The sequence below is a fragment of the Aythya fuligula genome, chromosome 2, assembly GCF_009819795.1.
Source record: "Aythya fuligula isolate bAytFul2 chromosome 2, bAytFul2.pri, whole genome shotgun sequence".
NCBI classification, from domain to species: Eukaryota; Metazoa; Chordata; class Aves; order Anseriformes; family Anatidae; genus Aythya; species Aythya fuligula.
Genome location: NC_045560.1, coordinates 26,958,441 through 27,023,311, shown reverse-complemented (window position 1 = coordinate 27,023,311; position 64,871 = coordinate 26,958,441). Strand labels below are relative to the sequence as shown.

Genomic DNA, 64,871 nt, shown 5'->3' with positions numbered 1-64,871 from the left:
AATAGGTCGATAAGGTTTTTAAAAGCTGTAAACTCAAAGCTCTCTGACATGCGGTGCAATCCCCCTGGGTAAAAGGTAGACTAAGGCTCATACAAATGTGAGCCTATCTTGCTTTGAGCTACAGACCTGCAAACAGTTTTGAATTTGATAGTTTCTGTTTTCAGTTTTTTTCCCCACTCAAATATGGGTATGAAAGCATGGTGCTGCCTGAGATCTTGAGTGCAATCGCTCAAACTTTCACCTAGTTAGCTCATCGTGTAACTATTCCCCTGGGGAAGAAAAACCAAGATAGGAAAAGGGCTTTGCTCTCTGCATATGCATATCTCTGACACATAGCTGTATGTCATATTACCAGAACACCTAGCGTTGCAAATATTTCCTGGTAAGTGTACATATATCCAACTGCATGTCTTCATATTTGTAAAGATAGCCAGAGTATACATTATCTTTGTCAATCCATGCAGCTGGGGAGGAGAAACTGATCTCCAGCTTCCACTGGGTCCTGCCCGCCACTAATATCTCCCAGTGTATAATGGGCTGCCAAAGCTATCATATTCCCGTGGGGCTCCAGGAGAAGCAGCCTTCTGTCTTCAAGTACAGTTCCTACCCTAGAAAATATTCCAGGCTGCTGCCAGAACAAGTGTTTGCTGTTTGCCACTTGATTCTCCCTGCCCCAAGAATGCCATTATATTCTTGTTACAGTGTGCATTCAGGAAGAGAAGATGGAAGCACATAAAGTGTAGTACACAGTCTTCAACACCAAAGTAATTTGTGGATGCTGGCAACCACAAATCCTAGTAGCATATCCTGTTCAGTTGGGCCTATGACGATATGTGGCAAAGTGCTGTGTAGTGAATACAACAAGGAAAAACTTCAAGCTGGCAAATGCAGGATTCTTGGTGATCAGTGACGAGTTTACATCATGAGCATCCAGTCACTAAGAGTTGAAAAAAGGATAGCTTGAGGCATCTGGAATCCAGAAACCGCCTATTCCCGTGACTGTATTACTACACCAGTTGGGACTGGAGACAGAAAAAAAAATTGCTGTTGTAATTCAGGATGTGTTCAAGGCTAAATGGAGAGTAGTTGGCTCAAGCTAGAAATGGATACATGATGCAAAGGAAGTCATAAGGGCGTGGACAAGACATATATCACTCTCCTCGCCCCTCCCCAAATCTCCCATTTTTTAAAAACTGAAAATGTTTCAGAATTATCCTTATCAACCTTCACATTTTTGGTGACAAAGCGTCTTTAACAATCCCTTATGCAGATGTTCAGACGGGGTGCAGAATGCCTGTGTTCCCCAGCTATTCACTACTAGTTGCCATGCAGAGGGGTGGTACAAAGGCTGAGCCGAGGCAGATTACTAGATGTTTTGCAGTCTTACCCTACCTAATGACCTGGCCTGTAAATCCACTCATTGTGATCTTCGTTGTCAACATAGGGCCTTCAATTCCTGTTGGAGAAACTTTGGAGTATGTGCATTTGATGCTGACATAAAAGGGAAAGGATTTCTGTAGCATTCTGTCGGTTGTCTTCTACTTAAGATCTTGTTTTCTTGAACAAAAACTCTTATTTCTCCTGGTGAGAGCACGGAATGGAAACAGAGAGGTTGGAGAGCTATGGTCACAAAAACAGCTGAAACTTGTTCTCATGCAAAAAGCCAGAAAGTCATGAGGGACACTTCAGAATGCTACTTTCTGTAAAACCTCCAGGTACTGCAGTGATCGCTTTGAAACCAAAAGACTTTCACTGCATGTCTCTTTATATCACAACCTCTGACTTCTCCGCTGTCCCCTTGGTTCTACCTGCCCTACAAGCAGATTTCATGGATCTCACAGAACTCATACATTTCCAGTCTTCCAGGCATGCTGGTGGCACCACATCTGATGGATGAAGAAAAAGTATTAATCTTTAGGGAAAAAACTGAGGAGCACGGACTTCAATGACGAGCAGTGCTCAACTTCTGACCACCTCAGTGCAATAGCTAACATAGCTGCAACAGTTCAATGACATACAGCCTTCCAAAAACTGAGTGTGAAAGCAAGCCAGCTGACCAAGAGGAAACAGTGGACTTGAGTGTTATTCGTAAGTCAGTGCTCATTAATTATTGCTTGCAAATTGTCAAAGGGGCAGCATCTTCAAAGGGAGCAGATGCAAATTCTCTAATGGTAGTAGTATGTTAGCCAAGCAGAAAAAGTGTGAGTTTGTTGAAGGGCAGGGTCAGAAAGGAAGGCAGATGACATTTACTCATACTTGTCCATTCCAAAGGATATCTTTCCCCCCCCCTTAGTTTCTCTACAAATTGTCTACAAATATCCAGTAACTCCCACTAATGCCTTTCTGGGGCCTGCTCCTCTGCTGCTACATTATACTTACTTACCTGGTCTCTTCCACTCAATTAATTAAATACTCAATTACCTGTTGCCTCCAGTGAAAGCTCTCTGCCCTTCATTTCAGGTGTCCCATACCTCCAACAAAGCCATTTTGTCAGCTACAATACAGCTGTGCCCTTCATTGCCTGGTATCACCCATGAGCACCAGAATTCTTAAGACTAAAAAAAGAAAATAAAGAACAGAAGCACTTCTGGTCCCTTCGTGAACAAGTAAGACAGAAGCTACCATTTTAACGTTAATGACTGCATTACTCACCCCTCTTCATCATTATTTGTGAGTCATCACCCATGGTGCAACACTCTGAAAAGTTCTTTCTAGGCTTATGACTAGGGAGATGACTCATTTCTGAGGGACTGGAACTCAGCCACTGCTCTAGTACAGAGTCACATTAAGGCTAAGAAGAGCAGGGGACACGGGAGGAAAAAAATGACCTGGCTCTTCCCTAACTATATATTCCTGCATGCTCTAGCTGGTGGTCCTGGAATGCCACACTGGGAGGGTGCCAAAAGGTCAACAAAACCTTCCTCTTCTACTAGTGACAGCCAGACTTTTCTCTAGCTTTTCTCTGAGTAGCCAGAGGAGAGACTCTGGACATTGGGATATGTAGAACCTTGACCAAAAGTCAATCTGAGCCTGGAAATTATCAAAATAAGAAGGAATACAGATCTGAGTCTTCTTGCAAAGAGTCTGATTTACAAAGATGGCTGTGATCCTGGCATACAGAAATGGGAAAGCTGGAATGCTTCCACAAGTTGCTCTAAGGAAATAGTGGAGAAGACAATGCTATGGAGAAACTAACTACGCGTGACAATGTCTGCAGAAGGGGGAAAACTGAGAGGAAAAATGACTGAGGAATGGAGCTGGGAGACTCTGGGGCATAATTACATGCGGTGCTGTATAGAGACATGATAAAAGCAAAGGCTGGACATGGAAATACAACACTTAATGTAAAGGGCTACTCAGCAATAGTAAAGAAAAGGCTAGAAAAGAACGAAGACATATCAGTTATGACCTGTGCTATTGTAGCTAGAGAATAGTAAAACTGCCAATGTCTGAAAATAGACTTTGTCTGGTATTTCTCCCATTTGTCCTATATTTAACACCATAAACTTTGTTAAAACGGAAGATAAACCATGCAAGACATACTAAAATGTAGCAGTTATTTCCAGTTTTTACAAGAGGGTAGTAAAAGGGAGGGAAATATGTGGCTGTTATCCAGTGTGCCCCAGGGATGCAGACATTAGTGATGACTTCAGCAGTTTTTTAGGCTGTGCTTGCCCGGCCTTTCTGGGTGACTTCCTGCAATTTGCTTCTCACCGCTCTCCTTCACTTTCTCCATGAAAGGACCTTCATTTTCCCAAATGCTTTTGCATTTGCTATTGTAAAGTACTGCATGAGATTCAGTTATGAACCAGGAGCTGCCCATAAAATAAAAACACCAAGACAGCAACCTAAGCCTGAGCAGACCCTTCCAAAAATCTTTTCTGTGTGTCTTTGCGGGTAGGAAAGAAGCAAAAGAAAAAAAAAAAAAAACACCATTCTGTGAGCTGTGTCTTGATGTGCCACTGCTCTCGCTCTCACTCTACTCGTCCAGGTTGTGTAAAGCCTCTGCGAACTCCACACCTGGCACCGCAGCTGCTCGAAGTCTCAGCGCTGTTTGGTTTAGGTGTAGGTGAAGCAGTGCTGAGAGGAAGCTTCCATATGTTCACGGCCAGCTCAGGAGCCTGCTTCTTATGCATGCAATACCTTAACACGCTTTTCTTTCTCAAATATTTCATTTTAAAGGGTTCTTAAAGATCCTTTTAAAATTCCACACGCAGATCCCCTGCCTGCTGAGTCTCCGTAACCTGAGGAATTTTATGCACTGCAGCTTTAAACCACGTGCACTAAAGCAAGCCATGAAACCGCAGAGCATGTAAATGACTTCTAATGGCACTCCTGAAGCTGTGTGGAGGATAAAGCCCCTTAATGAAGCTCAGGTCCTGTGAGATCAGGACCAAAACGCCTTTACCCATAGCACCTTTTATTCAAGACCGAGTTCCCCCCTCAGCGAACGCTTCTGACGGGATCAGCTTTGTAAGCGCTCCCTCTTCCGAGCGAAATAAAGCGGCTTTCGGGCAACCACGCGGCGATCTCCGATGGCTGCACACCGCCAGTATCAACCTAAGGGCCCCGGCACCGCCCGCAGGGCCGTGTTTTAACACAGGAGAAAGCAAAACGCCGCACGACCAGGCCGGAGGCTCAGCTCCGGGCAGCGGGTGCCTGAGGGAAGCCTCGCCCCGTGCCGGCCGGCTCCGGGGCGCATGAGGACCGCCGGGCTGGAGGCAGGGAGCCGCATGATGAAACCCGGCGGCGGATTTCAGCAGCAGGCGGCGGGGGAGGAGCCCGGCAGCCGGCTCTGGCTGCCTGGCACGGCGCGGAGCCGCCTCTTCCTCCCCACGCCGCAGCGAGGACGGGCGGCTCTCCCCGGCACACCGTAAGCGCCCCGGGGGCGGCGGCGGCTGCTGGTGGGCGGACGGGCACCGGCGGCGCCGCTGCTGCCCCGCATCGCGGCTCGGGAGCGAGGGGAGCCGGGCTGTGCCCGCGGCGGCTGCAGCCGGCCGGGGAAGGAGGGAGGGGGCGGCCGCGGCCCGGGCCCGCTGCCGCGTGGTGCCCGGGGAGCCGGGCGTGCTCGGCGGGGGCCGCGGGGTGGCACGGGCACGGCCGCGGGGGCCGCGCTGCCGGGGTTCAGGGGGGAGCCGGGGGGAATGGGCTCCCCTCAGCCAGCCGAGCGGGGCAGGAGCGGTTTGTTTCCCTCGTGGTGGCTGCTCTTAGCTGCCCCGAGGCACCCGGCAGGGCCGGAGGCACTCCCTGATGGCGCAAATTTTCCCCTCTCCCCGGTTATTAAAGCTGCCTCTCGCAGGCTGAGGGCATCCCGTCCCGCGGCTGGCTCTGCGGGGCATCTCCCCCAGCCTGGCATCGTGCCCTGACATCTCCCCGGGCTGAGAGCCCGGCGTGCCCAGGTGGGACCCGGTGTGTTGTATGGCCAAATGTCAGCCCCTGCCCAGCTAAAGGGGAGAAGGGGCTGGACAGGGGGTCCCAAGCCCGCGGGGGGGAGTGCCCGGTGGGTCCCAGCCCCGGGGGAAGCACTTGGGGCATCCCGAGGCCCAGGGAAGCACTTGGGACATCCCAACCCCCTGAGGAGCACCTGGGGCCTTCAGCTGCGGTTTGGCTTCTGCAGCTGGTGTAAATGCTGGGTCTGTGCCTGTTCTGTTGGCTGAGAGCATGGAAAGAGTTGTTGCCCAGGTAGCGTAACTGGGTGAACAGCTTTTTACCTCAGTACCTAAATGCAAGGGGAAGTGCTTGGACTTGTTTGATTTCTGACCACGGGGTTACTTACTTCATGCCTTGGTAAGCTGCAGGATGGGAGGGCATTTCTCTTCTGAAAGAGTTGAAGGGATCTGCTGCTGTGATGTTACTTCAGCGGGTCATACCCAATGCCCAGAAATACGTTGTTCTGTTTGTGCTCCATGAAGAAAAACAAAAAAAACAAAACAAAACAAAACAAGCAAACAAACAAAAAAAAACTAAAAGTAGGTTTAAACTGAATTTCTTGAGTTGGACGAAGATTGCTTATCATATTGTGAGAAACTATTTTACCTTATGTTAATAAAGTCTGCTACCTTTTTCATCAGTTCTCTTTATAGTCCAACATCCGATAGTCTACGTTTGGTATCTGGGTTCTGTATCTCTGCTTTCTAGGTGTCATCTATTGCATATAGATCAGGTTGATGGTTAGACTTGATCTTGGAGGTCTTTTCTAACCTAAATAACACTGTGATGCTGTTTTCTTTAATTGAACACATTCTTCATTTTTAGGTAACTCAACAGCTTCACAATGTGTGGTATCTGGGCCCTGTTTGGAAGCGATGAGTGCCTTTCTGTCCAGTGTCTAAGTGCCATGAAGATCGCACACAGAGGTCCTGATGCATTTCGTTTCGAGAACGTCAATGGATTCACCAACTGTTGTTTTGGTTTCCATCGCCTCGCGGTTGTTGATCAGCTGTATGGCATGCAGCCTATCCGGGTGAAGAAGTTCCCCTATCTGTGGCTGTGTTACAATGGAGAAATCTACAATTTCAAACAGGTAAGTGTTGTAGGGATCATACGTTTCTTTCTTTTTTTATTTCAAAACTGGTAGGTATTCAGAGATTGTTTAAAATGTGGTGGACTAAAATATCAGAAAAAAAAAAAAGCTATCAGATGAAGGAAGAAAAAAGGAAGAAAAATTTCTGGATAAGCTGTCAATCTTTGGTGGTTTAGATTGTGACAAACAGTCTTCAATATTGAAAAATCCTTTTTAATTGACAAAAAAGGAAATAGTATTTGTATCTATAGGTTTGGACATAAAACAAAGGTTCATTCTTAGTTAATCCTTCAGGAGGGAAATTCCAAGCCCCCTTTCTCACCCACATTCCTCTTCGTAGTGCAAATGATTTTAGAGTGTCTTGCACATCGGTTATTTTGGATCTTTCTCCAGTCTGTCAGGTATTTAGTTTTTACTTCTGAATGTCAACCTAGACGTGACTTGTCAGTTATTAACTTAAAACAGGAATGCATATGTGTTTCTGTAACAACAACAAACGCTAGGGAGAAGTTTCCAGTAGGCCACCAAAGTCCTTAGGTGTCTGCAGCTTAAGGCAGAAGCTTTGTGGAGTTTTTGAGAGTCACCTAAACAAGTCTCTAAGGCACAAAACAAGCTACAACTCTGTCCTGTGTCAGAATATCCCTGATAGGTGTGATATTGCTGCTGAGCATTGTCTATGTGCCTCTCTCCCAGTGCTGAGATGTCCACACTGCCTGTGTTGCTCATAAAGGGAAGTGATTTAATTCATCTCAATATAGCATATAGTGTGGCTTGCGGTTTTTGACTGATCCTGAATCATGCTGAAACTAAATGCCTAAAATGGATCATAAATTGAGCATGGTAGTATCAGAAATCTACAAATACTTTGAGGTGTCAGTACTTCTAATACGATGTGTTTTTGCAGTCAGGTTACTGTCAATGGTGTCATTGGGAATTTGACTGAAAAGAAAGGAGATTATTATTATTATTTAATCTTGTAAGTATCTGTCTCTACAATGGTCTCAAAGGAAGTTGTAGCGGAGTGGGGGCTGGTCTCTTCTCCTAAGCGATAGGACAAGAGAAAATGGCCTCAAGTTGTACCAGGGGAGGTTTAGCTTGGGTATTAGGAAAAAAATTCTTCACTGAAAGGGTTGTGAGGCGTTGGAACAGGATGCCCAGGGAAGTGGTTGAGTCACCATCCCTGGAGGTACTCAAAAGATAGATGTAGATGTGGTGCTTAGGGACATGGCTTAGTGGTAGACTTGGCAGTACTAGGTTAACGGTTGGACTTGATGATCTTGGAGGTTTTTTCCAACCTAAGTGTTTCTATGATTTTGTGTATGGCAGGGCAAAACGTATGTGAAATGTGTTGTGTCAGCAGGCTATGGTATTTACTGTGTTTTGTGTTGTGTTTTTGTCTTGTTTGTTTTTTGTTTTTTTCTGCTGCTGAAAGGAGTAAGAATCACTCCCAGTTGTGTCACACACAGAAACCTAGGGGGAATTTAATTGTATAAAACTTGCATTACCATCAGCAGGAATTTGTTCAGTTGTTTTCGCTACCTTGGTTAGGTGCCTTCTTTCTTTATAAATAAATTTTTGTTTCAGGCTTTCAGCTGCAAATATATATATCCGAAACCTACCTAGGAAAACATCATTGAAGAAACAACCATCTTCTTTAGGGCAATGGCTTAGTGATTTTAATATTGAGTCAGTCTGAGCCATCTCTATGTTCCATGAATAGCAAGTGAAACCAAAGAACATAAGTTAAAGTGCAAAATCATTGGTTATGTGGGGTTTCTTCAGTATTTATTTATTTTTTTTAGTGTTTTATTGAACCTGTCATCCCTATCTTCACCCCAGGTGCCTGGAAGATGTTGAAGGGCCTTTAAAAGTAGCACCACAAGAACACAAAATACATAGTTGGTCTGACTTAGTCTGACAACTCATTTCTTCCTCCCCTACTTCACCTGCACAGGCAAAGTGAAAAGGTTAGATTGAAGAATGGAGGAAGATTATGCAGAAGGAAATACTCTGTGCGTAAAACACACTGAAGAATTGCAGTAACTGCACAAATAAAACATAGTTTGTTTCTGAAGTACTTTACTCTGCAAAGATGTTAACTGTGTCAGTGTGTTGGAGGGCAGAGAGTCTTAAGTAAATGTTGCTATCTCTATCTCTATTATCTGACAAGAAAGTGGTATCTTGAGAGATCTGAGACTACATGAAATGCTGTTGTCTTTTGTTCCTGGTCCTATTTTGAGTTGGATTTTTAGAACCAGTGCTTGCCTCCTCCTGCCATTTGTCTGTGGAGATGGGGAGGCTAAACTAGTGTTGTGTTTTTGCACTTTGACATCCCCAAATATGCTTCTCTGAAAACCTGCTATAATGAACATTGCTTAAGACTACAGAGTCAATCGATGTTGGGTGAGAGATGATCTTGGATGGTAATTTGAACACAAAAGTCTAATTTCCTTCACTGGCAGAAATGTTTGTATAACTTTGAACTGTATTTTAAACAACTTTGTTGTCATCTTAAACAATTACATCGGTGGTTTTTTGTTTGTTTGTTTTGTTTTTTTTTCCCAGTTAATAAGAAATGTTTGCAAATACTTATTTGCATTTTTCTTTTCACTTTTTCTTAGTTGCAGAAGCAGTTCGGATTTGAATATCAAACACTGGTGGATGGTGAGGTTATCCTTCATCTTTACAACAAAGGAGGAATAGAACAAACGGCATCCATGCTGGATGGTGTATTTGCTTTCATCCTTCTGGACACAGCAAACAGAAAAGTGTTTCTGGCGAGAGATACCTATGGAGTCAGACCACTGTTTAAGGTGCTGACTGATGATGGATTTTTGGGTGTCTGTTCTGAGGCAAAAGGTAAAAACAGTTGTGTTTAGTGCCTAAATAAACTTAGGTGTTGTTATTGGAGACAACTTCTTTGTCAGGCTCTCCTAAGTGTGAAGAGAAAGTGAACTGTAAGTTCAGTGATAAATGAATTATATTTAGTAGTATAAAATCTATGCATTGGTAAAACAAAAAGCTACAGAGAATAATATTTGAAGACATTTAATTATCCTTAATATCCACAAAATAACTTGCAGATTGGGTTAACTTAAGACCCCTTAGGCTCAAAGTTGAATATAGTCTATAGAGTTGGGCTAGATTTATGCCACAGTAAATGATACTAGTATTTGTTCCTGGTATTCTGTAGTGAACTGGGAAATAATGCCATAAGAACCGCTAATCTGTAAAAGCCACGAATTTTAAAACCCTACTAAAATTTCCTGCATCCTTGGATATTTTTTTTACTGATGCTAATGTTATTTGATGAACTCCTTTAAAGTTTGAGATGACACCTTTACTGTTCCTTTTTTTTTTTTTTTTTTTAACCTAATTCTCTCCAGTCTACATAAATAATGCCAAAAGTGAATTTCTTGCCTAAAATGACCTCTGACTAAAATGGACTTTCATGGTTGTTGTATATCACTTTTATTATCAGACTCTGAAGTAAGTTGACTCCTCTACTAGTAATGCTCAGTGGTACCACAGCTGTACCATCTCTGGTTCTTGGAGAGGAAGAAAGGAAGTGAATATTTTAGGAACTGTATCCTGTAACACTCACTGTGGATTGGCAGTCTGTCTATAACAGTAACTTAGGAACATTTTGTAGAATTCTTCAAGTAGCATCTGGGTGACGAACAGGTGCAAAACATCCTCTTTCATAAGAGGAGTGGACATAAGTTTTGGCCACAAGTCTGATTCTTGGCTTCTGTTAAGCAACATTGTAGAAGAGCCTGAAACTGATGAATTATGAAATCAGTAAATCAGTGTTAATTAAGCAATCACTTCAGTGATATAGCTTTATTACAACCCCATTATTAGCTTGACTACACTTAATTTTTAACATAAAATCAGTTATTAACTCTTTTGAATTGTCATAAGCATCTTAGATCTTGACCTGGACATCATGTATTCAGTCAGAGAAATGCTCACAGGAGTCAAGTGCTTCTTATCAATTAGTAGAATCACACTTCCTTCGTATGCTGTCAGCCTCAGCTTGAAATGGCTCAGATCTGGGCGTGTAACCTGCCAGAAGCAGAATCGTACTCCGTAGTGGCAAGCTGGGCATACCACTTCCTGGATGAGAGGTCTCTAATCTCTAGGTATTTTACAAATAGGAGAGGTGGTGTTTTCTCACCATGCTCTCTAAAGGAGAGGTTATACCTGCCTCTCTTCAAAAGGCTAACTGTTTAGAGACTCAAGGTGTTCTTGTCTCTAAATGCTACAGGAGATGAAATTTCAGGCCTCTACGTGTCGTAACTGTTTTATTCCACTGATTGCAATGGAATACAATTCTGGATTGTATACATCTAACTGTCCCACATGTAGGGGCCTAACAATTTTTTCTAATCTCTAAGTACCTGAAAGTGAAGTGTTGTGTTTACTGTCACGCCAACATTGCTTTCTCCAGCCATGCTGCAGCTGAGGAACCTAAGGACACTGCATTTTTCCCTCTACCTTTCCATAAACCAGGGCAGACTCGACTCAGAAGTATATTTTTATACCAAATTTAAGATCTGGAGAAAATGGTTTTATATAGTTTTAGTAGTGGGGTTGTTGAGTGAGATGTGCCTTAGCCAATCTAGGTTAAAAACTCTGTAACACTTTTTGTAACTTTCTTTTGTTGTTGTTCCCGTTTTATCTATAGGACTTATCAACTTAAAGCATTCAGAATCCTTATTTCCTAAAGTGGAACCATTTCTTCCGGGACATTATGAAGTGCTGGATTTGAAGCCTTCTGGCAAGGTTGCATCAGTAGAATTAGTAAAGTTTCATAGTTATAAAGATGAACCACTCCATGCTGCTTGTGATACAGTGGAAAATCTGCCTTCAGGTAGTACAATAAAACACTTGCCTGTTAATTTTGATTAAAATTTTGATTAAAAAGTGGAGGAAAATCATAATCTTTCAATATGAAACTTGAACCAATTGTTTTTTAAAATGTTCTATTTGAAAGAACTGAAACAGTGTTTATGATGTAGGAAGTTGAGAATCATTTTTGAAGATATTTATATACAAAGATGTATGAACTTGCATGCCCTTATTATCAAAGGAGATTCAGACAAATTATATTTTTTCCTAATCACATAATGCAGCTAATTTTAAGCAGAACTGTTAATGTTTCTTTTGTTTGTTTTTGTTCTTTCCTGGACAGGCTTTGATCTTGAAACAGTGAAAAGTAACATCCGTATTCTGTTTGAAAATGCTGTTAGAAAGCGTTTGATGGCTCACAGAAGGATTGGTTGTCTTTTGTCAGGTAAGTAGCAAGAATTCCAGTGATTCCGTCTTTTCTCTCTTCCACACATCATCTACCAGTTAGAAGAAAGTAAACTGACTGTTCTGCTGTGAGGTATCTGAAGTGATCTGAATCTTCATTTGCTTTCTTGGTTACAGAGAACTTGGTGGTTTGTGACAAAAAAAAAAAAAAAAAAAAAAAATCCAGTTTACAGATATCTTGAAAGTCTTATGCTTTTAAGGTTTAGAGCTGGGATGTTGTCATGTTGAAACACTGACCATTTTTGACGAAGAAAAACCAAAGATAAAAGAAAAAAGAAAAAGTAGTCTTGTTACCGCCTACTTTGCTTTAGCTTCCATCCCAGACTGCCTTTGATTTACCAAATGGCAGTGGAGCATCTGGACCATAATTATTTAGTACACTCTTTTTCAGGTGAGGTAATAGCTTGTGGTTCAAGAACTTGTTCTCTGACTTAGCTGACCAATGTTGTGATTTGGTGGCTCAGTCTTGCAGAGGTAAGGCTTGGTAGCCATGGGACTGACACCTTATTCACTGTGTTTTTGTAGCACTTTGTACTTGTGGCTAGAGTTCTAGTATGCTATTCATTCACGCACTGAGCATCAATAATTACATTCATTTATCACATACTCTATTAAGTGTGCATCTGAATGAGAGAGAACTGAACAGGAAATACTGTTGGAGTATTTCATCACCATTATAAAAAGTAGGAGGGAAATAAACGAAACAGAGACACGCAGAGCTGGAACTTCCCAGCCTCAGTCAAAAAGCCCGTTTGAAAACCAAATTTCAGATATTAAATCAGAGGACGGTCAGCTCCTCAAATCCACATGCACACTGTGTATCTGCGGTATATCTAATGTCCTGGGCTGATATAATAACAGAGTATCTCCATGCTTCACAATTTTGAGTATGCTTGGAGCATCACAGTTAGAGAAATGCTTGCACTTCAATCACAAAGGGAGTTCCTCAAGTTCACAGTGGAAACTCAGGTGTTCATTTCCCTGATTTTCACATCCCAAGCACTTGGTTTGATTTCTACACTCATTATTTCTTCAGACTTTGCATGTCTTTTTCTAGAGAAGACATTTTTTGTCAGGGAAGCGTTCCTACAAATGGAATCAGGGTGGGAACAGATGCAGATGCACTCAGCTGAAAAAACACGTGCAGAGTGTAGGAAGCAGAGAAGAGGATTTTGCCTTCTGCTTGTTAGAACTGCAGGCAGGTGTGGGAGAAGAGGTACTGTGCTTTGATCAGTACTTCAGAGAGTGGAGCAACAAGTAGAAGTGGTCAAGAAGTAATAGAACTAGCTAGTGAACCTTTTAATTTTGATGTTACAAAGGTTAATTTCACTAAAAAAAGTTAGAGGTGCTTTTGAAAAATGATTGGGGAAGAGTGGAATCCTTTGACTGAATGTTCTGTTGTAGGTCAGACAAAATATTTTGCTTGACTTTTACTTAATTCTGTTTGATTCAAGCAACAAAACAAAAAATGTAAATAGTTTTATTATTTCAGTATCAAATGTGTAGGTAAGAACTGGATGGAGAGCAGTTTTGGAATGAAGAGTAAAGCCAATTGTAGCAGAGTTGAGAAGGGACATCTCTAGTGATACAGTGACTTTAGAATACTTTTTGTCTTAATGCAGAATTTCCATTGATGCTTTTGATATCAAAAGTACTAGTAACTTACTGAAGATGTTCCAATAAAGTCACGTGATTATCTTGTTAAGCAGAGGTAAAGTTTTAGAAGAACTACCTTAGATTCATGTTGCTTAAAAATGAAACCTGTTCATAAGATTCAACTTTCTAGAGTTGGTTCCCTTAGAGGGAAACAAAACACAGTCAAACACCTAACCAGAAATGTGGTTTATCAAGGTGGCTTTTTGTGTGCTTTTTTTTAAAGGGGGCTTAGATTCCAGTTTGGTTGCAGCCATTCTTCTGAAACTGATGAAAGAAATGAACATCAATTATCCATTACAAACCTTCGCAATTGGAATGGAAAACAGCCCTGATTTACTGGCTGCCAGAAAGGTACAGTAAATGTGGCTTCCACTTTGCAGCTGCTGAATGTTAAACCATGTAAATTAATGGTGGTAACTTCACGATATGGTATTGATTATAATGCCGATTAGTATTCATTTATTGCTATGATGCAAATCAGTTTGCAGTAAATCATTTAGTACGACATCTGCTGCTTAGTTAAATCTTAAGAAAGAGATATCTTGAGTCTTAGCTGTTTTTTCTTCTTTTTGGAAGACTTTTTTGTGATTATTACTGTGTTGTTACCAACAGGACAATCCTTCAGAGTTGTCCCAATTCTGCCTCTAGGTTTTACAGTCTATCACCATGCTATTGCTCCTATGCTATGACATTTGTATGTATATTAAATATTGCAATTTAATTGTTATTTTATTTAATTTAGAGCCGTGTACAAACTGTACACTGGAAAGGATAACTGGATATACTTTGGGTATCCAGCCTGTTAAGGCTTTTGAGCTGCTTTTTCTCTTCAGAGCAAATTTCAAAGTACTTAGATTCTCTGCAGATTTTGTTAGGCCTTGGACAAGCAGCTGGATGTTCTGTTGCAGTCACGATTGAACACTGTGTAATTAGGGAGACTGTGTTCTCTTTGGCAAACATACCACTGCAAGTCAGAGTGGTTGCTCCAGTGTCACCTTTTCTTGGCCTTATAATATCTCATCCTTACTATGGCAGAAGGAAGTTAGCTGATGCTTCCAGTTTGTGTGTAAAATGGGTGTGTAAAACACAAGGTGTGTTTAAAACAATGTTTTAACTGAAATGCAATACATTATTATAACCTTTTACAAACAGGTGGCAGCACATATAGGCAGCGAACATCATGAAGTAATATTTAATTCTGAAGAGGGAATTCAGGCAATTGAGGAGGTTATCTTCTCCTTGGAAACCTACGACATAACAACAGTAAGAGCTTCAATCGGTAAGATTTTTAGTAACAATTTTTGCTTTATGTTGCTTGAATAAATTTTATGCAAAACCTTGTAGTCATCTACTAGATCCTTCCTTCAGCTGTTGTAGAACTTGGGAAATGAGACTCCCTAGTCTTGTCTGTGACCTCACAATGAGGCAAAATGAGTTATTAGTTTCAAAGTCACAGACTATATAAATGTTGTCCAGAGCTGTTCCTGAAGTTTTGGGATTAAAAAGAAACATGATTTAAAAAAAAATAGTTCTATAGGTCGTAGTTTTCTATTGTGATAAATATGAACCTTTGAGGAAAGGAGAAAATTTGCAGGCTGTCTGAGGCATAACCTGTATTTGAGGCTCAGTATCTGGGTCACTGAATGTTATGATAGCCAAACAGTTATGGTTACCCCATTTCTTGAATAATACTAAAGTGAAGTATTTCTTGTGACCCTCTAGTAGTAATACGTATACACTGAAGTCAGGTAGACTTCTAATGTACATTTGATTCTGAGAAATTACAAGCCATCAGCAGGTCCTTAAAAAGGGTTGCCAACATGATAAGAATGAAAAACCCTTATCTAATGAGGCCTTCTGTGTAATGCCCTTACAGCATTTTACTCAGTTACTCTTGTGTCAGTGCAAAGCATTGTAAACAAGCTAATATACCAAACAGGCAAGACAGTTTTGAAAACTGTATGGGATAAGAAGCTAGAATTTTGCTAAGTGAAATACTGAAAATGTTAGTTTAAGAATGAAAGCAACTTTTCATTTGCCATCCTTCTTTCTTTGCAATTCTTGCTTAATATGAAATACAGCAAAATAAGTCCTTTTCAACAGATCTCTAATACTTATGTTATAAAAGTTTATTGTTTAGTAAGATGCAATGAGGGTAAGACATACTTCTGGTTAATAAACGTTTTTTTAAAAAAAGGGAAAAAAAAATGCCCTCGTCTAGTTCAATCCATAGTGGTAGAGAGCTAAGCAGCAGCCTTTGCTGGTATTTTTGTTCTCCAAAACTAAAAAGTTTGTTCAGGACTGTGCTGGAATTAATGTTATGCTTAATTTCTAATTGAGACAGAACAACTCCGGTATGTGTTCCTACGGGAATCCTCCAGCATTCCCAGGATCATGAACACACACAAACACACGTCTCAAGTGATATTTTGAGGGCCAAGTATAAGTACACAGTTTAGATCTATTTGCAGCACTTGGTTTGTGTGGCTAGTGGTGGCTTTGAGTATCAACGACATGTTATGTTAGTGTATTGAATCTGTTTGCTACAGAAGAACATATTGTTGGAGAGAAACTTCCAAAATGCTAAATTAAATCTGTACTGTATATAATGTATCTATAGCTCTATTTTAATAACTCTCTCCTTCTTTTAAGGTATGTATCTTGTCTCCAAGTACATACGCAAGAAAACAGACAGTGTGGTCATCTTTTCAGGAGAAGGCTCAGATGAGCTGACACAAGGATATATATATTTCCATAAGGTAAATACATTTACTGTTCAACAGGCCCTTGCACTTGTTTTTCTCCCCTGCAACAGAAAACTTCTACTGAGATTTAAAGGTGCGAAGTTTGAGAGTTGGTACAGCTGTATGTTTATTGAGACTTTCTCCTGAAGTGGCATAAAATCCAAGGGATTTGATTTAATCACTTCAAAAATAACTTTTAAACTTCAAACTTGCTGAGACTATTTCTTGTGCATATTCTTTGCTAGTTCTGAGATCCTAAATAATCTCCTGAAAGCCCGAAAATGAAGATAATCAAAACTATAGCTTCTATGTAGACAACGATGTATTTGCAAAGGCATGTATTATACCTTGTAACGTGCTTAAAGAGAGATTATTTTTATAAGTAAGTAGAAGGGAATCACAGTGTGTAAGTTGCATACATTTTTGCTTGCTGTCAAGGATTAGCTTGGCATGTTTAAATTCTCACTCAGGTATGTCACAGGTCTGTGTGTGGTGATCACTGCAGTGCAAATGCAGGACAGCAAGTAATGGTTCCCTTGCTGCAGCTGTATTAGATCTGCGTGCTACATACATGTGTCTGGTTACAGGCGCCATCTCCTGAAGAAGCTGCAGAAGAGAGTGAGAGGCTTCTGAAGGAGCTCTACATGTTTGATGTACTTCGTGCAGACAGAACTACTGCAGCACATGGGTAAAGTACAGTCTCTTGCATGATGACTAAACATGATTTAAGAGCCTAAGTGGATCATAGAATCACAGAATGCTTTGGGTTGGAAGGGGCCTTGAATGTCATCCAGTTCCAACCCCCTGTCATGGGCAGGAACACCTTCTACCAGACCACGTTGCCCAGGGCCTCATTCAGCCTAGCATTGAACACTTTCAGGGATCGGGCATCCGCAGCTTCTCTGGGCAGCCCGTGCCAGTGCCTTACCACCCTCAGAGTCAAGAATTTCTTCCGAATATCTAATCTAAAACCTACCCTCTCTTAGTTTAAAACCATTACTCCTTGCCCTATCACTCCACTCCCTGACAAAGAGTCCCTCCCCACCTTTTCTGTAGGCTCCCTTCAGGTACTGGAAGGCTGCTACAAAGTCTCCCTGGAACCTTCTCCAGGCTGAACAACCCCAGCTCCCTCAGCCTGTCTTCACAGGAGATGTGCTTGAGCCTCTGAGCATCCTTGCGGCCTTCCTCTGGACTTGTTCTAACAGGTCCATGCCCTTCCTGTGCTGGTGCTGCAGAGCTGAATGCAGCACTCCAGCTGGGGTCTTAGGAGAACAGAGCAGAGGGGGAGAATCCCCTCCCTTGCCCTGCTGGCCATGCTGCTTTTGATGTAGCTCAGGATACAGTTGACTTTCTGGGCTGCAAGTGCATGTCGCCAGATCATATTTAATTTTTTTTTGTCCACCCGTACCCCCAGGTCCTTCTCCTCAGGGCTGCTCTCTATCCAGTCATCACCCACATATTCATGCTTGGGATTGCCCCAACCTAGGTGCAGGATTTTGAGCTTGGGCCTGTTGAACTTCATGAAGTTTGCACAGGCCTACCTCTCAAGCTTGTCAAAAAAGTTCCAAAAAATGAAGTTCATAAAGCATCATAAAAGTTCTTCCACCATTGAGGAAATTGTATAATTTAACTGTTCCTGTTTGAATTACTAAATGATGCAGAATATTGTGATGCAGGATGACATTATTCTTAGTGTCTAGGTCTAAACTACTCTCGGAAGAACATCAGTCTTCAGAGCCATAGGAGCAAATTGCTTGCAGCCTGTACACTGCTTCAGCTCTGCGTCTAGTATAAAATCTCCATGTGACTTTGAGGCTAGGTAGCTTAATGTCTCTTAAGGGAAAATACTGAGAAGGGTTCTTTCTACCAAATACTTTTATTTGTAATTTTATTTGTTGCCTCCATTACTCTAATTTCAGTGTCTTTAAAAGCCATGTTATATATAAGAGAATATAAGTACGAAGGCTTTGTACTCTTATAGTTGCTACTGACATAGGAGAGAACTTAGTGTGCAAATGCTGCAGGATCAGTAGGCAGTAGCTTAATGACCATACAGGCTCCTTTTAATTGTCTTTTGAAAATACAAACAAATGCAGATTGTAGAAATGACTGTGGGAATCTTTGCTTGGTTCTGTGACATCTTTACAAATGCTGATGCAAATCCCACTCAGCAACTTGAAGGTTCTTGGTAGTTCTCTGGGAACAACAGCATTGTTCAGTGTGGGTTTTGTATTTATTTTTTACATGAAACCACAGATGTTGCAAATCCTGTAAGACTGTAGTCTGGAAATCATTGTACTAGAAGCCGTCCAGCAGATGGCATCATAAATCGTTTGAGATCTGTAGTTAATCCATTCAGACAATAAATTTAACTTTCTAGATCGATTAATTAAATTAGATAGTCATGAATATGCAAGTGAAATGTCTTTCATGTGAAAGCAGGTAACCTTGTATTTATGTGAGAGACAAAGAAAGCTTATGTGGTAGGGAATTTATAAGAGGATGATGTGTTGGGATAACTCTGTCGTTTCTGTTTTTTTTTCCACTGTTTAGTCTTGAACTGAGAGTCCCATTTTTGGATCATCGTTTTACTTCTTATTATTTATCTCTACCAGCAGAAATGCGAACCCCAAAGGTATGTAAAACTAGGGTTGGATCCAAATGTAAGCTTAGAACACATATCCACTAATTTGTAAGCATGACTGAATAGCTGAATTCAGTCTTTGAGACCAAAGCCAAGTATGCTCTTAAATGTTTTTTGCTGGATTGTTGGACTCTTGGGAACCCTTTTCTGAGCAGACGTTCTGAAAGGAACCCATTTCTTAGTCAAGTATTTAAATCATTGTACTGCAGTTCTGCATTGTACTGATGCTCATGGCATTGTTTGTTGTTCTGAAAACAGAATGGAATCGAAAAATACCTTTTAAGACAGTCCTTTGAAGACTCCAACTTACTTCCCAAAGAAATACTCTGGAGACCCAAAGAAGCTTTCAGTGATGGTATAACATCAGTAAAGAAATCGTGGTTTTCTATTCTTCAGGACTATATTGATCAACAGGTATAGTACCACTTGTTTGTTTGTTTGTTTTTCACATTTAAGTCTGTTGAGATATTGCTGCCAAGGAGAGGCAGGACACAGGCTTAGTTGGGAGAATAAATCTGGGTATGATAGTAACTTGAGTTTCACAGTGGAGGAGCAAGATAAATTTTAATCAACAGTCTTCCAGCTACCTGTGTTGCATAAAGGCATTTGAAACTGTAGATTCAAAGTAATGCTAGAGCCTGACAGAAATGACTATGTAAGGAAATGAGCGTCATGTAAGTATCTGGATTGCAAATTAGATTATGTGTTGGCAAACACAATTTCTGGGCTAAATTTCTGAAGCAGCTGCTTCAGCTGAAGACACTTGCATGAACTTATTCTGAGGCTGAATAGTATAATGACTTCATAATGCCCTTTCTTCTTTATTTCATTTGCTTTTTCCAAGATAATGCCCAGCTAAGTCCTTTTGCTTTTTAATGCATCTCCTTGAGTTGCTATCCACTGAATATTTACAGCATTTTTGCATTGGACAAAGCATAATCTCTAGTGTATGAAGGCAGTTTGATCACTGAGAGTGATCAAGATCACTAAGAATTCATTTTACACTGCAGCTCTGTTACCCATCCATAGGCCCAACTACACATATTTCTGTGTATTTGTCTGTCCTACCATCAACTGCTTGTATCCCACTTTCCTTCTCTACTGTATCTGCAGACAAGAAAGTCGTTGGGTAACGCAGCAGTGTTGTGCTGCCCCTACTGAGCCTGTACAATTGTGATAGGGACAAATTTCATTCAAGGCTGTGGGGAGTTAGATAGCATGTTGGCAGGGAAAGCTGCTGTAGAAATTACTTAAACTGGTGCAACTTTTCATCCTTCCTTTCTTAGCCAGCTTACAGCTGCAGGTGTCTTTTGGCTCTGCATCCCAGGTCTTTTGTTGCTGAGAGCCTGGTTATACAAGCAGAGTCAACAGCTCTGTCCGAGCTAAAAAAAAAAAAAAACAAAAAAACAGGAAACCACTTATATGGCAAAAGACTGCTTTAAGTTGTGCCAGTTGATTGACAAGAGAAGGATAGAAAAGAAGGTTATTGGTGATTTTTTTGAGCTAACAAAGGTGATTCTAACCCAAAGGAAATTACATGTAATCACATGTAATACACAGAGAAACATTAACAGCACTGGAAATATATAGTCTATATATAGTCCATAAAGATCAAAGGAGTCTATGGCAAAAATGCACCTGTGAGAAACCTATGCCTCTAAAATAAATTTATTTGTATATATATATATTAAAGTTTATAGGCATTCAGTGCTGAATCCTTGCATGACTGATTTGCAGCAAACTGGCTTGTATAAATTAGAAATGTATTTGCATTTTAATTTGAATTTTGCTGTTTTTGTAGGTTGATGACCTTCTGCTTGAAAAGGCAGCGGAGAAATACCCTTTTAATCCTCCTAAAACAAAAGAAAGTTATTATTACCGCCAGATCTTTGAGAAGCACTACCCAGGACGAAGCAGCTGGCTGCCCCACTACTGGATGCCAAGATGGGTTAAAACTGCTGATCCTTCTGCTCGCACATTGAAACATTACAAGTCAGCTGCCCAAGAATAGGCTGTTGAAATAATCCCCCAAATAGAAGTACTGCAAGCAATTTGCATATACTCCGCTTTAAAAATAAAATAAAAATAATAAAAAAAAAGGAATATGCAAACCTAAATCTTAAATGGTCTTTAAGATGTGTTTTGACAATGCTACTGGAAATGAGAGCTTTCTGTGGTTAGTATACTATGAAATATACTATAAAATTCACCCTGCTTTACCCAAATTTGGGGATTTATGGGAAAATACTTCATGGACAAGGAGCTACTTTATTCAGCAGCACTGTTTCTTATGTGGTGGCCTCAATTGTATTAATTTGCCTTGCAGTCATTTAATATATTTTAACGTGAACTCTGATTTTAGGACTTGAATAAGGCAAAGTGATGCGAACTGGTGAAGGTCCTTTGAGCATATGGCAACTTCACTGTAGCTGTTTAGTGATTTGTATATCTGGCTGTGGGATTTGGATAGGCTGTGTCTATATTGTTCTGTTCTGAGTGTCTTTGTAATAATTCCCAAGAACCTTGGCCTAGTGTTCAAAAGATACACATAGCTATGGAGAGGTGCTAACTATAGTTTATAATCATGGTGGTGCTGGTACTTAATGAAATTAAAGGAAATCTTACTCCTTACTGTAAAGCCACCAGTTGGCCATTTTGAATCGTTTAAATGTACCACAAGTTTAAAGGTACTGTGACTGTTATCAAAGAGCAGAACAGACAAGAAGCTGAGTTATGTCTTTTGTTTCTAACTCAAAGGCTTCAGTTTTTAAATGTATTTGTTATTCTTGAAAACAGAGTGTTAACCGGGTGATTTGTATCTGTCTGATGGAAGTTGCCTAACATAATATTTCAAGAAGTTTTTCACTTATTGTGATAATGTTTCCACCTGTATGTTGGAGAGGTGGACTGTGTTGCTGTTCAATTGCATGTGATGGACTGTGTGGTGAACCAGCCCTGTTAACCATAGATTTTAGTCAGACAAAGCACCTACAAAGACAATGGGATTGGATTCCTTGCTTGGAAAAAAGAAAGGGAGAAAAAACAAAACAAAACAAAAAATACACCTTGTTCAGTAAGCATAAAACTTTTCATTCAAACAACTTACTTTTTATTGGGGACAACTTTTTATTAATTAGTTTGGTATAGGGGCCTGCTTTTTTAAAGGTAACATAAATATGAAGTTGGTCAAAAATATACACAAGTGCTACAGATCGCCTTGATTAACATCGCCTTGATTAACATCATGCTTTTGATGAAGTAGTCTGGTTCAATGCCCCTCTCAACAAGGAAACCAAAGCAGCTGTTATTTAAAAGATAAAATATAAGCAATTCTTTTTTAAAGATCTTTGTAAAATGATTGTCTATTACTTTTTTTCCTCCCCCTTCCTAATTCTGGAATTTGAGTCTGTTCTGGAAGCTTTACTGAAACGTCTCAGTGGTGCCATGGAGCCCATGAGCTGTCCAGCTTTACTAGTAGTGGCCGTATTTTGATTTGCATGTACTTGTTTTATGAACATGGCATGAGTAAGATAGTAAGTTCCTGCAGACTTCTTTACTTAAGGGCCACATGCTTTGCCTTCTTGGGTTTTCGTTAAAACAGTAAAGTATATTTTGACTTGGCTACTGATGTGTAAAGGTTTAATACTTACTGTAAACTTCCCAAGGCGCAGATGATAGGAAAAATGATAGTAAAAAAAAATATGCACAACTCTGTATGTAATGTACTTTCTGCTGCAACACTGTTCAAATGTTGCTCTTTATTTCGGATGTAGTGCTAGGCTCTAGCAGGGATAAGTAATATTGTGGAGCAGCCAGGTATTCAAGGAAATCCACCGTAATAATATATACATATATATATATATTATTATTATTTTTTAAATTTCTAATGAATTGGGCATTTACACAGCAAGGCAAGACTGCAGACCGGTGATCCTAATTATTTTTAGCTTTTCACTGAAGTGCAGAGGATAAATACTGCTTGCTGTTTTATTCTTGTTAGAGGTATATATATGAGGGGTCTTAGGAGTAAAAAGTTCATTCCCCATGTACGGGCTTGACTTTTACAGACTTTCTGACTTCTGTGAAGCTCTGTAGTTTCTTCTTGCTCTGTTTTAAGACCACAGCTACTTGGGATCATCTGATAGGAAGGAATGAGGAATGGGATGCAGGTCCAGAATGCCATGCTCTCCTGTCTTGTTTTACTTTTTTTTTTTTTTTTTTTTTTTTTTTTGTTGTTGCCTCCTTTTCTCACTACATTTCATTTGTAGAAAATTAAGCTGGACTGTTTTGACAGCTTGAGGCAGCTAGTTAGACTAGCGAGTCTGAGGCGGAGTGGAGAAGTCAAGTCAGTGGTCCACCTGGGAGGAAGGAGAAGGAGACAGATAACTCCCTGGCTTACAGGACTGCTGGGGGAGAACCTGTAAGGTTCTTGCAAAGTGAATAAAAGTGGGACTCTTTATTTTTGTTGTTGTTTGTGCTTTTTTTTTTTTTTTTTTTTTTTTTTTGCTTTGGATGTTTGCACTGCAGTCACTCCCTGTTTTGATAAAGGAGAAGTAAACAATGTATGTGTTAGAAGCATGTGGGCCATACTAATTGCTTAAGGCTGCTCTGTGATGCCCATGCCTCGCTTTAATAAAAAATCTGCCTGCTATTTAAACCCCCAGTTGATTGGCTTCTGTGGGGCTTCCCTGACTGTCTCCACATCCAAGTATCCCTAAAAGAGTCTGTATAGAGAAGCTTTCCTATACAAACAAATACATAAGAAATGAGGAACAGCTGATGGGACTCTGGGAACCCTTAATCCATCAGGCAGGGATTTCTAGGTGGGATGGTTTGAAATTATACCACAATGTTTGAAGCAGTCTCTTTTTTAAATCACAATAATGTGTAAAAGCAGCCTATCTGAGCTTAAGAGAATATGGAGAGCCCTTTAGTGTGGGAAATGTCTTCTGATGGACCTCTATAAAGTGATGCTTATTTAACTGATTTCATCAAGATAAAAAAAAAAATGCTTTTGGAAAGTTAGGTTGCAGGAACCAGTGTTTATGTCTACTCTGGAGTCTAATTACTTAGAGAATTTTATTCAAAGTTAGTGTCAATCAAAGCTGTCAGGTTTCTGTACTCAGAACTGAGAAAATGCCGTAAATTGGAGTTAAAAATAAAATACTGAAAAATTATTCTGAGACTCTGGAGGGCTGGACTTAGTCTTTTATTCTGACACAGACCTAATACATGACAAGTAAATAAAAAAAATTAGTAATGTAAGGGGGATTAATACAAGGTAAACCTGTGTTTGAACTGGCTGTTGAGCAGTGAACCCCAAAGACTGGAGCTGAGGTACAGGAGAGCCCGTGTGCTATTCTAGTTAGGTAAATCTCATATTCCTCAGGTGTTTCCTAAGGGCAGCAGGCATGCACATGAAGCACCTGGATGATGCTGGTGAGGTGTGGAAGGTTGGGGGTTCCCATTTTGTTGGAATTCTTTATTTACATATGAACTGATACATTATAGTTGGCATAGGGGCTGCAGTTAGGAAGCTTTCAAAAGGGTATGAATGAACCTGACTGCGGTAGAAGTAATGGCTCATATTTTTACAAAGCTCGAAGAAGGAGAGAAGGAACTGAAGAAGAAGCAAAGGTGGTTTGTGCTGCTCTGGTATTTTGTAGGTTGGTAGGGTAATGTATGCTTGTGTTTGGATCTTTCGAAATGCCCAAGGAGCTACAACAGAAGATGCCAATGGTACCCTAAGATCCACTCAATGCTACTGTTCCACCTGTACTTGGGGGTCATAAGAAGAGTTTGCCACTGCAGAGCATCAGACTTTTGCCCCTTGCTCTGCATGCATGCTGTGGGGCATGAGCCTCTGTCTGAGGAGGGCAAGATATAACTCCAGCAGGCCAAAAACAGTCTGTCAAAGTCTGAATTTGGATTGAAAGTTATTTTTTCTAGTGGCTTTCTATCCAGCAGATGGCAGCCGTTGTTAACGTGTCAGGGCAAACAGACTCCGTGCATGGTGAAAACTGCTTTCCATTCTGTTTCAGTTGTGCTTGTAGCCTGTTTTTTTCACACGTGCTTGTTGCTGACTTTTTTTTTTTTTTTTATAAGCTTCATGGAAGTGAATTTAATAAACAGTAAATTAGAATAGGAGCGAAGATGATGAGGGGAAAAGTAGGTTTAATTAATCTTGCTCACAAGATACTGTGCAGAGCTTCTTATTCTGGTGCTGCAGGTGAGAAGGCAGCAAAGAGTTGAATACATTAATATTGAGTGCATTCAATATTAAATTTTAAAATAATTTAAAACTGCTTACAATATTATAAATTGTAAATGTGAGTTAGAACAGGTATAGAATGCCAATTCTAAGAAATATGGTAGGTAATGCAGCTGGGGAACGGGAGATGTTGATTTTACCTCTGAAGTCTGCCCTTCCACCCCATTTTTTGTCACAGTTAACATATGGATCATAGGATTTCAGATTGTGTATGACTCTGTATGCCTATGAATCCTCTTAGGAAGTTTTACAGATGTGCATAGGGGCCATACCTCTGCTTTTTTTTTTTTTTTTTTTTCTTCCCTCAAAATAATTAGTTTGGCTTTTGAATAAACATTGTAAAATGCAGCACATCATATGCATTTAGATTTCCTATTTCTATACATGGAGCAATCCATGTGTTCTGTGAGCTTTATGTGATGACATAATGGTGCAGAGACTGTACCTCAGAAAGCAGAATAAAATCCTGTCAGGAAACAACATCTCCCAGCAACTCTGGTGATACAAAGGCAGCACGCAGCTGGTTGTCCAGTTTGACCAGCACAGCCTTTCACCTGCTCTGGGAGGACCCTGGGAAGAAGCATCATGCACTACTGGGTGCTTAGTTGTGGAATTTGCATTGAGAGGATGGAATAATGGATCCAAATTAGTCCTTTAGGGAATTGTAATCCTGGGTAAAGAAAATTGAAACTGACCTCAATTTCTACATTATAATCATCTTACAGAAGCCAAAGAGAGAGGCAGAACGATCTGGTTGCAAAAGCAGCCTCCATTTCTGCTACTGTCGTGGCTATAAAGAGTTGTCTATATTAATAAACTGTATTATTTAACATCTCTCACCACTGCTCTTGAAGATTGCTCTTAACACCTGGGGCAAAATGTATATTAATACAAATTACTTTTGATTAAAACCATTATTATTTTAGCACAAAAAGGAAGGGGGTGGTAGAAAGGAATGTTCTCTTTTTAAATATTTAAATACTCATTATACCAAAGTGATACAAATTACTGGCTGACTGACAACTTGCTAATAATAGCTTAAAAATGCAAATAGAGCTATTATCCCAATTGACACTAATTGGAACTCTTTTGGCAGCCTCTGAGGGCAGGGCAGGAAGATTTGATTGTTTCCTCCAGCTTAAATCATGGTGGTGAGGAAGTGTAGGGAAGCTCCGCTGTGGATGCACAGGTTGCCATTGCCTGGCCTGATAATTGGCTACCATCTGCGGACGTTGCAGTTCATTATGGTGTATTTCATATTTCCATATTTCAGGAATATGCTGAAGTTGGGATTTCTGTGCACAATTTCGGTGAATTTCATGCTATGGACTGGCCCCATGTGGCTCAGGCTCTACTGGAGCCAAGTTGGTGCCATCTGTGGGAATCCAAGCTTCAAACGCCCATTTCCTGTGAAAGCCCTTTGTTATATTTTCTATATTATAAGGAGGATTTTTTTTTCACTGCCTGTAACTGAAAAGTCTGCTGACATAGAGGCATTCAATACTGTTTTCCCACAGCCTTTTCCTGCAGAAACTGGCTGCTCATGGCTTGGAAGGATGAACTCTTTGCTGGGTAAAAATGTGGCTGGATGGCTAGGCCCAAGGGGTCATTGTGAAAGGAGTTAAATACAGTTACTGGACGGTCACAAATGGTGTTCCCCAAATGGGCCCAGTATTGGGACCAGCTTTGTTTCATATTTTTATTAATGACATTGATGAGGGGATTGAGTGCACTGAGTTTGAAGATGACACCAAGTTGGATACGAGTGTTGATCTGCCTGAGGGTAGGAGGGCTCTACAGAAGGATTTGGATAGGCAGGACCAATGGGCCAAGGCCAGCCTCATGGCATTCAACAAGCCGAAACATGGGGTGCTGCACTTGGGGTACAACAACCCCGTGCAGTGGTACAGGCCTGGGGAGGAGTGACTGGAAGGGTGCCCAGCAGACAAGGACCTAGGGGTGCTGGCTGACAGACAGCTGAATGTGAACCAGCAGCATGCCAGGTGGCCAAGAAGGCCAGCAGCATCCTGGCCTGCATCAGAAATGGTGTGGTCAGGAGGACCAGGGAGACGATCGTCCCCCTGTACTTGGCTCTGGTGAGGCCGCACCTCGAGTATGGTGTTCAGTTTTGGGCCTCTCACTACAAGAAGGACATGGAGGTGCTTGAGCATGTGTGGTAAAGTGCAACAAAGCTGGTGAAGGGACTGGAAAACCAGACATATGAGGAGCAGCTGAAGGAGCCGGGGCCGTTTAGTCTGGGGAAAAGGAGGCTGAGGGGAGACCTCATTGCTCTCTGAAACTGACAGAAATGAGGTTGCAGCAATGAGGGTGTTGGTCTCTTTACTCAGGCGACAGGTGCTAGGATGCAAGGAAAAGGCCTTGCATTGTGCCAAGATTGGATATCAGGAAGAATTTCTTCACAGAAAGGGCAGTTAGACATTGGAACAGGCTGCCCAGGGAAGTGGTGGGGTTGCCATCCCTGGTGGTATTTTAAGAGATGTGTGGATGTGGTGCTTAGGAACATGATTTAGTGGTGGACTTAAGTATTAGGGGATGTTTGGACTTAATCTTGAAGGTCTTTTCCAACCTAAATTATCCTATGATTCTAAATCAGTATGATTTGAGTGTATGCAGAATCTGGCATAGAAGATGACAGAGGTGCCTGCTGGAAGAAAGAACTAAGTCCTTCCTATGCATTGCATAGCAAAGAGGTCAGTATGTCAGGTGTTATTGGTGACATTCAAAATATGAGACAGCCTCCTGGATTAAGGCGAGACATCTGTAGTGACACCCCTGTGATGCTCTGCTGGATGACAAGCTGATATGTCTCTATTAGTTACTCTCACTGTACTTTCTATTTTCTAGCGACCGTTGTCTTGCTGTCTGTGGTTCTCCACCCTGGACAATTCTGCCTGCCTCCTCTCCCCTTACACTGAAATCCATAGATTAAGTTGCAATAGCACCAGTGTTAGGAATTGTATTGAGGTCAGGGATATGGTGTGGGGCACCCCTGTGCTTCCCTGTGAGCACCCTCAGACTCTGTATCTAGAGTCACATATTTTCCAGCTGTGTTTGTCATCATTTCATACAGACTCTTCCCTGTTGCTGTCACTGCACTTGAGTGTATTGTACAATGAAACGTAGTGTGACAGCCTGCTCTTTGCAGTAGATGAGTTACTTACAGAAAAGATGTGTTAACAAATCGACGGTCACTGGGAAAAGGGATATGTGCATATGAGGGTACTGTGACACCCAGCTCTGTTTTCTGAAATAATGCATTTTATGTCATGTTTTGAGGCACAGTGAAATGCCACTCTCAGCACAGTTCTTGAACCATCTGGTTTCCTAGGAGGATAGGAAACTTGGACTTGATTTTTCACTCCAACATAGACTTGCCTCATGAACTGGAGAAAACCTCACTGCCCTCTTCTGTGGAGCTATTTCCTGCTCTCAAAAGAATGCTGTGAAAGTAAATTCGGGAATAACCAGCTGAGATTCATGGTTTTTTCACTTCTGTCTGCATATGCTTTCCTTGATACAATAATCTTGATTTGAAGTTTTCATCAGGAAGGTGTTATTTATTTATTTATGTATCTTTCCTCTCCTACAGGGGAAAAAAAAAAAAAGGATGGGGACCTTGGACTTAAACATGGTGTTTGGAGACAGTGAGACGGGCTTCCCTCTCTTTGTACTGTAACTCTGAGTTGACCACATAGGTTGAGTGAGTCCATGCTTTGATACTAAATGTGAGATGGTGATGTTTGATAGCTTCTTTCTTACTGAATGATGTGTTCTGCCCAGTCATGTCTGGGCATCACCAAAGATATATGGCTGAGAGCAATATGTCATAGTGTCAGTGAGCCCAGCCAGAGCTTTGAGCTCAGGATCTGGCCAGACCAGAGAAGTCAAGGAAAGAAATGCTACTACGGTGTTACTCAGGTGAATGAGAGCTTGTGGGTGCTGGCTTGAGAGAAAGAGGAATGCTGGTTTGAGTGCACATTGGCAGGGTGTGGTTGTAAAGTGGATATCATAAAAGCAAAAGTCTGGACCCCATCTGTGTAGGTGTCAGGTGAGAAAGGGGATGGAGCCATAGCTGTTCTCCCAGAAACCTGCAGCCTTGCATAGAGACACCACCAATGGTGGTGGTATCTGAGCAAATTAATATGGGATCCCCTGTGGTAGGATAAGCTGACATCAAATGAGTTGGGCCTTTCCAATGCTTGGGCTCAAAGACAACTTGTTAGTCTTCTTCCCTGCGTGTGCCCCCTGCCCTCATTTTTTTATTTAAATCGACATCCTTTATCTCAATGGCGACTTGGAGATGAGTTTTCCTGTTTGAGCTATAAAAATGCAAACCAAAATCAGCTGCACTACATGCTGGGTGAATAATAGAAATGTTTTGCAAAATCCATCTGGTTTAGGTCATCTCTGCTTAAGCGAGACGCCTGTTAAATAGTGAAGCGGAGGACTGCGAAACACTGTGACATTCTTTGGGGGATTGAAATCCTCAGCTCTGCTGAGCGGGCGATGCGTCTGAGAGAAAAACAACACCTTGGAGGGCTCTGGATGTAAACAAATTTTGCTTGGGGAATTGGGCAGAGCCACAACCCAGATACGTAAGTTAGCTGAGTGACGGCACCACTTGTCTCCATCACCACCTATCCTGAGGGATGTGGCAGAGTGGGATGTGAAGACCTGCAAGCCCAAGGTGCCCTAGAAGTAGAACAGAGAAGACAAATCTTCTCACTCTTAAAGTGATGGCACCTGAACTACCTGTCTTGCCTTCTGGTCTGTAGAAACATCCCAAAGCAGACATGCTGCTGTATCCTGAGCTTGCAGTTCCTATTTCTGAGAAGGATTTTTCATAGATTCATAGAATCACAGAACATTTCAGGTTGTAAGGGACCTTTAAGCACCACCTAGTTCCAACCCCCTGCCCAAAGTCCCATCCAGCCTGGCTTTGAACACGTCCAGGGATGGGGCATCCACAGCTTCTCTGGGCAACCTGTTCCCGTGCCTCACCACCCTCAGAGTTAACTTGTTCCTTGTAGCTAACCTAAATCTTCTCTCTTTTAGTTTAAAGCCATTATGCCTTGTCCTGTTACTCCCTGACAATGAGTCCTTCCTCATCTTTCCTGTACGCCCCTTTTAAGTACTAGAAGGACACTACAAGGTCTCCCTGGAGCCTTCTCTTCTCCAGGCTAAATAACACCAACTTTCTCAGCCTGTCTTCACAGGAGAGGTGCTCCAGCCCTCTGATCATCCTTGTGGCCCTCCTCTGGACTTATTCTAACAGGCCCATGCCTTTCCTGTGCTGGTGCCCTAGAGCTGAATCAGCATTCCAGGTGGGGTGTCACGAGAGCAGAGCAGAGGGGGAGAATCCCCTCCCTTGACCTGCTGGCCACGCCACTTTTGATGCAGCCCAGGATACAACTGGCTTTCTGGGCTTCAAGTGCATGTTGCCAGCTCATATTTATTTTTTTATCCACCCATACTTGCAAGTCCATCTCTAAAGGACTGCTCTCTATCCAGTCATCTCCCACCCTATATTCATGCTTGGGATTGTCCCAAAGCAGGTGCAGGATCTTGAGCTTGGGCTTGTTGAACTTCATGAAGTTTACACAGGCCTACCTCTTGAGCCTGTCAAGGTTCCTCTGGATGGCATCCCTTCCCTTCAGCATGTCATCCTTACCACACATCTTGGTGTCATCCACAGAATCCCTCTCCTTATCCTGCAGCCTCAGGAAAATAAGAACAGTACCTAAACTGGAGTAGCAGAACTTCCCTGTCCTGAACGGACACTGGGACACTCCTTTCCTGGGCTTGATCACCAAGCTGGGGGCAGCAAGGTAGTTCTGAGCCTTTCCAGACTTGAGTCTTTGTAAATGCCAGGCTTGACTACAGATGCCAGCTGATTTTTTAATTATTATTTAAATTTAGGTTTTCTTGAAACCAGTCTAGCATTGTTTCAACAATGTGTTGTATCTTTTGGTAAATCCAGATAGAAGTTCCCAGAAAGCAATGGCTGGTTGGGTAGTGTTTGCTTGGTGTTTTTGTGTTTGTTTCAGAAGCACATTGGATTAATTTAGAGTGATTGTAACTATTTTAATACCTTCCTGAGTTCAGTGTGCTTAGTCTGGTGGAAAAATTCACTTTTTCTCCTGATTTGTGCTCAGGGCCTGGTGGCTCACACTCGCCACATGCTGACCGCGTCCAGGCAAATGTGTTTCTCTTGGTTAAGCTGTCCATCCTAGTGCAGGACTGCCAGGCCTGATCTGTGCCATGAAATTGTTTTCAAGAAAAAAAAACAAACACAAACATACACAAACATGAAATACAAAACACTTAATTCAAAGGAAAACTTATTTTCTCTTTTTTGTTGGTTTTGCCATGGTCTAATATAAAAACATTTATATTTTATTTTCAGAAAGGTATTTACCCTAAAACTATACGTAGGTCTAATGAAACAAAACATGATCTAGTGAAAGATATCCCTACCCACAACAGGAGGGTTGGACTAGATGATCTTTAAAGGTCCTTTCCAACCCAACCCAACATGTGGTTCTATAAAAATGGAATTAAGTAGCCCCTTGAAAGCTTCATTGACACGGCTAAAAATCCTGTTTAGTCCAGCCTGAGAACCACTAGTTTCTACTGATTCCTTCCCTCTGGGAAGTAAGGTTTCTCCATGTCAGATGATCTCAGCAGCTTCTAGTGATGCTCAGGACCTTGAAGAAGGGACTCAGCAACATCCAAAGAGCAGGACACCAAAGAGGCCAGTCACCTACTAGACAGGGTCTATATTGGGAAACAGGACCTGAAGTAAAGGTGAAATGATTAAATGGTTTATATTGATGCATATGTTATCAGTAAGACAATTAGCTGCCCCAAGTAAGTTAAAATGCATCTGACTTTGGTTCACATAGATAAATATAAATAAATAAATATTTATATTATATAATATGTATTATATATTTATGTTATATATATATATAAATGATCTAGAGATCTCTTTTCCCCCCACCCCTTGTCTCACTTTATCTTTCAACCAGTACTTGTGGTGGATGCCAGGCTACAGGAATTTCGTTCAGACATCTCAGCATGATTTATTTATTTTTAAATCACACCTCCTTCACTGTTAAAGAATTAAATGATTTCAAAATAGCTCAGGGTGATTAATGTAGGGGTTTGTGCAGATATTTCTGCTCTGGTGCAGAAGAACACAAGCCGAAACAGCTGGAGCTGTCAGACGGCTCTCCTGTCAAGTTTAAAATTAAGCATGGCTTACTGCCCCAGCTTGAAATAGAAAAGAAGATAAATGTAATGACTAAAGCTCTGTAGAAATGTGCCCTCTATGCAAATGTCTTATTGAAGTAGTCTATTAAAGAAATAATTACTGTGATGTAATATTTTTTCATCGTGGACATTTTTTTTTTTTTTTTTTCATTTCTTTCCTTCCCAAATACACTTTTTCCCCCCCCCCTTTTTTTTTTAAATCTTTTGCTCTGTAAGATTGTGAAGAGGTATTTGCGTTGATTTCCTCTGTCTCTTCCTTTTTGTTAACATTCTTCTTCTTTTAGCATGCAAATGACCAATTAGAGACTTTTATGAGATAATGAAACAGTTTAAATATGCAAATACTTTCCAGAGATGACCTGGCTCCATCAAAGTTTCTAGGAGGGAATGAGAGATTCCTACATTATTCCTGTGGATAAAAATTGCCCTTGTTTCATAGAAAATTGATATTACAGGGAGATCAGAAGTTTTTAACTACTGGGTAAGAAATGTGATGTGCACTCAGCACAGGTTTAGGATAAATATTGTTATCATCAGAGTGCTGATGAAAGGACAGTATTTACATTCTGTGCTCTAATTACCAGCTGATCCCAGGAGTCACAAAGCCACTTCCGAGGTGACACCTGTCTCAAGGCTGGAAGTGGAGTGATTTTGTCCCTGGGGACTCCCCGAGAGGAGGAGAAGCTCAGCTCCATGTAACACTGCATTTTAGCAGGTGGAGAAGTGCCTTTGTGTGAGAGATGAAACAAAAAGTGGAACAAGCTAAATTGTTTTTGCTTCAAACACAAGGAAAGGGATAAGTATATTAGCAAATTTAATGTTCTCTGAAGTGATAGCATTACTTGTCAAACAGATCAGATGGCTCCATCCAGGGTACTCTGTGAAATATTCCCTTTTACTTAAGGATTATCTTTACTTTAAATCTCTGGATGTTTATTTGCTTCTTTAATTGTTTCTGTTTTAGATGTCTCTGAAGGAATCGATATCAAAAAACAAGGTATAGGAGACATCACTCATGCTTTTCAATTAAGTTACCTGAAAAAGTGTTGCAGCCACTCAGGAGCCATTTGTGTTTCTATTACAACTTTTGATCTCCTTTGCTCTGAGTAGACAAAACCAGAAAGATACATGAGCACTTCAGTAGATCAGGTCTTTGAAGAAATATTGAGCTCTAGCAATTTGACATAATCACCCTTAAATGCTGCAATAGCTGCCTCAGCTGGATCGAATGCTTGAAGTGTGCGTTTGGGGTGCTGTGATTGTTGTATCTTTCGAGATGTATTTAAAAGTGAAGCGAGTGAAGCAAAGGGCTATGGTCATACTGCTGCTCTGAACTCCTGAGCACCCTTGTCTGTCTACAGTACCCTGGGTTTTGAATTGTGGTTTTCTCTGTCAGTGAAGCTGGTTGAAAGAGAGGATTCTGGCTGCTGGACAGCGTTGCTGGTCCCTGCGTGGTTCGTGGTTTTCTTTCAAAAGGAGCTTGTATAGATCTTTTCAAGAAAATATTTCATGATATGATGTTACACCCTGGTTTTAACTTTGGTCTTTTTTTTTTTTTTTTCTTTTTCTTTTTCTCTTTTATTTATTTCCTTATTTCCTTATTTATTTATTTATTTTATTTTTTTTATTTTTTTGGATAACCAAAGAACATCTGACTTGCTTGCTCTGAATCTCAGATCACTGAAATATGCTATTCAGATAAGGTTGCTAACCTCTTGTATAAATAGAAATACTTTTTTTTTCCCTATAGTGTCTATTCCTGAACATCACAATGTGAATTAAAAGCCAAATATTAATAAAGAAATGACATTCCATGGCAGTTCCTGCATACACTTGCTGTGTCAGGAAGTTGAAAGCTCTCTTTACAATTCTAATGGTTGGCCAAACAGTGAAAGTTCAAAGCAAAAGTTCTGCTGAGGAGCATGGAGAAAATCTTTAGAAATACCTTTTGCAACAAAGCTCTCTCTATATATAAGTTTTAAAAATTGCCATGTGAAATGTATTTGTCCTGCAGCTAGGACTTCTCTCTGCACGCTCAGATGGTATGGCTGTGACCAACAGGGAGTTCCTAGATGTCTTCTGCCCTTCTGCCCTACTCATGGGCTTGTTGGACTCCTCTAAACCAAGGTGATGTGCAGCCCTTCTGGGCTTTTATGTGTGTATATATATATATATATATATATATATATATATATATATATATATATATATATATAAAATATTCTGCTTTCTGAATCATTTTAAAAATTTCTGCTTAACATGGTGCCTAGAAACTTTATTTCTCTTTCAGCATGAAGTTTGAGAATCTCATATAACTCGTGACTCCAGTGCATGGTTTCTGTTGAAAACATCAGAGGAAATGAGACGTAACAGCACTTCATTGGCATGGGTCATCTTTCTCAAGGGGCATCTTGAACAAGTTTTTGTAAGAACTAGCATTAAAAACTATGAAACACCAGTTCTGTTTGCCAAAGGAAAAAGTAAAAATTCTCTCTTAGCTCCATAGTTCACCTATAAAATCTAATACCATCAAATAAAGGTCTTTGAAATATGCAAATAATGTATTCATGTTATGGTTCAAGCTGACTTCCTTTAACATTTCCCCTGTTTTATAATATGTAGCAGGCTCATTGGTTTCTATTCAACACAAACACTTCCTAATGGGAGACAAAGTAAATTCATTGCTTTGAGGGAGACTTAAAAATCTGGTATTTTTTGGTTTGTAAGTTTTATATTTGTGCTCTGCAGTAAAGCTTTTTTGTTTTGTTTTGTTTTGTTTTGTTTGCAAATAGTTGTAAGTTGTCTGAGCTGGAAAGTGCTCCAGCCCATATTCTTTTAGCCATTGTAATGGTAAATGCTGGTTGAGATTCACTTTTTATATTCAGTACAATAAATCATCTCCTCTTCAACGCACGTAGCTGTGTTCTTTAAATGCATCAATACCAGCAGCGATGGTAAAACAAATGTTTCCCTGGAAAACAATTGAAAAAAATAAGCAAATAAACTCTTCTCAGACTCTCAGCTCTGAATAGAGGTAGGCAATTTACAAAAGTAGAGGGGGGAATATTTTGTACCATTCTATCTTCTTTTCCAGGTGATTTCCATAATCCTTAGAGGGGATATCTGTAAAACAAGCTCACCCCATCCAGGCTCCAGTGTGGCATCAGGACGTGCATGAGGTCTCGTGGCCCTGGGCTGCTTGGGCTGCAGGTAGCACCATGGCACAGGGGTGAGCTGAGCACGGGGCTGCTTATGCCAGGCTGCCCCGCAGGGTTTCATGGTAATGAATGCAGCAGCTCCATTTCTAAGCAGAGTCCCAGTGCCCCGTAATGCACCACATGGTGCATCTCAAATACAAAAGCTGTGAAAGAAATGAAACAGTGAGCAGAATTATTTCTTCAGCTGTGTGGTGTACTGTTGTTAAAATAAACTCAAGCACATGGGTACGTCCTGTGAGCAATAAAAAAGAAACAAATAAGTGTGTATGCAACATTTTTCATCTGCAAACAAATAACTATAGGTACATGCAAAATGTCTCTTAAAATCTCTTTTCTATCACCTTGAAAAGTTCATTTCTGAGTTGTGCTCATCATATAATTTAACAGACATAACCATAGCCTATTTTTCACTCAGAAGACCTGTCACCATTGCTTGATTACCTGTCCAGCAGGATTTAATGTTTAACTTCTGCTTTTAAAAGCAGTCTTAATGTAGACATATATTCCTGTACACATATATTTTTTCAGTAACTAACGAATATCTTCTCCAAGCAAGTTTTGCTTTCAAAGGAAATTGCTTGAATTTTAGTGCTTTGATACACTGTGCTTATTGTTTTCTGAGAATAACAACAACGAAACTAAAAAGCATTTCTGTGCCAAAATTGGTTGTTTTTGATTAAAAGTGTTCATCTCTTGTTCAGTTAGATGTTTTCAATTCCAACTACTTCCTGTATAAAGAAATGACAGAAGTATAATGACTTGTTGGTACAGGTATATCTTTTAACTCTTTTGTAGCTGTGGTTCTTAAATAGCAGTATAAGAAATGGTTTAATTGATTTTGTTTTCTTGTTTGTATTTTATTTTATTTTATTTTATTTTATTTTATTTTATTTTATTTTATTTTATTTTATTTTATTTTATTTTATTTTATTATTTTATTTTATTTATTTTTTCCAAGTAAAACTGTTAATTTGCTAGAACTTTTTCTTAACATTCTGCCTTGTCTTTTATCATTCTTCATAAGTTTCTTTGCACTTAGGCAGCTGTAGTGCTCTCTGTTTACTTCTCTTTCTTTCTGAGCCCTGAGCTGCGGAGTTGCTGTTATATTCTGACAGAAACCAGATATCTATCAGGGATGGAGCAGTGGTCATTTTTAATGAATAACATAATGAATTTCATAGAGCCTAGACATCCTTCCTGTTGACAAATGTCTCAGTCTATGGTATTCCAAAAATATTGAGAGAATAATGTGAAGAGAATCTGCTTGTCATCTCTGAAGGATGTAGATAAGGCTGTAGACTGGTAGCATGGATTTGTATGCTTGCTCCCAGCAAAAACAAAGCAAAATAAAACCTACAGTTCCAGTAACAACTCTTTTCTGTACATGGAAGCAAGCTGTTTTGGAGGTAGCATGAGGACACGGAGCTGTACGTGAACTCGCAGGCGGCTGCATGGCAGAGCAGCACAGCATCACCTCAGGGAAGGAGCCACCGCGTGCTCCTGTCCCGGAGCTCTGGGAGAAGTTCATTAACAAAGTCTGCAATATTATGGCTGAGGGAACTGTTCAGGCTCGTTGCGGAAAAATTTGATCATTAGCAAGGTTTGCACTGGGACTTGTGCAATATCTATTTGTGCTAAAGCACTTATCTGAGCTAGAGTTTAAGAAAGTACAGGGACAAAGTCTGCATATAAATAATGGCTCTTGGTAGCTCTGAAGGAGCTGTTACTGGCTTACAGTGAAAAAAAAAAATGGAATAACTTCAATAATTTGAAAAATGAAAATAAATAATGAAAATTAAAACTCTTGGTGTCATTCTGCTCCAGCTAACAATGGCTGGGGGCTGGGCTCCTTCACAGAGTTTTCCCCACTCAGACATTTTCAGAGTCTTCCTTTCCTTTTGCTTAGGATCACACTGAAAAGAAGGGCCCGGCATGGCCACAGCAAAGGACTTGTTCATGGCAGCTGGGTGGGCAAGCGCTGCAGAGCCCAGGCTCCCCTGGCAAAGTGTGCAGAGAAGCCAGACCCTTCCCAGTTCCCAGGGGTAAATTTTGTTGCATCTTCACATTGGGGACTTGTCTCCATGCCATGGCAAAGAGATGAGTGGGATGGACTGAACTGATGTTCCTCTGGGTCACGCTTGGCTGAGACAGGTTGCTGTCAGCCTGACTTCAGCATCTCCTGGGATTTGGGACCTAAGCCTGAGCTGGTGGGCAGCAGGTGAGTGGCCACCAGCCATGAGGCACATAAATGACCTATTTTTGGGGAAGAAAGAAGCAAAAAAGGGGGCAGAGCATGTAGTGAGCTGTGCTATTGAACCGCCTGCATCACCTCCCCAGTGGGACAATTACCCTGAGCATCACCCTGGGCTTGCTTTCTGTGCTGACTTCCTAGAAAGATTTTTAATATTTAGTTTTTAAAGCTCACTCACATTTCACTGATTGATGCCCTTGCTGCAGCTTTATCGATCGGATGATGCAGCTCAAGGGATGTCAGGCTGTTACATCAAACACGACTCAGTCTGTTTCATGGATGTGGCTGGCTGTGGCTGAGGCAGCAGGGGACTCACTGACAGCCTCCTGAAACCTTGCAATGGAGCTGCAGAGCTGAAGACGCACATGGCCTGGGGCTGCAATCAATGTCTTCCATCACACACACACGCGCGCGCGCGCACACAAACAAAGCATTTAAATGCTAAAGGAGACAACCATCTCAAACGGGAGGGTAAAGACAACAGAAATTATTAAAAAGTCCCTCTGATGTTTAAGCACTCAATAATGTATGAACTATATTGCTTTCTAATAAAGGCAAAAAAAGGGTGTGAGAATAAGGCTGTGAATTCCCACCTGAGCCTTGAGACATCAGGAGGAGCCTGATGAGAGCAAGACAGACTTGGGCAGAATACCAAAAAAAAAAAAAAACATAACTCTCCTTCTCCTTCTCCTTCTCCTTCTCCTTCTCCTTCTCCTTCTCCTTCTCCTTCTCCTTCTCCTTCTCCTTCTCCTTCTCCTTCTCCTTCTCCTCCTCCTCCTCCTCCTCCTCCTCCTCCTCCTCCTCCTCCTCCTCCTCCTCCTCCTCCTCCTCCTCCTCCTCCTCCTCCTCCTCCTCCTCTTCTCCTTCTCCTTCTCCTTCTCCTTCTCCTTCTCCTTCTCCTTCTCCTTCTCCTCCTTCTCCTTCTCCTTCTCCTTCTCCTTCTCCTTCTCCTTCTCCTCCTTCCTCTTTCTCCTCTGGAGCATTGTTGATCTAAAGCATGTTCTCCCTTCACACTGAAGGGACAAGCTGCTGCTCCAAATGTCATCCTAAATATAGCTTTTGGAAAACTGCCCTGATACATACTGCCCTGATTATATACTTTTTGTGTGTGTGCTGTAGGTGGAGATAGTTGGAGTTAGTTAATCCGTACCTCTTGGTGTGTTTTATTTGTATCTGGGAATGTGTGACTGTGCAAGCATATCCTCAATGCCAATTGTAATCTTATTGTTGAAAACATGGACTAGCACATGTACCATCAGATGTGGAGATGAATCTTTTCAAAGGTCAAATTAAAGACATTGTTCAGAAAGCCACGTAACAGGAGAGTATTTGAAGCTGGAGGGTTATCTTCTATTCTAGGGAAAATCATTTTAATGGAAGTTTCAGGGCCCAGTCCTTTGCTGGATGCTGTTAATGAATGCCTGGGCTGTCCTCTGAACATGTGAGACCCGCTCTGGGGTTGTTATTTTTCCACCCCTCGCTGAGCATCACCCAGTGCACATCTGCACATTTCTGCACTCCCTTTGTCATGCCGCAGCCCAGCAGTCAGCTTCCTCCTCACCGAGCTCAGTGGGAGCTGACAGTGGGGTTCATTGCTCTGAAAACAAGCCCTGGCAGAGCACTAGTACCTCCATGTCTCACACTTGTGAGGTGCCTGTCACAGATCTGCCTCATGTTTTGTGCTGTGCAGCCCCTGCCTCCTCCCTGCAGGCACTAAAATAATGGGGGTGAGGATGCAGTGTCCAGCCTGAAGCTGCTGCCACTGGCCTGTGCTCCCCATCTCAGCTGATTGTCCCTGGTTTCTGAAGCCACACCTGCAAGGGCTGAGCTCTGGTGTTACAGGTGTTCCTCAGTGATCTGGAAGATGAGGCAGCAGATACCCTCGGCAAGTTTGCAGATGGCATGAAACTGGACAGAGTGGCTGATGCACTAGAGGGTCCTGCTGCCATCCAGAGAGGCCTGGACAGGCTGAAGGAACATTGTGCAGTTCAACCAGGAGAAGTGCAGAGTCCTGCACCTGGGGAGGAACAACCCCAGGCATCAGGACGTGCTGGGGGCTGCCTGGCTGGAAAGCAGCTTTGCAAGAAAGGACCGAAGGGTCCTGGTGGACACTGAGTTGAATATCAGCCAGCAGCATGTCCTTGCTGCATAGAAGATTAATTGCATCCTGGGCTTAATTAGGCAAAGCACTGCCAGCAGATCAAGGGAGGTGATTCTGCCCCTCAGCTGAGCATTGGTGAGGCCACACCTGGAGGGCTCTGTCCAGTTCGGGGCTCCTTGGTATGAGACATGGAGCTGCTGGTATGAGGAGGGCCATAAAGATGATGAAGGGACTGGAGCTCCCCTTCGATGAGGAGAGCTCCATCGAAGCTCTCAGCCTGGAGAACAAAGGGGACAGAGCTAGGCTCTGTTCAGTGGTGCTCAGTGCCAGGACAAGAGGCAATGGGCAAAATCACAAGCACAGGAGGTTCCCCTAAGCATCAGGAAGCATGTCTTCACTGTTCAGGTGACCACACACTGGCACAGGCTGCCCAGAGAGGCTGCGGGGTCTCCTCCTTGGAGACCTTCAGAAGCTGCCTGGACATGGGCCTGGGCACCCTGCTCTGGGTGGCCCTGCTGGAGAAGGGGTGGGACCAGGTGGCCTCCAGAGGTCCCTGCCAACCTCAGCCATTCTGTGATGCTGTGGAGAGGGATCTGTTTTAAGCATGGGCAGGCCTAAATGATGCCCATAACTGAGCAGGGGAAGGTCCTATGTCCACCAGCACTTGTAATGGGTGCAATTGTGGGGAGGCCTCAGTTAAACTTGAAAATGGAGTTTGCCAAGTTCACTTCAAAAATGCAAACCAACAACCCGTTAATTGTATTGCTTATTTTGAAATTTGGCTTGTGTATTCTGGCTGTTTTTACTGCTGATTAATCTGTGATGAAAGGTTGTACAAAAGCATCAGAGAACTCTAGATTTTAGCAGGTGGAGAGCAAATAGACAGATGCTTTGGCATCTGGTGAGATGTATGTAGCATTTTGGGACTGTCCTGGAAATATAGTAAGCAGACATTTTAATTAAAAAGGTGATTACATTCTTTTTTTTTTTTTTTTTTTTTTTCTCACATTCAATTGGTTTGAGTCAACAGGTGTTTTTATTGTGAATCTGAGGGCAAGAATTTATTAAAAGCTTGGCTTTCAAATAACAAACCTACAATATTGGATGAAATCCCTAGAAAATTGTTCCACTTGGAGCCGGGGGATAGAGCAAGCCCTTCTCATTCAGTCAGTGCATGTCTTGGATCCCATAGTGGCGAGAACAAATGGCACCTCGTGTGACCCCGATCAGCCCTGGGAACTCCTGTCTCCAGCAGCAGCTCTCCCAGAGCTTCCCCCAAACCCACAGGAGGAGGATCATAGCAAAAGGAAGCCATTACACTGATATGTCCTTCTAGTCTGAGATCCCTGCTACTTGGATCCGTATCTCACACTGGAAATAATGCCATCACTATCACCAGATGAAGTATGTTGCAAAATCCCCAGAGTGGTTTTTATTTAAAATGTTACTATCATAAAATTCCAGACTATGAAATGAAGACCTCAGATTCACATTCAAGCCTTACCCCCCTCCCTCCCCTTTTTAAAATATATAGATACGTAGTCACAAAACATAAAACATGCTGCAATGATACAAATATATTTTTTGATACGGAAATTACAGTACATTATAAACCATGAAAACAAATTGAGGCACTAGACTGTACATCAGCTCTGTTCTGCACTGGTTGTCAAGCTGATATAGACTCACTTTTGATGAACAAAAGAATCTTTTCTCTGTTTAGTGAACGTAACTTTACAGGTCATATCAAACGATGTGCTTTGTTGTGAGACATCACCAGGGTTGCTGGTCTTGAAGGAGCTGTCCTTCCAGAACCGCAATGTACCTACACAACGTGTATCGCTGCCACAATATGAAAAATAATCATTTTATTGAATGTCTAACTCAAAACAACAACAACAAAAAATCCCATCGATTATTGTTAAATAAATAATTATTCCATACAATGGTTAGTTTATATTACACTGCATTGGCCATTGGAACAAATGAAGTTTAATAAATAATGCACGGGAATGTCTCATTTACGCCTCCGCTCGTAATTCTGTGCTATGCTCCTTTCAGAGGATCCTGCAAAAAAGAAAAAAAAAGCACAAAATGGCATGAAGCACATCATGCAGCCCTGCATAGACCCCAGCAGGTACAAGGAAGCCTCTGTGACCTCAGCATCCGGAGCATGGGGTGGCTGCAGCTCCCATGGGGATGCATCCTACCCTGTCCCCAACAGCCCATGGGTGGGTGCATGGGGAAAGCACCATTTGGAGGCTGCTGCCCCTGCTCACCTTCCAGGCAGTGATGTGGGGTCCTGGCACAGCCCTGAGCTCCTTGGGCTGCTCTTGCCCCTTAGACTGTGGGATTCTTTGTGTTGCCCAAGGTCTGAGCAGTGCTTTCTGCCTGTGGAGCTGCCCGCAGTAGCGTTAGCTCAGAGCCCCTTCACCTCCCAGTACTGCATTGAACAGGCGGGACCTGAACGCTTGGTCAATCTGTGAGCAGAGGCTTTCAACACTGCCATTCCCACCTTCTGTCCTGCGCTGGCAGCTCTCTGCTGGGTTTAAAGCTTCCCTGTCTCCAGCCCATACACACAGTGATACCTTTTATTAAAGTCTGAAGCAGGAGCTAGGCAAAAACCCAGACTACCCTGTGGGCCAACTGCCACTTAAATAGTCTTCAGGAACAAATTTGGTGCTTAGCAGCTTTCCTTCTTGCTCTTTTAACACGAGAGGGGACACCAGAGCCTGACCTCTGTGGGACGTGGCTGGTCACCAGAGTCACCTTTGCTTCAAACCCGAGGGATCCTGGCTTTGGCAGAGTGTGTGCATGCAAGCAAATGCACGTCTCTCCAGGGGCATTCTGCACTGTGTTGGATCAGATGTGACAGATTTACATTCAGAAGGCTTCAATTTTCATCAGGCTAATGAAAAAAAATGAATTGAGCTTCCTTTCTCAATACAGATTATTACGGCATCTTTACTGTACTCGGCACTTTCCACCTGGGGTGGCATCCTGGCATCACCAGAACAGGGACAAGGATGCTGGCATTATGGAGTCCTGTTGTCACACCAGCCTTTGCCAGGGTAGTACAAACACCTGCACACTGCCAGGAGGCACAGCGCTTCTGCACAAGAAGAAAACCACGGCATGGTGCCACAGAAAGGTCTAAATCCTGCCCAGTTAAACATCACTCAGTGGGGAGGGTTAGCTAGAAGTGACAGCTACCCTTGCACCTATTCCTGATCAGCCCTTGGCACCTTTCTTCTCAAGAGGATGAGAAGAAATTTCGTACCATTTCCCTCTCGGGGAATCAGGCAGGAAAGCAGTGAATTGTATTTTTACCTGTCAGGCAGTATTACATAGTCCAATGGGGTAAAACTTCATTATTCCCCTTTGTTACTGATAAATACTTAAATACCACACAACAGTATCCTAACTATACCAGCAATTTTGAAATTAGAGCAGTCAAATCTTTGCCTTTTAAAAATATTTGCTGTATATTATATCCTCATATTCATGTAAATGTAATCCCCATGGAAAGCAAACCTGGTCTGTTACTTCCAGGCTATTTACTTTTATGATAGCAGATATATTTACAGGTATTATGCATTTAATAGCTATTGCCACCACAGATAAAATTGTACGAAATTATTCATGATACATAGCAATTTGCAGAATGATGCAGAGAGCAATATTACTAGTCTGAACAGGGTTTAATTGAAAATAAAAGTTACTGACAACCATAATTGCAGAATATAGATCACAGCATGTATCCAAGTAATATAAAGGTGTCAGCTAGTAATTTAACTTTTATCATCCATTTAACAAAAACAGCGAGAACTATTTCAGAGACATGAAATAGGCATTAGTTTTTTTTTTTTCTTTTCTTTTTTCCTTTTTTTTTTTTTTTTTAATTCCTGTTCTAGGGAATTAACTGACACTTTATGGTTCACAGCGAGGGATTTCCTCACTGCAACCCTGTAGCAGAGGGAAGCTGGAGCTCCTGGCAGCCTTCAACTACCCTCAGGGATCGTGCAAGGGAGAGGAGAATTCTGCCCCACATGGATGCCATGGGAAAACAATAGAAATTCATTGTATCTATTCAAAGCTTAAAATGCTTTTTGCTATTTTTAGGTAAAGCTGGAAGAGGCTGGGAATGTTTAGCAGCTTGACCTGCAAACTGAGGTGGTGTTAATGGCTGGTCTCTGCTCTTTCACCTCCTGCTCCAAGTTTATGAGGAATAATGATCTGCAGAGATGATGAGAGTATCCCTTCATCTGAGGAGATCAGTATTTCAATTACAAGTTTAAATGAGGTTTATGTTTTCAGTATCTGGATTTTTTCCAGATACTGAAAAAGGTACAGGTGCATCCATAACATTTCTTGTTTTCTGCCTTAGCACCTTGGGGACCAGAAGCACATGCTGCCAGCCAGGACAGGGGGAGCGAGGCAAGTACCCTCGGGACCTTCACCTGACCTCATGTGCACCATGACAGTGCTTGGCCACCCCAAGTGTTGGAGTGAAGAGCACTCTGACATATTTTGGTTCAGAAAGAAAAACCAGGTCCCTTCTCAGAGAACTCTGTGTCTCCACTAAAGACTGCTTCTGCCATCCAGTGGGGGGGAACAAAGAGGCAACAGAGTTAAGCAGCTGTATAGCAGAGTACCAGACTTAGTCATATACATACCAGAATTTAAAGATCTTTTGCCCATGAGTCCAACAAAGGAGTCTGTTTTATGCCCTGAAAAATATATATTTGGGGCTGTTTTAATACATTTTAAATAAGCAGGATTTTAAGAAAATGTGCTCTCCCATGGAAGACACTGGCTCCCAAACTGTTCATCTCACACACTAGTTTTTCATGCCACTCTCAGAACATGTAGAATGAATATCAATCATTGACTTGGATGGACTTTATTATTATTATTTTTAAATACAGCAGAAAAACAATGGCCAATAACTGATTCTTATTCCTCCCCTAGTACAATTCTGATTAATTTGGACAGACACATGAGAAAGCAGTATCTCGGCATAGCTTGCATCTCTGTGATGCATCTATTTTACCTACTGGTGCTTTTTTTTCCTGTAATGTGGAAGAAAATCTTCCCCACAGACAAGGCAGTGCCCTCACACTGGAGATGAAGCCAATGGGGCTCAATGTCTGTGCATGTCTGAGCTAGACAGTCTGGCTCTATTTCTGGAATATTTATGAGTTCTGATATTGTCTCCCTGTCCCATTAGTACTCCTCGAGGCACTGGATGTGTAGAGGATAAATTAGTCCAACTTCTGACCTACAGCAAATATTGGATATAGTGATAGCTGAAGTTTCAGGTAAGGACTGAGAAGGAGCCATTCTTCTTTCTCTAAGCTGACTTTGAGGCAAACTTAGAAATTTCTCTTTGGAAATAATTTTGCTTGTCTAATTTATGTACAAGCCAAGACAAATGATCTTCAGACATCACAGGTATTAATTTTAGCCAAAGCAGTTTCAGAAGGCTGTAATTTTTTTACTTTAGTCAGCAGGCTGTTTGGCATGAGCTTTGTATCAGACTCTTTAATTTGTCTTCCAATAAATAATCCCAGTTATAAAACCTAACTAACAGAGCGCTGGGGCAGTTATTGACCTCTGTGGACAGAGGAGGTCTTCCAAAGTAAAAAAAAAAAAAAAAAAAAAGATATTTTTCACTTGTTAAGTCTTCCAGAGCTTGCCTAAGCATCTTCACATATATATTTAGAGAGTAAACTGTCACCATGCACAACTGGGTAGCACTGCACTACTGACACCGTCTCCCATGCGGTGTTGCACAGAAACAAAGCAAGGCACGCTTATTAACAGTGCAAGATGTGTTTGTAGGGCAGAACATGGCCAGCCAGGCTGTGCGGTGAGCGGGGGCTGATTCATGCCCGGACAGCATGGGCAGCACCCACCCGGCATCTCACATCCCATCCTTTGGGCTCGCCCCTGGAATCATTCGCAGGGACTCGGGAGCTTGCTATTGTAATCTTCCAGATTTTGCTGTCTTAATTGTTCCTCTCCAAGTCTGGCAGTAAGCCTGCCTTGCCGATGAGAAAGGCTACAGAAAGCCCCCAGAGAAATAAAAGAGAACTGCAGCATCCACACATTAATGTGGCTTGAAATCCCTAAGCTCGTGGCAGCTCAGACTAGGTAAGGTTTGAGACTTGACTGTGGGGTATTCTGCCTTTAGCAGAACAGTTCTCCACCTCTGCGCTGCCATTCCTCAGCTAAACTCAACTACCTTCTACTTAATTCCCTGAAAAACACTATTATCTACCTGAATATCTTCTCATAATTACTTAAAATATTTGCATTTTAACTTACTTTTGTGAGAGATCTGGCCGTATCCTGGTTAGAGGAGGAGAGGAAAGAGAAAAAAAAAAAAAGGATAAAGTTATAAAAGGAATAGCCATACACATACGATGCTACTGTAACACTTTGAAGCATCAAATCCAGAAACCACCCTATAGGGAAAATTAAGGTGATGTTTACAACCGTGCTTCCCTTTGAATAGACTACAAAACCTTGTTTCAGATAAGCCTGCACAAGTTAGATCTGCTGGCCCCGAGTGGCATTGACCAGTTCCCACTTCATGCAGGGGACATGTTACAGACCATACACACGCCCAGTCCTGCATGGCACCAGGGTTACACCGTGCTGCTAGGTGTGGAGTGTTTGTCTTATATGACACTTAAAAACATGCAAGCAACCGAAATGAAATCTTTGGAGGGAGATGCAAGGGGTTAGGGAGGCACGGTGCAAGGCATGCCACAATACCCCCACCCCACTCACCAGCATCCCGCTTGCCCATGAGGCCGAAGAACTGCTGGGGCCGGGGTCTCCGCGCCATCCTCTGCAAGAAGTGCTCCAGGGGCAGTGGCAGCTCCTCCTGTGGGGTGACAGCGGGCAGCCATCAGTGGGGACCCTGGACCCACAGCCCCCGAGGGGTTGCACCGGCACTGAGCCTCACAGCATGCACACAGACACACAGAGCCAGCTCGGTCCCCCCGAGGTGTCCATACATCCCGTCGGGGCTCACCTTTGCCTGCTCGCCGTCGGCCCAGTCTGCCCAGTAGCTGAGATCGTCGGGGGCTCCCATTTCGTCGGCCAGCGCCCGCGCCGAGGCCAGGAGGAGCACGGCGAAAGCCAGCGGGAGTCTCATCGCCGCCTCGACGTCCTGGGGGGGCAGAGGGTGAGGCCCCGGAGTGCCCGGGGGCACCTCGCACATACAGCCCTGAAACCCCCCACACCCGGGACTTGCATCCCTCCAACCCCACACACCTCGCACATATAGCCCTACACCCCAACAACCCACCCCCGACGGCCGCCTGCCCCTCGGGGGGCACAGGGCCAAGGCAGGCACAGAGCCGTGTGTGTGGGCACCCCGCACGTCGGGCCGGGCACACGCACACCCACCGGCAGGCTCCCCACCCCAAAAAAACAAACCCCACACAGCATCCAGACTCCCGGGGTCAGACGTGCAGGCAGGGGGGGCACCCACTCCCCCTTGGCACCCCGGGGTGCGGCCGGACAGACGGACAGACGGCGGGGGGACACACGGACACACGCAGCCACCCCCCTACCCCCCACCCCGCACGCAGAGGGGACGCGCACGGAGCCCCGCACACACCGCACGCACACACCCTCCCAGCGCAGCCCCACGCGTCCAGGCGCACACGGACGGACGGACAGACGGACGGACGGACAGACGGATGGATGGATGGACAGACGGACGGACGGACAGGCTCCCGAGGCTCACGCACCGGTGGCAGCGGCAGGGCGGGCGCTCCGTGCGCATTGGCCGTCGGCGGGCGCCGCTCCCCGCTTTATAGACCCGGGGACGGGGAGGGCCGAGGCAGCCTCATTTGCCTAAATGCAATTACCCCCGCTTTTATCGTCCCAGCCCCGTGACAGCCCCCGCCCCGGCGAGCAGCCCCCGCCCCCAGCTCTCTGAGGGGCCGCTCCGGCTCCCCCCAAGCTCCCCCAAAACCCCGCTGCCGCTGCGGGGACCCCGGCTATAGGGTGCGGCTATAGGGTGCGGCTATAGGGTGCGGGTGAGGCGAGCAGCAGGCATGGGGTTGCAGGGAGCCCCCCGAGCTCCGCCAGGTCTGGGGACCCCCGTGCCGCCTCCTGAGGCAGCATTGAGCGCGGGTCTGAGGGGGCAAAGGGGGAACCTTGCTCCCCTGGAACTATGTCCCTACCTTCGCCCATCCCATAGAGCAGCTTTGCATTTCCCTAGGGGCTCGGACAGCTCCTCCTGCTCCTCTCCGTTGCAGGGCTGTTCCCATTTCCCTGAGGCCAGCGGTGTTTCAGGCAGCCCTGGTGGATCCCCAGCACCCGGGCTGTGCTGCAGCCTCCGTAAGGCACTTTGTGCAGAGTTTGGCAGGAGCTAGCAGTGTTTGTTCTGAGAAAGGCAAGATTGCTGGAATCAGCTCCCTTGTACCATCCCTTGTACCATCCCTTGGTTTGTTCCAGGGTTCTGGGACACCTAGGTGCCTTGCTGACAGCCGTAACCCTCCTCTCTGAGGACAGGGCATTGGGATACAGCTGTGGATGCAGCTGGTCCCTGTGGGGACCCAGCATCTTGGCTGCTAAATAGAGGCACAGCTAATTCCAGGCCTTCCCGACAAACAAATGCTCCCCAGCCCCCAAAGTATCCCCCAAAGCACAGCCAGGGGCCAAGCCTCTTCCCAGCTCCCTGCAGGACTCAGAAGGTAAAGGAGGAAGGATGTGACCTGGGTACCTAAGGGACCCTCCATGGCCAACAGGGGCTGTCAGAGGTGGTGGCTGAGGAAGATGGGGTTTGGGGACACCTGCCTGGGGATGGCACGGAGTCTGGCACCTGCTGGGGTACCTCTGCTGACACTTCTACCATGAGTGCTGTGCACGCTCCTCGTCATGCCTAGCAGCGAGCAAGCAAAAGTCGCACCGTTCAGCAGCCCTGGGGAACCCAAGCTGTCAGATTTTCGTGCTGCAGCTTTGCAGTGTTCCCTTTGATACGTGAACTTTGAAGAGTCCCTAAGGAAAACTGTTTTCTTGTCTTATTTCATCTTGCTGCCTCTGTTCACTGTAACAACAGACCGAGAGGTCAGAGATATGGCTCCAGGCAAGGCAATCCTAGGCATGTCGATGAAGCTTATGTTTTACAGAAACACTGAGAGCTTCCTCTGAAGTCAGTTTTGTCACTGAGGAGTCTAAGCTGTGATAAGTATGATAGGTTTGAACTGAAAAGTCTTCTCTCTTCTGTAATTCAGAGCCCAATGAAAATGGATGTAATCATAACCTGTGGAATTACAGGGATTTTCTTTCTTAAGAGAGTGCAAGAGATGAAAAATGAAAAGATGTGTATTTTGGTCCTCTCCATTCCTTAGAAACTTTAATGAATTCAAGCACGTTATCTCAGACTTACCTAATAGTTTGGGTGGGAGTGAAAAAATGACTAATAGGTCAAGCTTACTTTTGTCTTTCTTTGTTTCTGAAACAAATTGACGGCTTGATCTTTCTTTGACCTGAGATACCCGGACAGTACACTTATGGACTTGTCAGTAAGTTAGTGGATTTCATGGCTAATTAGCAAAACTGCTTCCCAGCAAGGATTTCTGAGTTGATTTTTCACATGAAGGCAAGGTAGAAGGCTCAAGTAGGGGAGGAAGAGCCACATCTCGACCTGGAAGCAGTTACAGATCTTGCCCTTGTGCTGCCTGGTCCTTGCCCTCCGGCTGCATCAGGGCAAAGTAAAATGTCCTTGCTTTTGCCAAAATCTTCCTCTGCCTCAGGCACAAGAGCAGAAGTATTTGCATAGTATTAATGGGTTACATTGTGAATTATTACGTGAGAGTGTGTAGGCACAAGGTGTCTGCATTGAATGTCCACCCTGTACATGTCTAATGCAGAGATCCCACCCTCCCGGTACACTGAGACTGCGTGAATTGTATCAGCTAGCACAAAGACTTTTGTTCATGAATCAAGAGATCATTAGACCCACGGTAAACCAAACAGTGGTCAATATTTCCCACGGAAGTGGCAGAAAAAAGCGCTATTGGAGTTATTATCCAGACATCTCCCTAATCGAGCTTAGGAACCAGATTAGAGGCGCTTGTTGTGGCTTCAATCTTGACACTAATGGAAAACTATTTGGGAAGCAATTGCCTATGAAACACACCTCAGAGAACTGCTTTTCAGATGGGCTTAATATGATACATCCTGTGTGATGATCCTTGTGAAATGTTTATTTGAATTTTATGATGATGCTTTGGTTTCCAGTAAAAAGTCCAACAGTTTAATGATAAAAGACAATCGCTGCTATGCTATTATCTAGTGATCCTTGTCCATCAACAAACAGCTAATGTACTCTGTGAAAACAGCAAATTAAATGTAGCCGTGTAAGATTTGGGGCAGAATGCAAATCTGAATTATTTGAGTATATAACATTTCAGAGACATTAATTGAATGCACCTGACATTGTTCTTCAGTGGTTTTATGCTATATAATCATATGCCAGATACTTAAACCTAGAGCCTAAGTCTCATGTATTCTGAGATCCCTTTCATCCTTTCACCAGATATCTGAAAATAACAGAGATTCAGCCCTAGAACAGATATTTTATATAACTTCAAAAAATTGGGATGAAATGTGGTTTACCTAAGCATAGTGATCCTGTCTGTGAATAGCCCAGATTTCAGCTCTGATTTCTGTTGTGACAAGAATTCTGGGAATGTTCTTATCCAGAGCTATAACTTTATAAATATTGGAAAGAGACTGTGACTGATGACCTCTTAAATTTTTCATAGGTATGGATCTCCAGGGGAAATAGAATGATTTTGATCACAGATGAGGTGTCTTTGTAACACAGTGATGGATTTTGACACTGTAAGAGTATTTATTGACAAAGCATCCAAGTGGCATTGGAAAAATTAGCAGAGCTCACAACAGCAACCTCATTTTATAATTAAATGTGACTGGGTTAGTGAATTACTTTCACCTGTATTTTAAATTTTACATTACAAATTTGTTGGCTTTAATTTCTTTCTTTTAACAAAGGTTTACATTTCCAGAGCATATGCCTGTACATATTAATGCATGAAGCATATGTGATAATTATGCATCTCTCTTTCTCGCTCTGTCTCTCTCTCTCCATCCATGAAGTGCACGAGAAAGATTATTGTTCTACTTGTGAAATCAGACATTATAGGGTCAATCATATTGTGCTCACAGGCAGGCAAGAAGTGCAGCAGTGAGATCTCTATGCCACAGGAATGCCATTTCCTGGGCAGGTACAGGAGGAAGAAAGGCTGATCTCATACTTAATTTTCTGTTAAGAGCTGGAAATGCAATGTTGGTCTTTTGTTCTAGCTTTGAAAAGGAAAGGTAATGGTGTTCCCCACTCTTCTGATCCCTGTGACCTTTCACACAGCCATCATTGCTCTCTGTCCTGCCAAGCCATTGGTATCATTTGCACAGAGTTATCTAGAGTGAACTTCCTACACCACGATCCAAGGCCCATTTTTGTCCACACTAAGTTAGGCATACAGCTGAAATGAAAATAAATGGTGGGGTATTAAGATGCCGACTATAAACACATAATGTAGATACCACAATCAAGGCTGACCTCCCAGTCTGGTAGCTCTATAGGTGATCAGCTGAGCAAGGAATAAATGAAGTCCTGCCAGGATCCTTATGGGAGACAGAGTGCATGTCCTTGGAGGAGAAAAAACATTTATCCTCAGCCATTTGGAGGTCTCAGAGGGAGAGAAGCAAAGCCCTGCAAAACCACCTCTACATCTGCAGGAGATGTGGGGAGCTGGTGGAGAGGAGCAGGGAGGTGGCTGCCTGACTGCTCGGCGGTGCCTGGCTGCAGGGGCTCAGCCTTTGCCAAAGCCTCTGGGGTGTTTCTGTGCCTGCTTTCTTTCAGCCTGAACAAAAGCAAGAAGATCTGGACATGCAGATACTCAGAGATACCTTACCATACTTCTTCAAATATTTTGATTTGAGGCATGGAAGATGCAGTATTTGTGGGGATTTGTTCATAGCCAACCTTGAGCACCATTCTGACGACACATGTTAATAGCAAATGCAGAACAGTATTCACCTCACAGAGACAGTGCTTGTCTCTGTAAATCTTTTTTTTTTTTTTTTTTTTCCACATTTGCCATAACCAACAGAATGATCAGGGACAACCATGAAATGTGGCACAAAATATTCCTGGAAGTTCAGGCAGACTGTGAGCATCTCTGGTCTGAGCTCAGCCAGAAAATCTGCAACGTGACCTCTCCTTGCAACGCAGAGGGCTTGGAGCAGCTGACGGGCAGGCTCTTCAGATTAACCAAGTTCATCACTCTTGGCAGAAAACTGCTGACATTGCTTTGTTCTGATGCAAACAGAGACCCTGTTTGTCTCCCGAACACTTATTAGATTACAAATATATTTATAAATAAGTTGATTTGATTCAAACTGAACCTTCCGAGTCTGGAGCTCTCACTCTAAGGCTTTCTGCTTTGGTTGTCCAAGCCTATTTGAAAACTACCTCACAGTGACTTGTGAGGATAAAGGGAAGGTTTAAGCTTACTTCATCAACGGATGAAAGCAAAAAGTAGTTTTTTAATCAAGTCCTAGCACACCTTCAGCAAAGCTTTTCTGCAGGAAGGACAATCTTTTCTCAGAGAGCACTCAAAAAATAGCTTCAGTCTTAGGAAATTTTGCAGATGGATCATCAAAGCCAGTCCCTCTGGCCTGTATTCAACAGTGAATATCTATCTGATATCTATCCTGCCACCAAAGACTGCCATCATCACGCTGAGTACCTGGCTTATTTGGCATTGGGTCTTTCTGCCAGTGCCTGTAGCCTCCAGGTGCTCGTTGCAACAGCAGAAAGGGATGAACACTGCTCATCCCTGGTACAATCTGCAAGTCACTGAAATGGTCTCTTTTCTACTTTGTTTTAAAAACAAAATAATTTATATGTCTTTATCTTCATTCAATATTACTCTTTTATTTATTTTTATTTATTTTTTATTTTTTTTCTCAATAGTGCAGTACATTTGAAAAAGATTCAGAAGTCATCAGGATAAAAGGCTGTAGTTTCAGTTAAAATTTAAATTAATTCTAATTTTCCTACAACTGCCTCGTTTAGGTAGTTGTTACTACAACCTACCAGTTTTGTCACGTTAAACAGCTTTCACAAATTCTTAATAGCAAAATCTTCCTTATTTGTATTTGTTGCATCTCTATCTTTTTCCTTCCTCATATACCTTAAGCAGAAGTTCACCGCATCTCCAGAAGAGTTTGAAGTCCTCCATCATTTTGTTGACTTTTCTGCTTTTTTTTTACTCTACATTTTTGATGAGACTTCCTTCTAAATCCTTAATTCATATATGAAGGCCCATGCAACAACTTGTTGGCAAGTTGTTGCAGTGCAAGTTGGTGCTCCTGGAGCAAACGTCTGTGAACTTAGTCTTAGATATAGCATTGTGCATGGTGAGATAAAAGTGAAGTAAAGGAAAAGAAATTGCCTGAGGAGGAAATATGTGGAAGATTTAAGAAGTTCAGATGCTCAAATAAAGCGGACGAAAAGTAGAGAAAGGGAGAAAATAGCAAGGATAGTCTTTCATGCTGCTTTGATAATCACTTGAAGTAAAATATCTTTCCGTGGCTCGGCTGTCTTCTCTTCCAGTTTTGAACCGTATAATACATTCATTTTTTTTGAACTCTTAAGTTCTAAACTTGTGTCAGTGACAAGTTCATTTTTAAGTAGGTCACTTCCTGACAAACCATTCAGCTGGAAAGATTTTAAAACATGTGAAATGGATTTATAGTCATCATTTATTACACAGAAGCTTTACAAAAGTAGCTGCCTGACCACAACAGGGCTATTTGTGCGAGAATTCAAAAGTGTGGCCTAAGGAGGTAGGTGACTGAGATGCTGGAGGATGCTATGGAAACCTGAGTTTTTTTCATGGGGTTTCACATGAAGGTATTTATCTGTTTGGCTTCACTGTCTTGCTGTGCTTCTTCCCCACTCACTCCATGCTGACTTCTGAGTGATTTTAAAGCCTTGCCACATCTGACATGGGTACTTTAACAAGCTGGGAGCCCAGCCTTCATTGGCAGAAAGAGGAGGAGGGGGGACCGCCTCACAGTAAATCCCGGGGGACACCTCCATGCTCAGGAAATCAAAGAAACCTCCTCTGCCCCCGCCACCCCCGCTGCTTGATGCCACGTCCCTGATACAGCGAGATCTCTGTTTAGGTTATTTTCATCTATTTCTGCTAGAATTCCTTTTGATGTGCATGATGAAAGGCCTGAGAGCATTTGCAAAGGGCTGGAGGACGAGCTGGAGGAGCGGGCAGCCTTGGCTGGGGCTCAGAAGGAAGGATGTCCTGTCATGTGTCTGGGCTGGTGAGAGGCAGCAACGTGCCCAGGGCTGGGCTCCTGCTGCCACCAGGGGATGGTCTTTCAGAGCACTGTGGGCACTGTGGGGTGGGATGGGAGAAGGAAGCTGAACCCCACCCCAGGAAAGGTCCCAGGAGGTGTGAGGTCCCCTCACACTCAGGGCTGTTTCTCCTTGGAGGAGATGAACATCTTGTACCTGCTGAAGAGCTTTTTTCTCCTCCAAGATGGCAACTGGTGTCAAGGGCTGCAAAAGGTGATGTACTTGCTAGAGGTGGACTGTCTGGAGAAGATAAAGCGTGGTCTGCATGGCTGAAAGCTCTAAGTACTCTGCATAAGAACTGTCACAGGACCAACCTCCCCCATTCATACACAAGGCACCACCTGGAGCCTGTTCTGCTCTTGCTGTCACGGTGCTGGAGGCACAGTTACAGGATGCTGTTCCTCCCAGCCCAAGTTTGGGGGGCATTAGCCAAACCCAAGGTGTGAGGCTCAAGACAGGAGGATCACACGTTATCCTGGAGGTCAGAAAACATCACTGAACAGTCCCTTCTGACCTAAAACCGTTATGATGCTGTTGTCCTGAGGGTCAGAGCTCTCCAAGAGCCCTTTCCCTCACCCTTCATTTCCATGCATTCAAGTCACACTTACTAGAGTGATTTTGCTTCCTCATTTACTCCTCTGGATACTAATGAACAAGGGTAAATACAGTGTTGATCTGGAAGCACCTGTGTTTTTGGGAGAGCCTTCAGTTCCAATGGGCTTGTGTTCATCTGAAATGAGATCACTGCACCAGCCTGGGAGTCTCACCAATCCACACTTCATCCAGTTGTCTTTGGTATGCTTGAGGTAAAAAATAAGGAATATTAACTAAGAAGGTGCCACAATCAAGTATCCTATGTATACATAAGGGAAAAACATTATGGGGTCATCACTCAGCTAGAAGCTGAAGCTTTCATCACGTTCACATTTCATATAGCAGAGGCATGGAGTTTCCAGGTCCGAGCCCTGCCTCACTCACAAAGGGGTGCACACATGTGAGCAGGCAGCTCCCTTTGTGCTGAATTCCTTCCCTTTTTGCTCGGTTGCAGCAACGAGAGGTGGCTTTCATTTAGATTCATAGCATTATCCAGTTAAGGCAAAATTATTGTATTTTAGCTAGTAAGAAGATGCATCAGGACTTATATCAGAATGATAATTAAGGGCTGGCCATTAAGGTCTGTGCTCTGCCTCAGTGCCAGTGCCCTCACAGATGCACTGTAGTGCGTGCATACAGATATTTTCTGGTAGTTCATATTGATCATCAATATACTATGACTGGTTTCCCAGAAAGCTGATTTTCCCAGGACATCCAGAATAATGAATTCAGACAGAAATGATGAGCGAGTCTGCAGCTGTGCTAACTCCTTGCCAACCTGCAGGTCTGCCTGGCTCTCCGCTCCCACAGCCACATGTGTAACCATGAGCACAGGCTGTGTGTGTAACCATGAGCATGGACTGTGTGTGCAACCATGAGTATGGGCTGTGTGTGCAACCATGAGCATGGGCTGCGTGTGTAACCATGAGCACGGGCTGTGTGTGTAACCACAAACATGGGCTGTGCGTTCCAGAAGCACCAATGCTCATCTGCAACCCAGGATGTGAGGAAGGAATGGCTATTTAGCAAAATGCATGTATTCCAAATTGCAGGAGAGAAGACTTTTGATGCTTTCATGCAAAATTACTAAAATTTTTAGTTTTTATTTAAAAAGAGAATTTAAGTACATTAAAAAATTAAGGACTGCAATTTTTAAGTGTTAGCTGCTTACTTGAGCACCCATAGGAATGAAATTCAGGGTCCTACTTTTCCTGTCAAAGCAAGGAAGAATTAGATGCTTGAAAATGGAATTCAAACATGTAATCACAAGCAGAGAGACCACTTGGGGTTAGTCAGAAGAAAGTGTGGAGCTCTATTATCCTGCCCATCTTCAAGTTAGACATTTCATCAGCTGTTTTCTCTTCCCTGAAAGTAAAGATCTGCAATCCTTCTGCCATAGGGTTTAGGGGAGTTGTTGCAGTCCTTTAAAATGACTGGAAATATACTACTCATTTTATCTAACCTAAGATGTAGTTTACATGTGGATGTGCCATAATTTATGTGCATTCACTGGACAATGCATGAAAGGCAATGTATACAGCTGAGGTGTTAGTTGTTGTTGTTTGTTTGTTTGTTTGTTTGTTTCAAGTTTAGAAAAGAAGGATGAAGGTAGCAATCTTCAGGTAAAGCTCTGGTCAGTGAAACTAGATGGAAAGGTGATCTTGTTCTTTGCAGGGCTGGTAAGCTTTGCAGATGTATCCATACATCTATTGGAGTTCTTCTAATACATAGCTTAAGTGGCTTTCATTTTACATTGGTGCTGGGTCCAGATTTACTTTGTAAGGAATATAAATATCTAAGCAAAGGTTAATACCATTTAACCATGGTTAAGACCATGTGTACCGTTTTGTAATGAAATCACGGAGATCTGTACTGTCCAAGCCTCTTTCAATATCTAAGTAGCTATCTTCCGAGCATGGCTAGTACACTTCCAGAAGAAGACATTTAGGCATTTTGGGAAAGTTGACTATGGATATTTGAACATGTAGGAGTACAAATGTTTCCTTGAATAGCTGACAGACTTAGATTTCCCCATCAGGGCAGTAGAGATCTGCTTTGTGCTAAATGCTGGATAAACATATATATATATATAATTGAAATCAAAGAGAGAGGGACAGTTCTCTATCTGCAGCTGAATATTGTAAAGTTAATAACAATCAACATGTTGTACTTTTATAGTCATAGTTTCTTGTAGTGCCCACACCAAACAGAAAATGTGTATAGCTATGTTCTATATTTCAGTTAAATTCTTCATTAATAATAATATAAGATTAATTTAGACTAAAGGTGTCTACTGTAAGAAAGTATCTTGAATAAACGTGCTCCAGGTGAAAGCTGGTGTCATGGACATTTCCCTCCCCATCTTAGAATGAAAGTAATTTGTGCTTATGAAATATTCACATCCTTCCACATTAATGTGCAGATATATAATTCAGAAAAATGTTAGTTCGAGTGGCAAGTTTTGTGCAGCAAATGAAGAAAAACATGTTAAATGCATTTGGACACATCAAAGATAAAAATATTACTCATAGATCTGAGGTTTATTACCTCAGGACATATCATGTATTCTGTTTTTCATGTTCTCAAGTGTTTCATTAAACATTAGTAGTTTCCTCTACTTTTTATACTTTTTCCTTGATATTTTGCTTGAGAAAGACAGAACACAGCAGCATTTTCTTTCTGAGTCAAACTGTGTACTGTATTTTTTTTTACAAACTTTTGAAAGCAAGGGTTTGTCTCTGGCAGATTGTGACTTGATTGCAATTCTTTTATTAATGTACTGCCAAGCCCTACACAGATAGTCAAATGTATGTCATAGAAAGCAAACATCAGGTGAGCAAAGTCATTTTCTCTTAAATTACTTCTACATTCTTTATCTCCTGATCTCCTGTATACTTTATTTATTTATTTATTTATTTATTTATTATTGTTGTTTTATTTTCTGTTGTGACTTTTTAGAGAAGTAAGAAGATGATTAGAAGAGTATTCCTTGTCCAGAGCAAACATATGCAACACTTAATCCCACTGATGTCAAATCATTCATAAAATTATCTGGTGCCTTCTCTCAAACAAGATAAGTCTGTAATTTTTTGCTGCAGCTGCCCATGGAGAACAGAGATTGTGGCACTGTGATCAATTCTGAGTCTTTTGTGTTCCAAGAATCCTCACCAAATGGCATATTCCCTGTGCGCTCCCAAAACCTGTAGAAAAAGAGATGACAACTGTGCCTGAGGAGCAAGAGGTGGCAAGAGTATAAAAGCATGAAGATTCTCATGAAGTAGCCACATGCAGAAAATATCTTGTGCACGCTGGAAGAAGACTTTTAAAGTATTTTTTATGGCTTTCTTGAGGAAGATGATGGTAAGGGGTTACCAAAGCGTTAAAAACCACCTAGGGATGAAACCACATCTTCAACTTGCCCCACATGGACAATCCTGAGGACCAGAACTTGAGTTAATTGGTCTCATAATGGGAAAGGGGGTCCCACCCTTTGAGAATCTGCAAGGCATTGGAGAAAAGGAGGAAACAAGTAGAGCACAGCAGGTTACAAGCTAAAGGCAGAACTGCAGGTCAGACTTGCATGTGGGAGATACTTGAATGGTGCAAACAGTAGAGTTTGGGACTTTGAGAAAAATTTTGAGAGGTGCTTCAACTTTGACTGATTCCATGACTGGAAACTCCAGCGTCGCAGTCAGCCTGTTGGGTGGATCTCTGCTGTAGGAGATGATTTCCTTGGGTGTGATGATACACAACTAACTGCTTGAGGAACATCAGTGCAAATTCTCAGTCTAACCATGGCTAAGAATTGCAGAGCACACTTGCCGTCCCCTTATCTAACTTTGAAGTTATCCTCGTGCTGGACTGGATGGCCTCCATGGGTACACCCCAAACTAAGTTTTTCTGTGGCAGAGGGAGGTACTTGGCAATGAATGGCACACTCGGTGACAAAAGTGGTCCCTGTTTTGGGAAACATGTCTCTAGCCCCCTCTTTACTTGCTACTCAGCCACAGTCATTGTCAGTTCCTTACAGCACTGAGGTGGTCTGCTACATGTTTTCGGCTTAACACTCTACCAGATCAGCATAGCCTCAGAGTTTTTAACATTTCCAGATTCAAGAAGCTCCTCTTAAGTAAAGTTATTTTTGTGGGGGACAAACTGAAATGTGGGGTATGAGTGGTGGGCATGAAAAGAGCTCAAAAAATTGCAGATGGAGCAGTGGGGTGCAGTATTTTTGCACTTTGGGCTGAGGCCATGTAAATGTTCTGCTGGTGATCAGGGCTGCTGTGCTGTACTTTCTCAAGAGAGAGGAACTGTTGCTTGTCCAGGGCTGCTAGTACAACCAAGAGAGAAAAACAGTTATGGTGACTATTTTTTGTACTCATAAGGGAAAACAGATGATTTGTGTAATTCATTACTGCCTAGCACATAGTAATTCCACTCAAGTTGTAGATGGTCTGAATATAATATAATATAGCAGTAGGGTAATATAAAAATAACAGATACATTATATTTTTCTTCCTTTCCAAAAAGGAGCTATTATATTTATAATTGCATAGAACAGTAGTACTTTTCTGGTTTCTTCAAGATCCATTACAAAAATTTCCTGTTCTGTTCTCATCCTCTTCTTCTGAGTGGCCATATCTCACAGCTGAGCAGTTAGAATTATTTTTGCATGGAGACACTCTGTAGTCCTATCACAGGAGAGATGAGTTGCCTACTGCAGGAGCCCAAAGTCTGTGTCAATTCTTGATACACTTGATATGCCACAGGACTGCCACCAATTACTCTCAACCAGCACCTATTTGCATCACTCCATGATTCCTACTCCACGTCCTCATGACAATGGGACCTGAGTTCTGCTGTAAGATAGGGTTGGTATGTTGCTAAGTTATATACCTGAACTTGGGAATCTATCTGCATCCCAAGTCCAGTAATATAGGCATTGCCTAGATAAAGGTATTTTACCATAATTAAATACTATACAGACACAGTTACACAACATTAATCCTATCACAGGGGATAATTTATGCTTTTTACTGTCTTAGCTGGGATAATTTCAGAATCTTTTGGTACAACAAAACAACAGATTTTTTTTCTTGCAAGATCAGCCATATGTAGGACTTCATAGTGAAGAATGCTCTAGAAATCCTATAGGGATCCTAATCAAGATCGTGTTACTTATGGCATTCAAAGTCCAGACAGTGACTGCATCTTCAGTTTTTTAAAGAGAAAAATTACCAATTCTCATTTTTACTCAAATCTCTAGTGCTGGACCAATTTACCCTTAGGGTTGTAAAATAGGATTTTAAGGTTTCTGGAACGAGAAGCAAGCTCTGAATTATATTTAAATCAGGAATATAGAGAACTTGATTCTAATGGTTCTGAAAACTTTATCCATCATATATTCCATTTAGTTTTGGTAGAAACTAATGCTCTTCTCTACATTCATAATTTGCCTTATTGCATCAGAAACCCCGTTTTTAATCTAAGAAGAATGTACCTTGTAAATTAACCTTATCTGGGGCAGTCTCACTAGAGATGTTTTTATATTTCTCTAAAGTGGTGACATAGGCCATCCTGGTGATCATTCATTCCGGCAGAATCTGGTGGATATTCTCACTGGGAAGGTTTTATTTGAGTAGAGAGGAGGTAAAAGATGGAAAAAAAAAAAAAAAAAAAAAAAAAAAAAAAAAAAGGAACTATTGAAACCTTAAGTAGCTTGCCATGTTAGCTAAACTGCATATTGTTTTATTTGCTGTGGTAGAACATTATGAAATGATGCAATAGAAACACAAAATATGTTCAAGTCTTTTTTCCACTTAAACAATCTGTCTGTGTAAAGGAAGTTAACTGATCTTCAGAGCTGCCTTTTCTATTCCTAAAACAACTTGCAGCTTCTTCCCCTCGTTGATGAGCCACGCACAGTTTCGAAAATGTCAGTGTCATCACTGTGTCTCAAATAACTGCAATCACTGCTGAACGTTTTAGAGCAAAGCGGGAAAAACATCGCTCTGAAGTAAGTTCTTCGAGACTATCACAACCAAGATCAGAAGCTGATTAACAGAAATGGTGCCATGAAACAAGAAAAACAGATAGCTTCCATAGGGTCCAAAAGCAGAGAGCTGCTTTGTCATGACTGAAATAATAGGAAGGATGTGGGAACTCATTGCAAATGCACTGAGAGTATCAGGGTAATGAAGAAGGCACACAAAGACATTAAGCAAATATTTTGGGATTCAAGACATCAAATTCTATTTGGAAATAGGAAAGCAGAATGGCGTTACACTATTACAATGGCCTACAATGTGCCAGTATATTGCATAAGGTTGCTTTATCAAAGGAGGACCCAGTTTCATCAAGGGGATTTAAATTTGGGGTCAGGCCAAATTTTCTCTCCCTTTCTTTACATCTGTCACTGCCAAATAATCTGTCTCCTTTGAGTAAAGAAGACTGTCCATAAGTCCTGTCCATATTAACATTTTAGCTGTAGAATTTCCTTTTCTTTGCCTGTCTTAGATAGGTGCTGAAATTCTGAAGTAAAATAATATGCAAGAAAATTAATTTATTAGCTAACTCATTCTCTAATTAATTCATGGTTTCTCAGCTTTTGAATCACTAAAACAATAGAAAAAAGAAGATAAATGCTTTCTTATTAAAGCAGTTAAAAGACTTTTCATATGTAAAATAAAAATACTTTTATGTTAGCAGGTCTGTTATCTTGTCAATGAATGAAGGATTTACCTGTCTAATATTCCTTTCTGCTCATAAAATAAGAGATAACATGAAAAATGTGATTTAGAATGAGTAAAAATTGTTTTGTCCAATGTAGGTTTTAGCTTAGCTCCTAAAAATTAAGGCTTGTATCATGGTGTTTGTGCATTTCTTTGTCAGTCCTTCAGCCCACTGTAAACATTTTTCAACACAGTAGTCACAGTTCCAGCCAAGTCTGACAAACCTATTGACCTCTAAAAGATTTTCCTCAAGCTTCAGGAAAACAGTTGGCTTTTTGAAACAAAAGGACTGAAACTACTCTTCTCCGTTGGAGAACAGGCCAGAGGATAATGCAGTGGGAAATTAAAAGAGGATAGATCCTAAAGAAAGAAAAAATAATTAATTCTCCTGCTCAGTGAACAACTTGTCTAATTGAAGCTAGCCGTATTTCATCTCTGGATCTCAGACTCTCCCTTGTTTTTATGCACAGCATTAATGTATACGGAGCCTTTGCAGCCTGGTTGAAAGTCATGAGGTCGACAATGATGTTTAGTGGCTCTGGGACTCCAGGTGGGTGGCAGGCAGATGATCTGGTAATTTTTTAGGCTATATGACCTATGTGAAGGGGAGATGATAATGGTCCTCTGTGGAGAGATGAATATGACCTGGTTATTCACCAGCTCTCCATGCACAAGAAGCAGGGAGCATTATTAGGCACCAGCAGGAGACATAGTGCAGAGGTGAGCTGTGGGACTCCTCTCCCACGATGATAAATACATTTCTTCATTTCTTGGGTTTATTAACAGCCAGTCATGCTACACACTCAGAGGGAAGAAAAATCTATTGAGGGCTATTAAATGCAAAGACACTCCTGGTTCAGGAAGTCTTGGAGATGTAAGTTTAGGGGGAGGGGAAGTGTTCAGAAGTGTTGCTGCTATCAGTCCTCTTCTTTTGGGTGCTCTTTACTATCCACCACTATGTTTTGGGTATCAGGTTTTGTTTCCCACAAAATGTCTTCATTCACACTGAAAATAATGACTTTACATAAAACATCTGAGGACCCTAGGTGTAACCCCAGAGATGGCAGGTGACCCTCCTTACATGCTGGCAGCAAGACATTTATTTTTGTACCTAGCTACTCAAATGCTTTGTCCTGCCTTTCTAAGTGTCACATTGTCCACTGCATACATTTGGAGAAGAATGCCTGTGATACAGGCAACATACAGGGAGCCTGGAGCATTTTGACCTAATCCTGTTCAGATTTCAGCTCTTCAGATTTTGTGCTCAGTCTCACAGTAAGACTTCAATATTAGACTTGCAGAAGCAGTAAGTCTCCATAACAACCTCCAGCTTTGCCCAACTTTTACTACAGATACAGCAGCTAGCCCAACTGCATGGTCTGGATACAGAGTGCTAATTGTGGGACCCATCCCCACTGCTGCACTATATTCAGACTATATGTAAGATTTTGTGTTTCTTTTTATTTTTTTCAACATTAGTATTTCAGCCACAACTGGGAAAGCACCCAGTTCTCCATGCATCAAGAAGCAAGCAGATACCAAACCATTAGAAATGAACAGTGCAGTTTTGACTGACATTCTTTAAAATAAAATGCCATTGTATATCTGAAAGCTTAAACCTGATCATTTAAGCAATCACTAAAAGCCATGCTATGAGGTATATTAGGGTGTGTGAAGTAGCTGTCCTCAGGGTTAGGAAAGGATAAATAGCATGGTAGTCTGTATTTGTGGAAACAGTCTTTGGCAATGATTGCAATTGCTTGAATAGTGCATATGAGAGCAGTTGGAAACACTAGGCTGAAGAGTAGATTAGTTTTAATTTAACTGCATTTATGCCTCCTCACTTTCCTATGTGCAGGTAGGCTTTTGATCTCAGGGAATCACTGGGGATGGGTGTTCTGCATGTATCCTGAAGGGCTTGCATTTCTAAGTGCATATTTATGTAATACTTATACACACTTATAAGTCTGGAAGACTTATACTTCTATAAGAATAAAAATATTAGTAATTTGTCATTCACACTCTCCTTAAAAATTTTCAGCCATCTAGATAATACTGTGAGAACATCCCTAGGTCAGTTTTTATCCTAATTAAATTAGCCTAATTACTTTAGCATTAGGAAATTCTTACCATAATTACTAAATGGGTTATTGAGCTAGTCAGGTAGATAAAAATCTTCTTTTTCATTGGTAAATAGATGCTAAAAAATGCAACCACTTTTGCCTTTTATTTCCATCATACAGAAGATAGTACCTCCACAGAAATGAGCAATATGCAAATAATGATTAATGGTCATAATATGTGGAGAGCTGTATTAGTCAAAATCATATTAGGCAGTAATATAAAGATTAGGTAAAACCTAGAAGTATTTTTTCAACTCTTGAAAATGAATCTGTACAAAGAATGTAAATACCTATTGGACATGGCTTTATTTGGTGCAAGGCAACTTTGAATATGATGAAGGACAACACACTTTGTGAAATGTTTCCCTGAAACATAGAGTTGGGCAGTAAGGAGTGGAGCAAGCACATGTGTCTGTGAGGCCTCACTGTGAGGATGAACTTACTGGTGTGGAGATGGCTACTAACACTTGGAGAGGAAAAACTTAATAGGATGGAAAGGCCAATAGCAACTAAACCTTGATGGAAAAAACAATGAGAACTACAAACCGCATGGTGTTCTGGGAATGACATCCTACATAGTAACAGTATGTAAAAATAAATGTTTTTGTTTGTTTGTTTTGTTTTGTTTAAAGTATTAGCCAGATCATGAGACTATATCACAGAGTGATGCGTAAGTGATCAGTTTTTCCCTCTCACATGTATACATATACATGCAAACACACACACACATCACATGGATGATGGTGATATTGCTGATGAATATGACAAAATAAAATTTGTGAGTACAAATTGACATTTACATCTGCATAAAAAATATTTCAAGGATACCAATATAATTTAATTTCTTAGTCTATGTCCTATGTACTAAAAATAAAGTCTAGTCAAAACTTTTCAGTACTATCTGGAGCAGGCATGGAGAACCAGAACACCAGTGAACTTTTGGACATTAATCAGGATTACTTTGCC

General features: G+C 42.0%; 2 protein-coding genes across 3 annotated transcripts; one reads left to right on the top strand and one right to left on the bottom strand.

Moving 5' to 3' along the window:
* The first annotated feature begins 4,758 nt into the window (after positions 1-4,758).
* ASNS (asparagine synthetase (glutamine-hydrolyzing)) lies at positions 4,759-20,961 on the top strand. Its single transcript, XM_032182156.1, has 12 exons — positions 4,759-4,873; positions 6,256-6,523; positions 9,145-9,382; positions 11,214-11,399; positions 11,721-11,822; positions 13,722-13,849; positions 14,651-14,777; positions 16,151-16,257; positions 16,830-16,930; positions 18,796-18,877; positions 19,145-19,300; positions 20,688-20,961. Exons 2-12 carry the CDS (start codon positions 6,275-6,277, stop codon positions 20,895-20,897), a joined length of 1,686 nt encoding a protein of 561 aa, XP_032038047.1. The 5' UTR covers positions 4,759-4,873; positions 6,256-6,274; the 3' UTR covers positions 20,898-20,961.
* A 20,467-nt stretch (positions 20,962-41,428) lies between these two features.
* TAC1 (tachykinin precursor 1) lies at positions 41,429-47,849 on the bottom strand. Of its 2 annotated transcripts, none has more exons than XM_032182667.1 (6): positions 47,793-47,849; positions 47,069-47,206; positions 46,822-46,918; positions 46,354-46,377; positions 44,700-44,753; positions 41,429-42,090 (listed from the first exon to the last, which is right to left on the bottom strand). In XM_032182667.1, exons 2-6 carry the CDS (start codon positions 47,189-47,191, stop codon positions 42,041-42,043), a joined length of 348 nt encoding a protein of 115 aa, XP_032038558.1. In that variant the 5' UTR covers positions 47,192-47,206; positions 47,793-47,849; the 3' UTR covers positions 41,429-42,040. The 2 variants fall into 2 exon arrangements, with proteins under 2 accessions (XP_032038558.1, XP_032038557.1); XM_032182666.1 differs by lacking the exon at positions 47,793-47,849 and adding an exon at positions 47,673-47,729.
* Between the last annotated feature and the right edge of the window lie 17,022 nt (positions 47,850-64,871).

Excerpts from the sequence above, each read along its gene's own strand:
- TAC1 (XM_032182667.1), bottom strand. The coding sequence starts at position 47,191 with ATGAGACTCCCGCTGGCTTTCGCCGTGCTCCTCCTGGCCTCGGCGCGG. Across the intron at positions 46,919-47,068 it reads CCGACGGCGAGCAGGCAAAG|GAGGAGCTGCCACTGCCCCT; the intron begins GTGAGCCCCGAC and ends GTCACCCCACAG. Across the intron at positions 46,378-46,821 it reads CATGGGCAAGCGGGATGCTG|GATACGGCCAGATCTCTCAC; the intron begins GTGAGTGGGGTG and ends TCCTCTAACCAG.
- ASNS (XM_032182156.1), top strand. The coding sequence starts at position 6,275 with ATGTGTGGTATCTGGGCCCTGTTTGGAAGCGATGAGTGCCTTTCTGTC. Across the intron at positions 6,524-9,144 it reads AAATCTACAATTTCAAACAG|TTGCAGAAGCAGTTCGGATT; the intron begins GTAAGTGTTGTA and ends ACTTTTTCTTAG. Across the intron at positions 11,823-13,721 it reads GATTGGTTGTCTTTTGTCAG|GGGGCTTAGATTCCAGTTTG; the intron begins GTAAGTAGCAAG and ends TTTTTTTTAAAG.